Source organism: Quercus lobata, chromosome 2 (genome assembly GCF_001633185.2).
Source record: "Quercus lobata isolate SW786 chromosome 2, ValleyOak3.0 Primary Assembly, whole genome shotgun sequence".
Taxonomy (NCBI): Eukaryota; Viridiplantae; Streptophyta; class Magnoliopsida; order Fagales; family Fagaceae; genus Quercus; species Quercus lobata.
In genome coordinates, this window is record NC_044905.1 from 59,665,967 (window position 1) to 59,738,055 (window position 72,089).

Below are 72,089 nucleotides of genomic sequence, written 5' to 3' on the forward strand. Positions count from 1 at the left end.
ACTTAATAACATATTACAGAACAATTTGTTGTTGTCCACAAATGCCAAAATAAAAATATGCATATTAAATTAGCATTTAGGCAAAAGAATGCTAATTGTTTGTATCCTCAATATCATCCTGCCCATGACTAACTTGTAACTACCATTAGTGAAAAGTCCATTGCCAATAACATGTACAAATATAATTAGCATATAGGTAAAAGAATGCTAACTCCAGTAAGTCCATTTGTCCAGTATCTTTGTGCACTATACATCATTCTAAAACTCTTACAAAATACTAAACAAAACAAAATAAACACATGTTAATAACAATAAAACATTTATAAACAATAAAATATTTATAATTTGCACAAACAAATGATAACAACAAGTATACTTACATAATACTAACTATTAATTAATTCCAAGCAAAGAGCAGCACATCACTCACATCATCCAACACAATGGTGCTTGGATCCTCCTTCATAGGCATTGGGCAAACTGATGCAATTTCTACAATCTCATTCAAAACAAAATGATATTTAAGCATTGAGCAAATAAATAAAAAATTGATGTATACAATAAACAAAATGAACATATATTTTTTTTTTACCGGTGTCAATTTCAAAACCCTTCATATCCTCCACATTATCCATGCACTCCCAAAACTTTATTGGTCTTTTTTTCTTCGCATCCTTCAACCAATTATGCATATAAATAAGGGCTTTAACGGTATTAAGAGATAGTGAACTACGAAACGAATCCAAAACACGCCCCCCCGGTACTAAAAGCAAACTCAGATGCAACTATATAGACATGAATAGCCAACACATCACGGACAATTTGGGAAAGGACTTGATATCTAGAAGAATTCATTTTCCACCACATCAAAATGTCAAAATTTTCCACATCAGGATCCTCAGAAGATTCCAACAAATACATATCCAACTTAGATTTGCTTTCTACATTGTCCTCATCTACCAAGTGTTGCTTAAACCTGGTATTATACCTTTTAAAGTGATCAAAAGCAAAGGCCCGAAGTCCCTAGACAATGAAGCACTACTACCACTACCACTACCACTACCACTAGAACTCGAGATTCCATTTTGACCCATTCTCTTTATATACAACCTCTTCAACACATCCCAAACCCTAGAGCTCATCGCATCCCCCTTGTCCTTTCCATTCCATTCCCTGAACCAAAACTTGACATAATTCAATTTTTACCTTAGGTCAAAAACAACAACAACAACAAAAAGTATCAAATTGATATTATCTATATTTCCCCAATACTTATCATATTTTTTTTCATCTCTCCTGCCACACTCCTCAAAAGAGGATCCCCATCAACACTACACAACTACTGCAATTGATCTTCAATGCCAATTAGCTCATGAAAGTATATATTGGAAGTGATAAACAAGGATCCAGAAAATCTAAGTGTCACCTTATAAAATATGCCAAGAAATTTCACAAAGGTCTTGACATTTTCCAAATCAAGATATCTAGAAGGATCAATGAGCTTTTTCCCATTTCCATCCGCTTCACAAAAATAAAGTTTGTAATGCTCATCCTCCTCTTCCAACCTATCAAATACTCTCACAAATTTTAAAGCATAATCTAATATGAGATAAATCGAATTCCACCTTGTTGACACATCAAGGGACAACAAACATTTTTCTTTAATTTTCTCCTTATCAACATATTCTTGAAGCTTCTCAAACCTTGCGGGAGAGGCTCTCACATATTGCACTGCATTCCAAACTTTGGCTATTGATTCAAGATATGCGCACAACAACACATATGCATGAACTCACCACTCAATATGCTACTATCTCCTTCTTTTGTTTTTTTCTTCACATAATCAATTGTCACATCATTAGAACTACCATTTTTAATTGTAAACAACCGATCTAGACCCCACTTCAATAAACATGACTTAACCGCCCTACCTATGGTGTCTACTTTGGGATTAGCTATAGGGCAAAAGCTCAAGATTTTCTTTTGGTAAGTCCAATCACTATCAATAAAGTGTGTGATGACTATCATGTAGTTCAAGTTTTGTATGGAGATCCAGGTATCCACTGTCACACAAACCTGTTGCCCAACAAAAGCCCTTCTCAAAATATCCACCTCACTAGAATAAATTTTCATACAAGCCCTTGCAATAGTAGTGCGACGAAGAATAGGAAACCTAGGCTTAACTATTTCTAAAAATTCTTGAAAACCTTGACGCTCCACAAATTTAAAAGGTAATTCATCAATAATGATCATCCTTGCCAACACCATACTTATCCTCTCTTCACTATAATTTGTAACCACTAGTACATTTGAAACTCTTTCCCCTTCCCTCTTAGCTTGGAAAGACATAGGTTTTTACTTACCATCACAGGAAAAAGGCCATTTCTCACACACTTCCATGTGGTGCAACATGCCTAAAGTCCTCTAGATCAAGTACCAAATAAGAAAATCTTCTTTATAAATCAACCATTAAAAGTTGCAATTCTTTAATTCATTTAGAAGACCTATAAAAAGAACATATTTACCAATAAGTTGTCCATGAGTTATTTCTTTGCGACAATAATCCATATTATTTCCACACTTGTGGTTCCTATGATTTTTCAATAGCGCCATCCTAGCAAGGATATATGTGAGTTCTTGCAACACGCCATGTAGTATCCACTAGGTATCATGTTGAAACTGAAGGAATTTGTCCTTTGCAAGGACTCCTTCATGATTTCCGTCATCAAAATTGTTACTGCCCTATTTGTTACCTACAAATCAGAGCTACGACAAGACTCTAAAACCGACTTATGCAAGCTGAAAATTGTAAGAAACAAAATATATTTGCTTCTTGAAGATAACTTCAAATCCACAATGAGAGTGGTCTAAAATTCATTACAAAAAGAGAGACAAAATGCTGAATTTTAATTAAACTAGATACTAAATGTCAATTTTCATTTACAAACTTACCGTAAAGTTTGACTGATAAGAAAATATATTCAAAAATAGATTCTAATTAATACACAACCATAATATGATTATAATTTGGCTTTAAAAAACATTAAAAAAATTTAAAATCAAGGAAATAATGTAAGATTTTAAGAAAACTTTATGTGGCCCACATTTAAGTGATAAATGAAATTCATGTCTTAAATATTTTATTTGTGAAAGACGTTATGGTGAATAACAATTTCTAAGTAACTCTCATTTGGTATAACTCATTTGGTTAATAAACACCTTGAAGTTACTAGTTTTAAACTCCTTGATGGAAGGAGGGTTATGAAACAGATCTTAATTTAAAAGGGTCCCTAGTCTAGCCTCTATATATAGCCTGTCTCCATCAAAAGGATATATGTAAAGTAAAGGTCATAGACTAGAAGACACATTTTATAAACACTATTATCATATAGTGAGTCTTCTTTTTCTCTAAACACTTAAACAACTATGGCTGAAGGTATGTCTATGTTATTTTGTTTCCGCTGCACTCTGAATTTTGTCTTACATTTGGTATCAGAGCCATCCTTCATGCTATGTTGTTTAGTGATTTTAGTTTGAGAAATTTCTATTATTTCCAATCATGGTATATTTTTGTACCATCTATGGTTAAAGTTTGTATGCACTAATTTAATTTTGGGATGAAATTTAAGTTGTGCTGAATCCAAATATAGAGCATGTATACTTTAAATCCTAGAGAACAAGTTTTGTTTTGCATCTATATTGGTATTTTTGTAACGAATTGCCATTGAGTTTTGAGATTGGAAGAATGAATTTGAAATCCATAAGATTATTAACTATATAGAACTACATAGGTTCAAAGGTAAATATGTTATATCAATTTGTTTTTTCAATACATTTGTGACTCAATGACATCGTTTTCTCTAAAATTGTCCACGTATTGTGTATTACAAAATGCTAATGTGCACCAGTGGGTAATTCAACTATTTGGAATTGTTAATATTAAAGTGTTCATAAATTTCATTTTGATTTTGATATTCATCAAGTGCTCATCCAAGTATTTAAGTTTGTTTCCTGGATATAAAATCTTAATTATTTGGAAAATAATTTGTGACAGTATGGTGGCTCATATGACAAACATGCCTCAATAATTTGTACAATTTTCAATTGTAAATTGCTTTAGAGACAATTTTTGTGGATCAATATATTTGGCATGATAACACAAATGATCCTTATATTTTGGAAACCATAACTTTTTACAATAAATTATGGGGATAAATGTGTTGCATGTAAGTTTGAACTTATTTCATAAAGTTTATTGTTACACTTACATATGAGATTTGGATCATTCAAGTGAGTAATTTTTTTAAGTGCATTTTAGTTTTCTTTGCACTTATCATGTATTTAAGTATTATTTCATGTCATTTTGGAGTGCATACTGTCATGATCAATATTAGGATTGGTTGATCTTTATGATGCTATTTGAAGTGGTGAATATCAAAATGACATGGGAGTGGCCATAGCATCCTAAGCCATGATGATAATCACATCAAGAAATTTTTACAAGACTTCATTAGGTGCAAAGGCATCTAAGTGGCAATTAATTCATGAAGATAATGACTTGGCCCCATAGGGAGGTTATTATTTTTATGATTTAACTGGAATAAAATGGTGAATGTAGCATTAAGATGAGATTTTTCCTAGGCCCATAGGTATGGAAAATTTGATTCTTAGTATTTATATTTACTAGTTTTATGAATAAAGTTTTATAGTAAATTCATGCATGATGCGCCTCTGCCCATAGGAAGGTCGAATTTACTACTAAATTAACATTGGTTAATTTAGAATTAAAGTTCAAGATTCATAGCATTAAAGTTTATATTCTTTGGGTTTGTGGATCTATGTTTTGGTACTCATGTGGATGAATCACCCATCTCATTGAATAAAATATGTTAAAATGAGAAATTAAGTACAAGGGTGGGAGTGATCTAATTGCACAAGAGTAAAAACTTGAGAATTTATTCCTTTAAGGTAAAGGTTTTGTGAAAGCTATTTATATTACTTTACAAGATCCATTAAGGTTTGACTCCCAATAAAAGTTTTATATTGCAAAATTTAGGCATATAGGCATCCTACTAATGGTATATAAAGGTACACCAACTTTGTTGTGCCATTTGGTTTTACTGGGCACATTGTTAATCAGTGTATATACTATATACCTTAAAATCAGTGGGAGTAAATGCATTGTTTTTATGCCTAAATATGAATGACAAACTACTTGGAAGTAGTGATTTGATTTTGTCATGTAAGATATCTTATATGCTATGTAGCTATAAGACAGGCATTATGGATAGGTCTTAAGGTTGTCGATCTTATGATGAGACCTTTAAAGAATTTAAAGATAACTCGGCTATAATTTTCTTCTCTAAGGACAATGAATGTGAAAGCCGAAACAAACATATCGACATAAAGTAACTCAGTCTAAGAGAGAGTTTTAAGAAATTGAAAGTGTCCATTGTGTTAAAATTATTGAGCTAATATTTGTTAATTTCATAACTAAAGGTTTGTCGACAAAACAGTATAAAAGTCTTTTGGACATATGGAACTTGTTAGCTCATTTGGTGTTTAATTTCTCTCTAATCATTCTATATTTTGGACACATATTTGGTTATTTTTGGAGAAGAAAATATATGATTTTTATTTTGTGCACATAAAGTATATGTATTAAGTTAGATATATCTCTAGAGATGTATAAGGATGATATATCCGTGGGGATTTATAAAAGAGGACCCGAATGGCTAATAGGTAGTCCATTCATAAAGAATTAATGGCTCATAAAGTTCTCATATAAGGATTACCATACATTATAATACATGGAAGGAAATACTCATTATAATTAAGGGTATTACCGCCATGATTTGTGTACTGGATTCTTTATTTAAGTGGGAGCATTTCACAATTAGTTGACATGAGTAATATCATGGCCATATTAAAGTTAATATCATTTATCAAGTAATGTCAAGTGGGCCAAGTGGGAGAATGTAAGATTTTAAGAAAACTTTATGTGGCCCACATTTAAGTGATAAATGAAATTCATGTCTTAAATATTTTATTTGTGAAAGACGTTATGGTGAATAACAATTTCTAAGTAACTCTCATTTGGTATAACTCATTTGGTTAATAAACACCTTGAAGTTACTAGTTTTAAACTCCTTGATGGAAGGAGGGTTATGAAACAGATCTTAATTTAAAAGGGTCCCTAGTCTAGCCTCTATATATAGCCTGTCTCCATCAAAAGGATATATGTAAAGTAAAGGTCATAGACTAGAAGACACATTTTATAAACACTATTATCATATAGTGAGTCTTCTTTTTCTCTAAACACTTAAACAACTATGGCTGAAGGTATGTCTATGTTATTTTGTTTCCGCTGCACTCTGAATTTTGTCTTACAAATAAAACTCTTAAACCTAAAATTCCAAAAGTTATATAAAAATATAAAAAAATAAAAAGTAAATTACAGATTCTATCCTACATCACTCTCTGTGGTGACGAATTGTGTGGAAGGACTCTACGTTCCAAAATTTCTTTCGTATTTTGGTGGAACAGCAATTTTGAGGTAAATGGGAGTTTTGGTTACAGATTTTATGCTATCCAGCTGAGGTGGCACTCTTATCTTTTCTTTGTGATGATGTGGCCCATTTTTTATGTGTATTTGGTAGGTGCACCTAACAATGTCCTGAAATTAATGTGGATGTAGCCTGGAGCAAAGGCAATAGCTAGAAATCATGAAGGTGAATGTGCATCAACATAGGTTTGGAAGGCTTCAGCTTGCTCTCGAAATGTATGTGAAGCTCTTGCTTTTAAAAAGAGCAGTGAATTAACTTTTCTGTTAAATGGTTTCAGATAATCATAGAGAGTGAAAAGTGAAAACAAAGACTGTTGTGCAGTGCAGAGAACTAAAGATCAATCAAAGCCCATAAATTGGGAGTGTTTGCAATTGGTAGAAGATATTATGCTCTTGATCGTGTTAGATTTAACGTGCGTTTGAATATCGTTTATTTTGCTGAAAGCTGAAAACTGAAAATAATAAAAATTTACTGTTTGAGCTTTGGTTATTGTTCATATATCTAATTGCATTGTCCATGTTCTATAAACAGTACAATAAGTGCTGGTTAAAAAAAAAAGTTGAAAACGCAAATGCAGGGACATGGACGCACAAACCAAACGGACGCCTATAGTAAAAATTCAATTTTCTTAGGGTGCATAAGATAAGAACCAGGCAAATTATTGAGCAAAATGGGGTGTTTCTAATTCTTTTTCTGGTTTGATTTTTCCTGTGAATCTTCGTGAAGGTCGCCAAAGTCATCGGGAGTGATTCCAAAGTCATTGGGAGTGATTCGAGTGTTTAACAATTGTTTTGTTATTCTTTGTCTATGACTCTATGGTGTAATTTCTTTTCCATTCAACGGGAAAGAAAGTCCAATGTCAACAATTTAAATTTAATCCAATTATAATTTCCCTCACCAAGCATTGACTAGCTAGTTCAAACTACCTATAATTATTTTTGTAAACAAACTTAATTGGGACGCAACCTGCTCCCTCCATAGCAAATTAATCACAATCAATCCACCAAAAGATAATTCTTGGGGAGTTTCCAATTGCTTGTACGTTGGTTTTGACACCATAGACTTTGATACCATTGATGAGGGAGATAAGACTTTGAAAAAATACAATTGAGATATTAATATAACATATAAAAACACAATCTAAAAGTTTAATATTATATTTTAGCCATAAGTGTGACACTAATTATGTTAAATCGGCAGCATCGTCGTATACTTTACATTTGTTGGCTTCGTGTATATCCCATAATTACTATTGTAGTTTTTTTCACCTTTAGTATGGCTTTTGGACTAATCCACACGTTTGAGCTTTATGATCCCGAAAGATCCTATATTCCAAATTCATCCCAAATGACCGCCTTTTTTTTTTCTCCCTTAAAATTCAAGCTACATTTTTTTTTTCTTTATATGTTGTGGTATCTTGGTTAGAGGGGGCAAAAATTGAATTTACATACAATTTAGTTATAATTTATCATTTTATTAAGGTTGTAACTGAAATTTTCAAAAAGCTAGGGGTGCTATGGCCCCCGGCCCCAACGTGGCTCTCCACCGGACAAATGTTAAGTGGTAGAAAAAAAAAGTGTATAGTTTATATAAAAGGAATGGTACTAGAATTAGTCTTATCAATTATTCCTAAAAAAATAAAAAGATGAATGTAGACTCATATAATCTTGGTCATGACTACCAATAGTCCTAGTCCTATCACATCTTTTTTTTTTTTTTTTTGGAGAATCATAGTTCTATCACATCTGAGTTAAGATTGAAAGTTGGGGCTGTCCACGGGTTAGGTTTGTGCCCAGGCCGGACTCAACCCGACTCCACTGGATTGTAAATCGAAGGACCCACCACCAACCAAGACGATGATCAGCTCGGTTCAAGTCGAGATTTCCATGAGTTCGAGTTGGTTTTGGTTGGAGTCGAGAAGGTGGTGGCGAACAGCAGATATCGTCGAAAGATTTTAGATTTTCTTCCTATCTTGTCGGAGATCGCAAGATCTTGGCCAGATTTGGACAGAGATTGTGAGATCTCCACTAGAACTTGTCGGAGATCTTGAGATCTTGACTAGTTTTGGGCCAAAGCTAGGCAAAATCTTGGTAGAGATGGAGGATTTTAGTAAGATTTCTGAGATATTTAGGTAAAGGGTTAGTCGGGTCAGTTTATACCGAGTTTCAGATAGAATATTAGTCACTTGACTCTTTCTTGTTGGATTTTGGAGGAGGACACCCGCCAATGCCACCGACCATGACAGTGTCGGTTCGGGTGACAATTGGCTCAAGTTTGGGCAAATGGGACTTGTGAATGGGTCTGGTGGACGGCAGTAATTTGAAAGATTTATTTGATCACCTTCCAAATCAAACGTTGTGCTAAAAAAATTTACTTGCAAGGATTAATAAAAAAATCATATAAGCCTCAACAGATATAAGTCTAGTTAGCTAGCCTGGCATATTATTGTGGTGGATGGAAATCAACTTTTGACCAACCAAAGCGTACGCGTCGACAACTGGACATTTTGATTTTGATGGGTCCGGGGCCCATCGTGGTCAATACATCTAAAAGAGTACCTGCTTGCCGTTCCTACAAATTGAAAAAAGAAATCAGTAAATGATATTTCAAGCGTCCCTCTCAAAATCATCTTTGAAAAAATGGTCCCATCTCAATTAATTTGGAATTTGGGATGATGTAGAAGAAACAAAAAGGAAATTTGATAATGACAATTGACAGGTTATTAATGAAATAAGATGCTATGACAACTGTGACATATCCTTTTATTTTTTATTTAATTTGTGCGACTGCAAATAATCCTTTTTTTTTTTTTTGTGTGTGGCTGAATACTAACAATATTCCTTCTACATCAAATGTGAGTTATATATTTTTTTTTATGGGACATGTGAGTTATATTACAAATTGGTTTCATAATTGTCTGATTTGGTCTAAAATAGGGTTCTATAAACGCAAACATTAATCACAATCAATACTCTCGAAACTCTTTAAATGGATATAATTTTGACAAAATGAATATATTTCTCTATGATTGTATACATTTTGTTCACAAAATTGAATAAAGTTCTGTGTAGATTTGTACAAATTTTCTTCTCATCTAAGTAAGGGGAAGAATAAAATTTTCTATCTTGAATCAAAACGGCCTTTTGAGATACTTGAAATCCATTGATGCATCAACACAGTTAGACCTATTTCTCTGAAGATTCAACAATTTCAACAACTCAGTGACCTTCTCCTTTGTAGCCTCACTACAACCAACCTGCAGGAGAACCAAAAGCTTTTGAAAAGCACCTGATTGAAGTGCCTCAACTAAAACACCTCCATCACCATCTTCTTCCTTCTTAGAATTCTTGCAGAGCTTCCAAAGAGTACACACTGCAAACTCCGTTGCCATCCCTGATATCCGCAACATCTTCTTAACCAAAATAGGCATAGTTAGAGCATTCTTAGATGCCTCTTCTCTCCCTTCTTTGGTATCACAAATACCAGATAAAACACCTAAAGCCCTTTCACATGTTCCTTTCTCTGCATCAACAAGGATTTCTGTGATCAACGAAACCAAACCCAGTTCCACAAATCTTGATGTGAATCTCACACTGGTTTGAGATGGAGAAATCATATAGAATATAGCTGTCAAAGAAGCTTTTGTAGCCTTAGGACAAATAGGCTCTCTAATTATTTTAACTAAAGCTTCACTAATTCCTTCAATCTCTGCCAACTTATCAACAAGTCTTTGATTCAAAGAAAGCAGCTCTTTGAGTACTGAAACCGCCTTTTGTCTAGCTGAAAGATCACCATTCTTCAAAACCCAAACAATGCAACTTAAGGACGCTGTTGATCCCAATTTTGATTGCCCTTCTTCACCAAGTGGAAACATCCATGCCAAGACAGATAAGATCTCAACCAACAACCCCACATGCTTCTCAATAGAAACGCTCGCAAATGAAAGAAACGTATTAGATAACACACACCCAGTTCCATTGTTCACAACGCACCGCTTGTTTCGCTCGCTTTCTTTCCCCCACGCCTCGATCTTCCTCACCAATTCTACGCACTTTCTGTCATCCCCACATCGAGTTGCGACCTCAATTCTCGAGCAAATCCCCGAAACCTCATAGGGGCTGACGGGAACTCGAGGCGTGGGAATCCTCTCAATCCCATAAGATCGATTCTTGACACACCAATCTTGAATCATCTTGCGCAATGCATGGTTCGGGATTTGATCGAAGCTGTTCAAGACTTGGTTTGTCACCGGGCAAGTTTGGTTGCCAGACTCAATCCACCTCTCGATGCTCTCTCGATCGTACGTGATCCCAGTAGACAACGTGACAGGATCTTTCAACAAATCAAGAGAAATCGGACACCGAAAGTGGGTTGGAATCATAACATCCGTGTCCAAACTGCTGTCATTCAAAGCAGGCTCGCTGCTCTTGTTGTTGCTCGATCTCCTTCTTCTCCAAGATAGAATCATTGTGTTAGTTTGTGATGAAATATATGTGTATCTATGAATGAATGGGGATACTCTGTAGTTTGTTTGTTTGTTGTAGTTCTTTCTATATTATGTGGTTTTGCAAGTTGTGAAGAATGCAAAGGAAGTGGAGGGTATTTATATATTTGCGTGTATGAGACTATTATTGTTTTGTTTCTTAACGCGGGTCAAACTAGGTAAGGTAGGGGAAAAGAAAGTAGTAGGAAGAAAATAAGACGTTCAAAAATTCAAAGAAAAGCGAGATTGGTACGTCGGATGGGTTTGAATGTTGACCGTTGAACAAGTATTTGAGTCGGTCGTTGGGATTACAGTGTCTGTGACAGTGACTGAGAGATGCATTAGGTCGGCTGAGGTAATTTGACCTGCTGACTGGGTCCTGCCTCTCTGGGTCTGGGTCTGGGTCTGGGTCTGGGTCAAGCACTCACACTGGCCCGCGCGTCTACGACGAGTCAGAGCGTGTGCGTGTTAGTCTTATCCCTTTCCTTGAAATTTCACACGAGTGCAGTGACTTGATCACACATGTATGATATTCTCGACCGTATGATTTTATCTGCATCTGATTATTTTCTCTGTTTTCAGCTGAAGTTGCATTCAAACTCATGTATCACTCTTTTTTTTTTTTTAAGCCAATCCAGAATTTTTATTTGACTCCCAAACAACAAAAATAATAACTAACTTATTATGAAATAAACATTACACCGTATTCGGGAAAATTAAAATTACACCCACTTTTTGGAAATTTTAGATTTAATCATGACTAGTTAGGCATATGGATGACATGATTTTTTTTTTTTTTTTTAAATTTCTCAAAAGAAATTATTATTCTAGTGACACATTATCAGAGTTTTAGATTGACAGGTACCTTAAAAAAATAAAAATAAAAATGAAAACTGAATTTAAAGATTACTGATGGTCCAAGAGTGATAGTCTACTAGTTCTCTAGTAATAGTATCACACACACAAAAGGTTGTCATTTTTCTAAATCCAACAATCAAAAGTCTTAGTTCTTATGTTGAGATCGATAATAAGAGTTTTCTTCATCTTATAGATCCTAATGAGTGAGGTAAGAATGAATCAACTTCTCACCATCAATTCTATACAATTCTCAAACGCATTACTAATCTGACTTGGGGTAAATAGAGCAGCTCAAAAGAATTGTGTTTATGTGTGTGATGGGTCCTTTCTCTCTCCTTGGGCACCTCCCTTAATCTCCACACTTTTTTTTTGGGTTTCAGTTAACTTAACTGATAGAGTCTTTGATGGTTGTATAAGATATCTAGGGTTCAATTTTTGCCTATACCAAAAACTGATTGGTGTCTTGGTCTAATGATAAAAGGCTATCATCAGGAGTGGACACCATAACTTGAAACTCTCTAAAAAAAATCTCCACACTTTTTTATGTAAAATTGAAGAAAATTATTTGAATCGTTTGTTGAACACTATAAACATCCTCTTTGTCTTCATTATGAGCTTGTGTCTTTATGTGTTCTTTTATGCTATGCACTATCAGCTTCTATGTAATTAAGAGCATCCACAGCAGTGGAGCTAAAAATTTAGCTTTTTGGCTCCACCAAAAATTACTTTATCTATCATACCTACACACATGCTGCAGTAGTGGATCTATTTTAACTATCAATGCAATAAAATAATATAAACATCACAATAAAATAATATATCCCTACAATAAAATAATATATCACCTACAATAAAATAATATATTCCACTCCTCAAAAAAACAACCCAGCACCATCCACAACCACTTCTACCACCAACCACAGCCATAACCACCACTACCACCACCACCAAACACAACCAAACCCACAAACAAAATAAAAAATCAAACCACCATCATAGTTACCAATCCACCACCACAGCCACCAAACCCACAGGAAAAAAAAAACCAAACACCACCACCAAACCATAGCCACAACCACCATCGCCACCACTACAGCCACCAAACCCACATGAAAAAAAAATCAAACACCGTACCATCAAACCATAGCCACAAACAACCACCATCGCCACCACCACAGCCATCAAACCCACAAAAGGAAAAAAAAAAAAAAAATCAAACATCATTCCACCACCATAGCCACCAAACCCATATGAAAGTACATTAAAAAAAAAAAACAAACAAACAAACTCAATCACAGTAAAGAGAATAGAGAGATGGCGTGGGTTTGATCGGAGGACTGGGCGGAGGCGTGGATCAGCGGAGTGGGGAGGACTGGGCGGAGGCGTGAGTCGAAGGCGTGGATCGGCGGCTTGGAGCTTGGGCCGGTGACGTTGAGGCCAACGGAGGGGCACAGATTGGGCGATGGGGCTTGGGGAGACGGCGATGGGGCTTAGCGTGGGTTGGCGAGCTGGGTCGGTGACACAAGTCGGTGGTGAGGGATTTGGCCGATGAGCTGAGGGATGAGGGAGATGAGGGAGGCCGGCAAGCTAAAGAGAAAAAAAAAAATTGAGGAAGAAAGAAGAGAGAGAGAGAGAGAGAGAGAAGGAGAGGAATATTTTAATGAGAGAGGAGAGAGAAGTGTAATAATTTTTTTTTATTTATTTATTTAGCTTTAAGTGTAGATGTGCACTGTAGCTGAGGAGCTAAATCTTTTAGATTTAGCTCCACTGTTGTGTAGTGGTTTTTGGGTGTTTGTGAGCTAAAAAATAGCATTATACCTATATAGCACCACTGCTGTGAGTGCTCTTAGAGCGAGTTGTGGGCTTAATTCCCCCTTATTTTGAACCCGGGTTGATAGGTTCAATTTATTGGCCCTTTTGAAAAACGACCCAAACAAAGGTAATTATAGAAAGATGATATTATGATATATGGCAGTATGAAATTTTATGTTAAGTGTGAGTTTGGTAACACTTATTTTTGTCAAATTATTTTACTATTTAGCTTATTTTTGCTACTATTTATGGGCCCCACAGCACTTTTTTTGTACTATTTATGGGTCGCACTATACTTTTTTAATTAACTTTTATCTTTATCTACAGTACTTTCAGCAAAAAAATTTCAGTTTCAGCAAAATAATCGGATCCCAAATAGACCCTAAATAACTAAATTACTTAAGTAAAAATAAATAAATAAATCAAACATAATTTCAAATTTATCCAAAATTACCAAAATATTCTTAAAACCTTCAAATGACCAAAATATCTTAAAATCTCCAAAATAGTTGAAGTACCCACAAAATACATGTTATCTCATCAATAAAATGCTTAACTTTTAGCTTTTTGTATTTTAAAATTGTGCATAAGTGATGAGTTTATGGATTTAATAGTAAATAATATTCAATTGTTATGAAATTTGGTATGCATTTTAAGAACATTTAATTTCACGATGAGATTTTCAAAATATTAATTTAATAGAAAATTATTAAGTGGTTTTCAAACTTGAGCTAAGGACAAGCTTTGGAGCTTAAGATCTAAGAAAATTATCTTATCAAATACTTAAATCTCTAAAATTAAGGAAAAAAAATAGTATATTCATTTTATCATGCGTCTAATCCTACTTATAATTAGTCATTATTCAAATTAAAATTTTACATAATTAAATTCATTCATTCATCCTTTCTTGTCTACAACTTTAACAATTATTCAAAATACAATTTTTACATTCACGTTAGATGGTGAAAAATTAGAAAAATACTTGACTATAACTATTATGAGTGGGAAACTACTAATATGTTTCATGACTTTACATTAGCTGATTAATGGGGAAAGATCATATGTGGAACACTTAATTTATTTATTCATTTTTAAATGTAACTAAAGTCTAAAGTAGTTCTTGGTGAGTTTAGAGGGGGGAAAAAAAAAAAAAAAAGGTAATGGGTAGTGGTCCCATGTTGGCCATATCATTATTAAGATATGTGTAATGAGTATATTTAGCTAGCACATATAAATTTATAAATGAGTCTATACTTGAATTGTTTTGTATCAAGCTTTATAGCTCACGAACTTGTTCGTGAACAAATTTTTTTGCTCGGGCTCAGCTTATTTATTAAACAAGCCTAGAACTAAGGCTCAAGTTTAGCTTATTTATAAATAAAGAAACAAACATGAACGAGTTTTTTTATCAAACCGAGTCCAAATTGTTCATAATCGACTTGGTTTATTTACAGCCTATCTGTGATTATCTTAAAATATATTTCAAGCATCTAGAATATAAGGAGAGGATGTAATAATCTAAATGTAAATTTTGTACAAAATCATAAGGCAAAAACACATTATTTTATCAAGATGTGATATAGACAAAAGTTGCACTATACCTAACTAGAAGTTAAATTCAAAAAACAGTATCCAAACAGATATTTCATATTTGGCAGATAGAGATTTGTTAATTTTTATTTATATCTATTTTATCCTATATATGAAAATCTTGGAGAATCTGTCGAGGACAGTTGGTATGGCCATCGTTTTCATTGATCAAAAAAATGTATGACAAATAGAACAGGCAAATGCCCAAAGCAGAGATGGAGATGAGAGATCTGATCTATAAATAAAAGAATGAAGTAAACAAAGTCATTGACAGGTAAAAAGATACCTTTGCCTGTTGGAAATGTGAACCCATGTGATGGGCGACAGCTAGCTACTCTCACCCGCCTCCGCGTAATAAACAATACACACGCTATCTAGCTAGGACAAGTACAGATGTGGGTGCTCTCATCAGGACGTAAATTGGGGAGATTCCTAAGCATATTTATAAATGTTAACGGAAGACAATAGTTTAGTAGCTATTTTAAGAAAAATTTTACGAGAAAAATAAATAATTGTTTTGAAGAAAAATTTTACGAGAAAATTTTTTTTTTTTTTTGTTTTGACCTTTTTTTATATTTTTTTATAAAAAAATAGTATTCAAATTTTTCTAAAATAGTTCATTAATCATGGTTCTAAGAGTACAAGCACCTGTTAAAGTAACTAACTATTTTAAGAGTTGGCTTACCTTTAGTATTTATTTAACTAGACATGTCCTTTTATTTTAAATATATAATGGTAGGTGATAGTGAGTTTTAATTCTCATATTTTATTTAATTAGTGGATGATGTGACAGTCTCTTATTAAAATAAAAGGAGATTCATTTTAAAAAAGTACTAGAAGTAAGCTAAAATTTTTTTAACAGTTTTTTATTTTTATTTTTTTACTTTATTTTCCATAAAAATAGTATTAAAACTTTTTTTAAATGGTCTATTAACAAATGCCCTAAAGGTACTCATTAATAAGGGAAAAAAAACTTATTCCATTAAAGCCTAATTAAGCAATTAAGCAAATAAAAATTTTAGTTGGGTGTGGATCTGAATTGGTTTAGTCTATTTTTATGGTGCATGTCTGGGTTTTCTTGGTGTTGTGCTTGTGTATTTTATTCTATATTGGCTGAATGAGTTTTGATTTTATTGTGGTAAAAATGTATTGCAAAGAAAATTATCTCATATGGAAGCCATATATTTCTGGGTTCTAACATTCTCTCTATGAGAGAAAAGTCTCATGAAACCATTCCTTGAGATACCACCTCATGTTGTAGCGGGGGTAGTGTGGGTAGTCAGGCAATGGTGGAGTGGGTAGCGCTTGTTTAAATGCTAACAAAATAAACACTTTGAGTTACTATATTATTTTAATTTCTATGATTTTTCGTGCAATTTAATTTAGGTGACATATCTGAATTTGGACTAATTAACACATATTACTGGTTTATATGACATTGAATAATTGTGTCATTAATAGGAGTGAACAAAGGTACAAGAATAAAAATGAATGCAAATGTTGAGTACGTAAATTCGAAATTTTAAGCATAAGGAATAAAATCAAAATGACCATAAACTTAAATTTTGCAATTTACAATTTAGACTTGTTTTTTTCAATAATATTTCTTTTGGTATTCTTTTTTTTTTATTTAAAAAAAATATTTTTGTGATATTGCTGTTTGGTATTGCATTTTAAGCAATAGTTTTCAATTTTTAAACAACATAAACATATATTTTTACACACTTTTTTCACTTACACATATTTCCAAAAAATACAAATAACGTTACTAGAACGACGTTATCAAACGGGCTCTTGATCTGTGGTGATGGCACAAGCTCGACCAACTCTTGGCCTCTGTCTATAGATACCACCAATCAAAACTTACCATCAATGATATAGACTACAAACATACTAATCCAAATCTCACTAACCATACTTACATACTCTCATAAATCTTTAAAAAATAAAAATAAAAATACACACAAGCATTACAATTTTGACTCCCACATTTTTGTGGACTGGAGCTAGTCAAGTATGAGAGAAAAGTGGGTTAAGGGGTTGTTTAGATTTGTTGTTTTCATAACTCATAACTCTGTTTCCATCACTTATAATTCCAATATGTGGGTCCTACAAAAAAACTCTGTTTGAATTTGTTTCTAGTTTTTGTTTTAATTACTCAATTTCAGTTTCCAATGGCAATTTGATAATTAAACACACACTGAGGGTCCCACGGTCAGAGTCCAACCTCAACTTTTGACCCTTTTTTTTTTTTTTGGTCACTTGGTTCGATGAGATTTTTTTTTTTTTTCACTAGGTGATCTTCTTCTACTTTTTTTTCCCCCTTTCCCTTTCATGTTGGGTTTGGTTTGGTCTTCTTCATCATCATTTTTTTTTTCTTTTTTTCACTAGGTTCGGTGAGTTTAGGTTCTTTTTTTTTTTTCTTTTTTTTCTTTTTCCTTTCACACTAGGTGATCTTCTTCTTCTTCTTTTTTTTCTTTTCCCTTTCATGTTGGGTCTGGTCTGGTCTTCTTCATCATTTTTATTTATTTATTTCTTTTTTAGGTTCAATGAGTTTGGGTATTGGGAGTTGAAGGAAAAAAAAAAAAAAGAGTAAAAGTTGCACAAAGTTACAAGTATGGGGCCCATGAAAAGTTGAAAATTTTGAGTGATGTGAACTGAAAACAGTGTCCAAACGGGTGGAATTGGGAAAATTGGAGTATTTTAAGTGGTGAGTAATGAGTGACGAAAATTAAGTAATGAATGATGAGTGATTTAAAAAAAAAAAAAAAAAAAAAAAAAAAACCCAAACAGGCCCTTAATTTTTCCATTTTTTACATACACATAATTGTTACCTCTCTAACTATCTTCGCCATTTAACGTGGGTTAATTTACTAGTTATAACTTGCAATAAATTTCCCATAAAAAATTCTTAAAATGGATTAAGAATATACACCCTTTATAACAATACAGATTTCCTTGGATCTAAATAATTTCTTCAAAAGCTGGACACTATTCTTGTCCTGAGAGATAGTTGAATGGACTTTTTCTTACTACTTTCCTACGTTCTTGCTTTATGTATTCTTGAAAGTCAAAACCAACTAATAAAAGAGGTAGAATCTTATCAAAGAAAACAAAGTAGATTCTTATATGAAAAAGGAGATTCATTTGTCCATGGAGTTGAAAAACTAGTTTCTCATTTTTCTTCTAGGTGAGGATGTGCCACTAGTCTAAAGGTCATTTGAAAATGATTTACTTCTAAATATATAAAATTTACTGTTACATATTATGATAAGATTTTTATTTTTTTATTTTTTTTAATAATAAGATGAAGGCACCTTTATCCAGGGTCCGATTCCGACGGTGAGAGAGGCAGTCGCAAGATAATAGAGGCTTACTGACGATTTATTTATTTATTTATTGATAATAGGGCTCTTGACGATTTGATTAAACTTAGGACCATACAAATTTTATATAGATTTGTTTATATAAAGTTGATTCAGCATGATAGTTGGTCACTCAACCTGCCCCAACAGCTCCTTTGACATAATTACTCATTGTATCAAAGTTTTGGTTGTCCAGTGGACCACAATGTCTTATAGAAAACATTAAGGGCGCATCAGGACATTACATTTAGTCCTTCCAAATATATTGTCATCATGTCATGTCTTTGCCAATTAATGTAGGATGACAATTGAAGATGCAAAGCTATCAACAAAAATGGTGTCTTTGAGAATCTAATTCATTTCATTTCCAAAAACAAGTGATGAATATTAAAACTGCATTACCAAGAAAAATATCAGACAGTGGGATGAGACTATAACACATCAAGAGACCAACCAAGTCTACACAGAGAACAGCAAGGAAGAAGCATTAGAATGAACATGCAAAACCAGCATCAACATCATTTACAACCACTTCTCATCTGCCATCTGCAGATGTAAAAGACTCAGCAAATCCGTATGGGCGTGTTGGTATGCTGGTCTGAGTATTGTCTAAACTTGGAAGAAGTGAAGAGGAAGAAGATTCCATGTTGCTTCCACCTTCATAAGCCTGCCACTTCTTAAGTGCTTGAGGCAAGGACATTTCGAGGTCAATGCCATACAAGTCTTCTGGATTTTGGTCACTTGGTTTCCAAAGCTCAACCAGAGATGACAGCACGTTGACAGCATGACCCATGTCGGGTCTTTGAAATGGTTCCCTTGCACAACAATATCCTGCCAACTCAGCAACTTTGCTTATACTCGCAATTGTTTCCTCATTGAGGTCAATCGTGGGGTCAATTGCCTTGCAGAACGAATCCTTGTTGATGTACATTCTTTTGAACCATGTTACAAGGTGCATGCTCTCCTCAGGCTGGGTCTCATCGAGTGCTTTTCTCCCAGTGATTAGCTCCATCAAAATCACCCCAAAACTAAATATGTCGACCTTGGTTGTCACTCGACCAGTAACTGTAATCATAAGTAAAACAAATAATTTTAAGTTGGTGTAAACCAAGGAACATCCACGAAAATGAAATGCATTCTAGAGCAAGTTTAATGCCAGATTTAATGCATTGCTATATCAAGAAAAATAGATTTGTTATCCATCTAGGTCTAAAAGAACGTTCAGAATTATTGAAGTGTACAGAAATAGAACATGAAGTACCTGCATATTCTGGCGCCAAGTATCCGAAAGTTCCAGCAATTCTTGTCTCAATTGAGCCTTTCCCTTCTGGAGCAAGACGCACAAGGCCAAAATCCGCAACCTTAGCTCTCATATCATCTCCAAGAAGAATGTTTGAAGGCTTTAAGTCCCTATGTATAAAGCTTTGATGGGCCAACCCATGGAGATACTCAACACCCCTTGCCACGTCTAAGGCAAGGGTCAACCTTTTGGTCCATTCCAGTGGTTTCAATCCTTCTTCTGCCCAGTTGAATATATGCCTGCTGAGTGTGCCCTGAGGCATGTACTCATATACAAGAAGCCTCTCATTCCCATCCAAGCAGTAACCAAGAAGGGCAACAAGATGCCGGTGCCGGACCTTAGTCAAAACGGCAATCTCAGACTTAAATTCAGTCAATCCCTTGCCGGCTATTACCCCGGACTCCATTCTCTTTACTGCAATCTTAGTACCATCATGCAACTCCCCTTTGTAGACAGTCCCAAAACCTCCTTGTCCCAATATATTTTGTTCACTGAAATTGTTAGTCACGTTCCTGAGGACTTGGATCGATATCACCATGTTACCTGCTTCAACCATTTGTATGTCACCAGGCTCACTGCCAGGAAGATTTTGTGCCTCACTGACTGCACCAACACTAACACTCGAACCTGCTACTGTGATCTTCACACTCTCACTATCAGATGCAGAATGGCGAGGATGAATCACCATTGCATTTGGGCTCTGTACTCTGCTAAATCGCTTTTGCTTCATCTTGTTCAGACAGAAAACCAACAAACCAATCAAGAAAATCAGAAACACACCTCCAACAACGGAAAACACAATTAATCCTATAATTGTCGAAGATTTCTTGCCACCTTTTCCAGAACCACCGCTATTTTGAGAACCTGTACCTGTAGATGGACTCACTGGAATCTGAGATGGTGCACCTGAAGTTGAAGAACTACTTTTCTCCTTTCCTATATCAGGGTTACCATTAGTCTTCACCATCACATTACTCTTAAAAGCTGGGATTTTCCCATACAGCTGATTGTTTGAAACATCTAGCACAGCAAGCGCAGGCAGAGTAGTAAGTTCCACCGGAATTGAACCCGTAAGATTGTTATCAGCAAGTATGAGTTTTTGCAACGATTTGAGAGATGAAAACTCAGTAGAAATCGAACCTGTAAGACCCAGATTCTGAAAATTCACAATAGTTATATTCCCATTGCTACAAGTGATCCCAATCCAATTCACACACGGATCATTTCCAGTCCAACTAATCGCAAACTTTAGCGGATAACCCATTAATTTCACAATCGAAAGCAATGTATTCACTCTAGAATCACACTCACCAGGAGTGGGCAAACAAAAGCTATTTGAGCCATCGGACATATCCACTGCCACCCCACTTGAGAACTCAGGCATTTGTCCTTGAAGCAAATTGTTTGTCAAATTCACAACCTTCAAAGATTTAAGACTCAACAATGACACCGGCACAGGGCCTGTAAACTTGTTGTCCCTCAAACTCAAGCTCTCCAACTCTTTCAAGCTTGTAAAATCGGGCAAAGGACCCGAAAAGGCATTACTTTGCAACCAAACCTCTTGCAAGAAAGTCATGTTTTGTATAACATCAATGGGGCCACTAAGCTTACCATCACTTGCTTGCCCATTAACCCACAAGGACTCAATTGGTGAATGAGCAAATGTCAAAGGCAAGCCACCTTGTAAGCTATTGAAAGCCAAGTGCAAATTAGTCAGACCAGGAAACACATCGGCACTGAAAAACTCGGGTATGGTTCCAGTAATATTGGCCGAGTTGGCCGAAAAGTTCTGAAGTGTGGAAGCGTCTTTCAGAGTTTCAGGGATTTCCCAACCGGCAAATGGGTTATTATCAATCTCAAGAGACTGAAGCGAAGACATACCAGTAAAGAAATCACTAGGAATGAAACTAAACTGGTTGCTACTTAGTAAAAGTACTTGTAATGAAGCTAAGCCATTTAAGCTAGGAAGTGGACCTGAGAGTTCGTTGAATTGAAGCTCTAAGCGTTCCAGTTGGGTCAAGTTTTGCAGGGTTGGAGGGAGTGTACCTTTGAGGTTTTGATGGCCGATTTGGATCCGGGTGACCCGTTTGTTATCTGAGCAGACCACATGGTTCCAGCGGCAAGGGTCCGGGTCAGACCAACCGAGAGAGTCGGGTGCATTGAGAGTCTTCTTGAGAGCTAACATTACTGAAGTGTCATCTGAACTCGCCGGCGGGTTTGCTTGAGAGCTAACACAGAGGAAGATTGAAGAGAACCCAGAAACAAAAATGGCTAAAACCAAGAGCTTGTTGTTGTGTTCAGAGTGAGTTTTCTTCTTCATGTTTAGAGAGGGAAGCAGAGAGATGGGTGTTTAGGAAAGTCTGTGAAGAGGGTTTTTCAAGGTTGTTTCAGGTGCATTGGATGAGCTGGGTTGAGTTAAGAAACAAGAAAACACAGAGGTTGGAACTTGGAAACTGAACGTAGCAAAAAGACAGAGAGAAGTTTCAAGTTAGTGTTGGTTTCGAGGATTTGAGAGAAATTGCACATGGGGTTGTGGGGTCCAAAGGTCTGAAAGCTATGGCTGTCATAACAGTGGTGAAAGGCTGGATGTGACTTGTAACTTGTAAGTAGGGTTCTGATTCCTGGCCCCCGGGGCACGAGACCAAGTTGGCATTGGCACTTTGACTCTGGATATTGGTTAATAATGGTTTTTAAAGATTTGAGATAATCAAAAAGTTAACTCTTTTTTTTTATAGTTTTTTTTATTAAAGTTGATAACAATAGTTTCTTGATTTATGAATTGTATAGTAAAAAGTTGGTTTTTGTTATTATTTATTCTTAAAGCTTATTGGAGTAAAAATGTAGAATTATTATTCCTATTATCCTTTTCCGGTTTTTAACATACTTTCAAGGGAAAATATGGTAAATCATGCATGGGGAGGCATGGTGTATTTTTTCTTTTTAAATGCTTAAATCAAATGAAAAATAAATTTAAATAATAATATATAAATTACTAAACTTATAGCATGGTATTTAATTCTAATAGGTTACTAGTCAAATAATTATACAAAAGAAAAAAAAAATGTGTATACGTGTTATGCAAGAAACATAAATTAAAAATTAAATCATCTAGACACATAACTAAGTATTATTTATATTAGCTTTCTATTGAAGGATTATTTGTAGAATGTTGACAAACTATCGTGTTACTAAAAAAAAATTGATGTTCTTAAAAAGTTGTATTGAAGCAAATCAGTTGAAAAATTAAAAGAAAAAATCAATCCAAAATCATACAATATATAAGGTTTAAAGATTAACATATAACATGTTAGGGAAAGAAAGTAAATAATTAAGAATAAAATATATAATCAACTTTTAAAAAAAAATTCCCAGTGTTAATTAGTAGTAGATATGAAATTAAAAATATTTATATTTGAAACTTGCACTTCAAGTTGATGATTAATGTTATTAGTTTTTATTTTCATTTTAAAAAAACTAGTCAGTAAAAAAACCTAAGATTTAAATATAATAATTGAGGCTTGATGTATGGGTCAAGTTAGGTCCAGATTCAACTTAATCAGGTCTGGTCAAAATTGCCTCTGAGCTCAGAATCTTATTATACTAAAACAATTGCTATTTCTATTACCCATAGCCTTTTTCTTTTCTTTTTTTAATACGGAAACCTATACCCTTTCTTTTCGTGAGGATTCAGGCAAGTTAGTAGCTCCAAGTCCAATTTTGCTGATTCTCAAAAAAAAAAAAAAAAAAGTCCAATTTTGCTAGTTCTAAAAGTTTATATAGGTATAGGAGTTGGGTTAGGTGTCAAACACACTAATGAACTTGACTAAGGCTGTGTTTGGTTGCCGTAAAACGTTTTCCAGAAAATACATATTTTTCGGAAATGCTAATTTCCGGAAAAGGAAAATATTTTTGTGTGTTTGGTTGTATTTCAAAAAATTTTCCGGAAAATATTTTCTAGTGTTTGGAAAAGAAGGAGGAAAACACAAACCAGAAAACACATAAGCCACAACCCGGAAAAATCGCGGTCTCACCGTCGCGAGATCGCGATCAACGTCGCGATCTTGCGACGGCACGATCTCGCGTTCGCGATCTCGCGACGGCGCGATCTCGCGGTCGATGCTTCGCGAGATCGCGCCGTCGATCGCGATCTCGATCCGATGCGATCTCGCGAAGGCGAGATCGCGATCGACGCTTCGCGAGATCGCGATCGACGGCGCGATCTCGAGAAGCGTCGATCGCCGTCGTCGGACTGGTCCGCGCGCGTGGACTGGAGCTCGGACTGGAGATCGGCGCGGACTGGAGCTCGGACTGGTTTTCTCCTCTCGCGCACGCGCTCTCTCTCTTTTTCCGGAAATCCATTGAAGTGAAAATGAAGGCAGAAATTCATTTCTGTGGTCAAACTGAAAATTTCGGTCAACAGGAAATCATTTTCCGGAAAATAATGTTTTCCGTGACAGCCAAACGCACGCATTTTCCAGAAATTGATTTCTGGAATTGGTTTGAAGCCGATTCAAACGCAACCTAAAATGCAAACTGCCACCTCTGAGTTGCAATTATTTTAATTTGGTTTCTTTATAGTTCAATTTTGGAATATTTATTTGTAATGTGATAATATCATACAACATTTGGAATCTCATTTTCATATATATTTAAGCAAAAAAAGACATAATTAAAAAAAAAAAAAAAAAAAACTAACAGTTAAACACATACACTTAATTACATTCTCACCAAGTTCAAACACATTATTTAACCCAAAATACCACTAAAATAAAATAAAATAAAAAAACATAATTTTAGTATATTAAAATTATGTCATTTAACAACTTTAGGGCCTAAATTTAAATAATTGGACCTAAATTTTGTTGAGTTCACTACAGGGCTGAAGCCAAAACTTAGAGTTAGGGAGACGACTTTACTGTTGGCTGTGTACAGTGGTTTTAGCCTTCGACTTTGTAGCTACTTAGCCATTGTGGTTTTTTTTTTTTTTTTTTTTTTTTTTTTTTGTGGGTAAGATCAAAATTATTTTTGTTTAAAATTTTTTAAATGACAAAGTTGTTTATTTTGGATAAAATTGGTTGATTGGGTTTATTTTTTTATTTTATTTTCAATTTTATTATTGGTAATTTTTGTTGTTAAACTAATTTTTTTTGGGCTTGTACATTTAGTTTTAGATTTTTTTTATAGTCTCTAAAATGAAGAAAATGCTAGAGTTATAAACTTTTTTATAAATTGATGATGTGATGAGTGATTATTAGTAAGTAAAAAAATGATGTAAGTAGTTGGCCTAGATGCGAAACAATAAAAATTTGCTATCAAAAAAATTTATAAAAAAACAGTGGCTCCATCCCTGGTTGACCATAAATAACATAATTGAATTAATTTTTTTTATTTTATAAAATGATTTATTGCATTAATTAATGTAGCCACATAATTAAAATCCTTGAAAATCCATGTATGTAATAGAATCTAAAACGAACTAGTATAACTTTAGTTTTAAGGGCTCCTTGGAGTGTGATGCATTGGTAGGAGTTTTGGATTGGATCATATCTGTGGGTCCATGAGTTGTCTAGTTCGAATCACGCGCTTCTCAAAAATGTTGTGTCAGGACATAAAATAGCCCTAACACACTCAGGGGTGCCCCACGCCATGTATATTGTGGATTCAAGTGGACGGGGTTAATAATCACACGTATGATGCTTTTTTTTTCATATTAAAAAAAAATTTTAAAAAAAATTTTAAAAAAAACTTTAGTTTTATGTTAGCCTTATAAGAGCATCTCCAATGACCTATGTAAACCTAAAATTCTCTCTATAGTAGAGAGTGAAACCCAAAAAAAGCTCTCCAATGGACTCTATATTCCTAGATTTTTTTTTTTTTTTTGGCTCATGAATAGTAGCACATCAAGTCTGATGAGCTACTATTCACTCTTCAAATGTTTTTTTCTATTATAATAAGGGTCATGCTAATGGGACACTCATTAACAATCCATTTTAAGAAAGTTTTAACATCACTTTTATAAGAATGAAAAAAGCTGTCAAAACATTAATTGTTTTTTTTCTTTTCCCATAAAAATTTCCTTAAACTGAATTCTTAACCAATTCCCTAAGGATGTTGAATAAAAAAATGTTGGAAGATGTGTAGTTGTTAAAAAAAGAATAAATAATGAATGAAGAAATAATATTTAAATGAGATAGAGAATGGGATAGAAAATTTGTTAGAAGTGTATTTGAAAAAGTGAGTAGTTAAAAGGTAAGTCACTGTTTATTCTTCAAATAGTACAAAAATTTGGAAATTCTGCTTGTCTGACTAAGATGTGCTTCCTCCTCGCGCATGGAAATTTGTTTTGTTATGCATCACACGTGTTGATATGTATACATGTTTAGTGCAGAAGCAAGGACAGGCACTGTGCACATGGCCTTATTTGTTGGGAGTATCCAAATTAATAATCATGACGCTGAATTGAATAATATTAATGGGTGTCGCTAGTTGCATTATGCAATTATATTAATTGTTATTAGTTGTATAACATTCAAGTATTTCTTTATTACTCTAAATTGTTGCGGGACATTTATTTACCCCACAGCTTCCTTAAGGACTTAAGGTTGAAAGTTTTATATTTGAATGAAAAAAAAAAAAAAAAAAAATCTCTTATTAAAATAATTAAACTTGATTTTATACCATCTAAAAGTCATGACTACTATTTGGTCTCGATCTTTGAGACTACGTTTTAGTCTTGACATTAAGACCAATTTGATATTTTTTAGACTACTATTTCTTCTTGATCTTGAGTCCACATTTTGATCTTTGACATTAAGACCAATTTGGTATTTTTCTTACCTAAAATCAAATGTTCTTCGCGTTCGTTTGAATGATATTTGGAAATCTAAATGGACAATAATTTCACAAAGAAGAATAAAGGATAATTTCACATTGACAATCTCCCTGTTTAGACCCCTTTTTTTTTTTTTTTTTTGAGCATCCCGTTCTTAGACTTAAAAGTGGGGGGGGGGGGGGAATAGAGAGAAGCAAATTATGATTTAAGAAATAACACAGGGCTAGGGCCAAACTTTAATGTGTTGCCAAATTCGAGTGAAAAGACACTTTTTGATGCATTTGATTCTTAATTTATAGTGTTAAAGTTCCATGTTAAAGAAACAAGAAAACAACTTAAGAATCTACTTTATAAATAAAAGTATTTGTTTCCCCGACTCTTCCTCGATCTACCGAACCTCGACTTCTAGTTGATTTATCAAGATGTGAGAATCAGCAACGCGAAAAGCCCATAATTTGTTTGTTTCAAACCCAATTTGAGCCCCATTTGTTGTGTTATTTAAAGGACGTTATAAGCCATCCCTAAAGAGGAGAGAGAGAAAACTCTGTCTATGCTGTTAGGGTTTGTGTAACCAAGTTTCTATCAATTTTACCATTCCCAATTCGAGCCCTATTTGTTGTATTATTTAAAGGATCTAGCATAGACTTGCTATTGTGAATTCGGTCACGGATTGAAGATCAACACACATTGAAGAAGGCTGTTAAGAAGAGTAATCCAATCGAGTTGGAGTTGCACTTAGCTCGGTAGGTTTTATCGTAGGTAGGTACTTCAGGATCAGATATTTTCATTGTACTTTTAACCTCAATCTTAGTTAGTGAAGTCTTCAAGGATAGGTGACCTATATATAATCCCACACCCACTATGGGTTTTTCTATTTAGGTTTTCCTATCATGACCATATCATCTATATCAAATTTATTTTTCGCTACTTTGAACTCTAGATAAGTGATATGGTTGTGCCCAATGCATTATAATTGAATATTTGCATAATTTAATAATTTAATCAATTTGGATAATTGATTAAAATTAATTGGGGTAAAAATAAACCCAACAGAGTCTAATCTCTATCTTAGTCATTAATCATCATAAGCAAACCTTAAATCTTTATTCTAAAGCAGAAATTTGAATTGAACTAAAGTCTAATAAAGTTCCAAGGTCTTATGGAGAGATTTCAGATAACGAGCAAAGATGTTTGAATAGCTTAAATAGGAGAAGAACCTCCATAACTAGAATGAAAAATTTATAGTTATTGCCTCTACTATGCCTATGGTAGAATGCTTTGATCCTATTAAGGCCTTCTTCAAGAGAAGCGGGCTCAATAGCAAAAGTTATGCGGATCCAATTTTTCATTCCAACAACACACCCTGCAAAACGCAAGTGTCTATGATTAATAAGATAGCATTTTAAAAAGAAAAAAAAATAAATAAATAAAACAAAAAATTCTGATTAGAGTAGCAGCTACATCTGCGAAGACATACAAACAATTTCATACATGTATACGTATTTACAAGGATCTAAACACTAGGTTTTTGAGTTTCTATATTGACATCATTGTCCAAGATCTGTTAGTTTTTCTGTTTGTTGGCCAGGGTAGCAGCTCATTTTCTTCCTCTCTTTTGTCCATCAATTGGTAAAGGATATCAATTTAATTAGTTGTAATAGTCATGATCGACATCCAAATGTTTCAAGAATTTCTTATATATATATGATCAGAGTCTTCTTGAAAAGGTTAGTGACACACTAGAATTTGTGTTATAAGAAAATTTTCGAATATAATTGGACTTCAGATGGGACAGATTAATTGATAGGTTAATTATAGGTTTACATTGTACTATCAATGTAAATCTTATATTAATGCTAGTACAATGTAAACTAAGAATTTTCCTAACTAATATTCACCTAATTTAGGCATTAGGTATGCTAAGTTCTTACCAAACATCCCTACTAAAAAACGAGTAGAATTAGAAATTTCATATGCTAGATCTTTGATGCAATACATAGCCTAGTTGAGAATGCACTTTAAAAAAAAAAAAAAAGTATGCATGCAAAAAGAATGAGAATGATTTAAAGCAATGGTAACAAGTATAATTCTTACCTGATAGAACAATCACAGATTCCTCCTTGGCAAGCTTGAAGCAAAAGTCCATATCATCACTGATGTCTTCAAGAAGTGACAGGTTTAAGTTCGCCTGTGATTTTATTTTATTTTTGCAAAGAAATTTTCATTCAATAATGATGACAATGTTAATGTTGAAGCACTACAAATCTGTAATTTTAAATGTCTTTACCATTACAGACATAGTTCCTGCGGGTTTGTGTGGACACGTAAGGCAAGGAATCTCTTTAATTCTATCATAACAAATATTTGCAGCTTCTCTGATTATGTTAATAATTTTTGAGAAGAAAACATATTTTGTATTCTCAAGGATCTGAGCAACTGCTCCCTGAAACAAAGAATAAGTCATTGTTCTTGGTAAGGGCTATGAAATATAAGAGGATGGATTTTCATACATGTCTCATTGTACTTTGGAAAAAAAAGATGATGATTTATCTTGATAAATGTACATGCAGGTGGGGGAAGCAAATGGCATATTTAAGAGGACAAGCCAGATTTCATTCTAATATGAGTCTTTGGCAGCTCTATTACCTCTATGATCATGGCCGAACATGTAGAACAAATACAAAGCAATGATAAATTCATATGCATTGGACACGCATACAAGATAATTAGTTTTAGAAAAAATTAATGTAAGAAGGAAACTCCAATTACCATTGTCATAATTTGTAAAATTGTTTATCATACACAAGTTCTGCTGAACTTTCTTTTGCAATATGGCTCCATCAGCGGGGCAGGGGTTTGTTAGGAAATAGAACTGATTTGAGTGAAAGATATCAAGAGTTAACAATTAAATAAACTAATACAGTGCTAAAGACTAAAGTTTTTGTATGGTTGCAGAAAAAAAAGACAGAGAAAAGGATATAATGAAAAAAAAAAATGATAAATTGAAACAAACATAAATTCTAATTCAATGAGGTAAGAGTAAATTGAATAATTGATGCGATTAAGGGTAACACAGAAATTGATATATAAAATACTAAGATATTTAAATAGGAAATGATAAAAATTGTTGTCTATATGTTCGTATGTGGCTTCTGATATAGGTGGTCAGGTATTCTCCCAGATATTAGGGCCTAGAAGCCCGTCAATTGGCGTTTTTATCTGCTTATGTGCAATACTTGAAAATGAGGACTTACTAATATTGTAGGGAATTTAACCAAAATCCCAACCTGTGAGAAACAAAAACAAATAGAGAAAACACACGCCAAAGAAAAACAATCACACGCACAAGACAATATTTACGTAGTTTGGCAATTTGCCTACGTCCACGAAGTTGCAGGGATTTCACTATTATCAGGGAAAATACAATAGTGCACAAGCACACTCTTAAGAAACCCAAATCCCAATTACACCCTAGCACTCTCTCACAGAAAAAATAAGAATAGAAGCTGGCTGCCTCTCTTTTCTCTATTTTCTCTCATGCGGCTGCTCACTAGGTTAATTGGAATTATTCTTAAATCACACAGCTACACTTGAAATATAATATATATATATATATATATTAAAGTCGGCTGAATAAGATTTCCTATTACAAATAGGATTTGGTCAATAGTGACCGACTTAGGTGGACGTGGGCTTGTGGCAATTCAAGCCACACACGGCCCACTTCAACAAATCTCCACCTTGGCTTGAATTGATCAAGCTACACGAGCAAACTCCTCCATCAGCTCCACTTTAGCCCTTAAGGGCTCATAAGCTGCAAACATCAGCCACAATCCTCCATAATACAATCCCTCATCCCTACAACTCATCCTCCTGTCCTCAAGCTAGAAGACCAATTGAAACTGCGCACAGCTTCAACTTCTCAATAGTGACACCCTTAGTCAATATGTCTGCCGAGTTTTTAGATCCACAAATCTTCTTAAGTATTACTAGTTTATCTTCAATAAGGTAATGGATAAAGTGGTATTTTGTTTGTATATGCTTCGACTTTGAATGAAAAGCTAAATTTTTGGCAAGAAAGATTGCACTCTGACTGTCACTGTGTAGAATGCCCATCTTCTGCTTTTTACCCAATTCATCTAAGAAACCATGTAACCAAATCATCTCATTTCCAGTTTCAGTTGCTGCAACATACTCAGTTTCTGTAGTAGACAAAGTAACAATCTTCTGTAGATTTGAAGCCCATGATATAGCTGTACCAGCCAGAGTGAAAACAAACCCTGTAGTACTCTTTCTACTGTCAATATCACTAGCAAAATCAGCATCTACATAACCCTGCAGTTTCAAACTTGCACCTGTGAAGTAAAGACATGTATCTGATGAACCCTTCAGATATCTCAGAATCCACTTGACTGCCTCCCAATGCTGCTTTCCAGGCTTACTCATGAATCTGCTCACAACTCCCACTGCATGTGCAATGTCTGGCCTTGTACACACCATAGCATACATCAAGCTGCCAATAGCTGAGGCATAGGGCACCTTGCTCATATGGTCCCTTTCTTCTTCTGTCTTTGGTGATTGTTCTTTGCTTAGCTTGAAATGGCTACCCAAGGGTGTGCTCACTGGTTTAGCTTCATTCATGTTGAACCTGCTGAGAACTTTCTTCACATACTCTGACTGTGAAAGTTTCAATGTACCATTAGTCTTGTCTCTAATGATTCTCATACCAAGGATTTGCTTTACAGCTCCCAAATCCTTCATTGCAAACTGTTTGGACAATTGCTTCTTCAGATTATTAATCTCCTCAATGTTAGACCCTGCAATAAGCATATCATCCACATACAACAGTAATATGATGTAAGAATTGTCAAAAGACTTAACATAACAACAGTGATCAGTTTCATATCTCTTGAACCCAATTCTATATATAAAACTGTCAAATTTTTTGTACCACTGTCTAGGAGCTTGTTTTAGGCCATACAAGCTCTTTTTCAGTTTGCAAACTAAATTCTCTTGTTCTTGAGCAATGAACCCTTCTGGCTGAATCATGTAAAGGTCTTCCTCTAAATCATCATGAAGGAATGCTGTCTTCACATCTAACTGCTCAAGATGTAAATGTTCTGCAGCCACCATTCCCAGTACCAGTCTGATTGTTGACATCTTCACAACTGGAGAAAATATCTCTGTGTAGTCAATGCCTTCCTTCTGCTGGAACCCTCTAACAACTAATCTGGCCTTGTAACGTTTGCTACCATCATGCTCATTCTTTATTTTGTATACCCACTTGTTGTGCAAAGCCTTCTTTCCTATTGGCAATTTAGTCAGTTCCCATGTCTGATTCCCCAACAAGGAATCCATCTCATCCTTCATGGCTAACTCCCACTTACTTGAATTCTCATCTTGCAAGGCTTCATCATAACACTTTGGCTCACCACCATCAGTCAATAGGAGATAATTTAGAGTGGGTGAATAACGCTGTGGAGGTCTAATATTCCTGGAAGATCTGCGGACTTCAGCTACAGGTGTACTCAGATCTACCTGTGAATTTACATTCTCCTTATCTTCTTCACCCCTTTTCTGGACAGTACCTTCAGTCAATTCATCTAAATTGACAAACTCAGATTTCTTTTGATCTATCTCTGTAACATTTGACACTACAGTTGACCTGTCCTTATACATAACATGTTCATTAAATATCACATTTTTACTTCTGATAATTTTCCTGTTTTGTTCATCCCAAAACCTATAGCCAAATTTCTCATCACCATAGCCAATGAAAAAACATATTTTAGACTTTGCATCAAGTTTACTGCGAGCATCAGAATCAATATGAACATAAGAAACACAACCAAAAACTTTTAAGTGCGAAAACTTTACCTCTTTACCACTCCAAACCTCCTCAGGAAGTCTGAACTCCATGGGAACTGAAAGTACTCGGTTTATCAGGTAAGCTGCAGTGCTAACAGCATCAGCCCAAAAAGTTTTTGGTAGTCCAGCATGCAACCTCATACTCCTAGCACGCTCATTGAGAGTTCTGTTCATGCGCTCAGCCACACCATTCTGCTGTGGTGCCCCAGGAATGGTCTTCTCCATCCTAATTCCCTGTGTAGTACAATACTCACTGAACCCTCCATCTATGTACTCTCCTCCATTATCTAACCTCAAACATTTTACTTTCAAACCCGTTTCTGTCTCAACCATGGCCTTCCACTTCTTAAAGGTTTCAAATACATCGGATTTATTTTTCAAAAAATAAACCCATACCTTTCTGCTTGAGTCATCAAAAAAAGTGATGTAGTACCTTGAACCTCCAAGGGATGCAACCGGAGAAGGCTCCCACAAATCAGTGTGCACTAACTCTAATTTTTCAGCCTTCGGTGTTTTGCCAGTTTTCAAGAAGCTCATCTTTTTCTACTTTCCTAAGATGCAACTTTCACACATGTCAAAATCAATGGACTTCAATTCTGGTAGTTTTCCTTTTGACAGCAGCATTTTCATCCCTTTCTCACTCATGTGACCAAGTCTGCGATGCCATAGGCTTGTATCAGTACTTGCATCAGCAACTGCAATTGTGTCTCTTGGACTTGAGGTCATGTACAAAGTATCAGTTTTCTTTCCATGAGCCAATACCCTAGCTCCCTTTGTAACCTTCCAAGTACCACCAACAAATAGTATTGCATGCCCTTCATCATCAAGTTGTCCAACAGAAATCAGATTCCTCCTTAGGTCAGGAATATGTCGAACCTTCTCCAGTAACCAAACAGATCCATTGGGCAATAATATCTAGACGTCTCCCATACCTACAACATCCAAGGCTGAACCATCAGCCAAATACACCTTACCAAAATCACCTACAACATAATTCTGTATGATTTCTCGGTGTGGAGTGGTATAAAACGAAACTCCTAAATCCAAAACCCAATCATCAAGTGGACTGTCTACTGCAAGAAGTAATGCATCCTGTACCTCTTCTGTTACAGCATTAGCAGAATCATCTCCATTCTTCTTTTTAGGACTTTTACATTGATTCCTAAAGTGACCTGTTTTCCCACAGTTCCAGCATTGTATTTGTTGGCCTGATCTAGATTTACTTTTATTCCGATTAGAATTTCTGGATTTTGATCTACCCCGATTTGAATTTCTGTTATTACCTCTGCCTCTTGTCTCAAGGTTTAGGGTAGAACCAGATCCTGAGGATTCACCTGCATCTCTTTTGCGAATCTCCTCAGGCAGAATTAAATCTCATATATCATTGTACTTGAGTTTTTCCTTTCCTGTAAAATTGCTTACTGCCATCCTCATTGCCTCCCAACTGTTTGGCAAAGAAGCCAAGATGATCAGAGCACGAATCTCATCATCAAAATCAATTTCTACAGACGACAATTGATTTGTGATAGTATTGAATTCATTCAGATGTTGTGGTACTGATGTATTCTCTGCCATCTTCAGATTGAACAGTTTCTTCATCAAGTGCACTTTATTGTTTGCTGACGGCTTTTCATACATACCAGACAAAGCTTTCATCAGATCTGCTGTGGTCTTCTCCTTTATAACATTGTGTGCAACAGACCTAGACAGAGTTAACCTGATAACTCCTAATACTTGTCTGTCAATAAGAGCCCATTCCTCAGCCTTCATAGCCTCAGGTTTTGTCCCCAAAAGAGGCAGATGCAATTTCCTCCCATAGAGATAATCTTCAATCTGCATCCTCCAATACGCGAAATCTGTGCCATCAAACTTTTCTATTCCAGACGCCTTTCCTGCTTCCTCTGCCATTGCTCCCACTCAAACCTAACCCTAGGCTTTGATACCAGTTGTAGGGAATTTAACCAAAATCCCAACCTGTGAGAAACAAAAACAAATAGAGAAAACACATGCCAAAGAAAAACAATCACACGTACAAGACAATATTTACGTGATTTGGCAATTTGCCTACGTCCACGGAGTTGCAGGGATTTCACTATTATCAAGGAAAATACAATAGTGCACAAGCACACTCTTAAGAAACCCAAATCCCAATTACACCCTAACACTCTCTCACAGAAAAAATAAGAATAGAAGCTGGCTGCCTCTCTTTTCTCTATTTTCTCTCATGCGGCTGCTCACTAGGTTAATTGGAATTACTCTTAAATCACACAGCTACACTTGAAATATAATATATATATATATATATATATATATATATTAAAGTTGGCTGAATAAGATTTCCTATTACAAATAGGATTTGGTCAATAGTGACCGACTTAGGTGGACGTGGGCTTGTGGCAATTCAAGCCACACACGGCCCACTTCAACAAATATTTGAACAGTGAGAATTTGATTAAGTTCAAATGTTAGTGCACTGTTATATGTACATAGAACATTATATGATACCCAAAAGGAGGCTTCTTAAATTACGTATATACCTGTATGAATGTTGCGGGTTTGGGCATATGTTGAGATAGCTTTCAAGGCTCTCCTAAACCTGGGAATATGAAAGCAAACATACAAATCTGACAATGTCAATGCTCGGCTCAACGACTTTTAAGGAACTGAAACAATCAAAAAGTAGGACATCTTAATTAATATGTGAACTTGACAAACGAAGTGAAAATGAATTATGTTCTTCAGTTCAATTCGCAATAGCATAGGCTAGCACTTCTGGTGACTGCAGAGTGCAGATACAAATGTCCCCTCTCTTTACTAGCACAGAAGCAAGCCTTATTGTTTAGCTTGTACGTGGCCCTTTAAAGTCGGCAAAGATTTCTACAGTTTTATTGACACTTCTGCTAACTGTATGAAATTGACTTTCATTCATCACTTGCTAACTAATCCAGAAATGTGCAATCCTCACATTCCACATACATTGGATGAGCGCAAGAATTATTAGATGAATTTGATCAATTACAGATATATCAAGAATTATTATTTTCACCCACAAATCAAAGAAAGAATACCATATGAGAGAAATCATGTGACAGAGAAATTGCCCTCGTAGTCAAAATCAGGAAGGAGAGAGAGAGAGAATAAAAATATAGAGATAGACCACTCACCCCAGATTTTTCAAGGATACCACTGGGGTCATTTGTCACAATCCAACCAATCCTCCAGCCAGGAACAATCCGCGTTTTTCATATAGACCCAAGTGTAACAGGTACAATTGATCCAAACTCTCCCATTGGCACAAATGGATCACTCCCAAAAACAATACGGTGGTAAACTTCATCAGCAATCACAAGAATGCCAAGTTTTTTTGCAGTCTCGGCAACCTAAAAAACTTGAAAACAAGAACTTTAATTTCAAGAAATATATCATTGGCATTAGTCCTAATCTCACATTGTGACAACAAAATTGAAAACAACCGAAATTTCAAGTTTTATGGTGTAGTTTGACACACCTTTTTCAAATGCTGGTACGTGAAGACATTTCCACAAGGATTGCCAGGACTAAAGATAAATATAGCAACAGTGTTCTCATCAGCTAGAGCTTCAACAGATCCAAGATCAATCTCCCAACTTTGGTCGGAAAGAAGTTCATAATGGCAGACTTGGAGATGGCTGAAAGCAGCACGAACATCATAGAATGGATAGCCTGGTTTAGGAAGCAAGATGTTTGCACCAGGGCGAGCAAGGACAGATAAAATGATTTCTATTGCTTGTGAGCAACCAACAATGAGATAAACATCATCTGCCGATAACTGGTACGTCAGATCACGAGAGAGATATTCAGCAATAGCCCTGTTAAGGAATGGAAGTGTGATGAGCATCAATTAGAATGACAGTAGTTTGAAATTTTCATGTGCTTTTTGTTATACTTATGTTGGAACTTTAATTGATCTACATCCTTATTTTAGTTTGTTTTTTATTTTATTTTATTTTTATAGGATTTTAACTTATAGGGTCTGTTTCTAATAATTGTACTATTTATCATCAGACCAAGACACCAATCGTTATTTAGTGTAGGCAAGGCGAGAATTGAATCTCAAGTCCTTTATTCAACCATCAAAGACTTTACCAATTGAGCTAATTGGAACACATCTGACTTTATTTTAGTTGATTATGCTTCTTTGTGAGGAAAGAATAAGCTCACATTGATAGTTTTTTTTTTTCCCCTTTTCTAATGTTATAAAATTTCCTGAGCTTAGCTCAAAATGTCATATTTAGCACAACTCTTGATATTTTAAACTTGAATCAAAGGTTATTTTTTAAAATAGAAATATATTTAAAATTTTAAATTAATTTTTGTTTGGTAATTCTATTGTTTAGAGATAAATAATTTGCAATTTTCTAAACAAAAAGTAATTAATTGTAAAAGGCTGTTGGTATTCTCAAGAGCTAGCTAGCAGAATGTGAAAATTCTTCCTTATCAAGTAGAAATGTCACAATAGGCAGGGTTTGGTATGATGGCAAGTGTCTTCTATCAAAAATAACAAACCCTAAGTTCAAGTCTAGGAATCAGTTTTTCTAAATTTATTTATTTATTAATTAAAAAAATGGAGTAAGGTTGCCTACCAATCACCTCTCCTATATTATGAAAAAAAAAAAATCAGAGATTCATGCACTAAACAAGAACAATGTATAAATGTTGTTTGTTCTTTGTCACTTGGTGAAACCAAACATTCAGTCCTTTGTATCAAATCAGAAAATTAATTGTCCTCTGCTTTGCAAACTTGTCATTTATGTTTGATATTTTGACAATGAAAGCAACTAAAATTGTCAAAGATTTCAATTCCAGAGTTGCTTAGATTTGGAGTTATTGAGATACCATTCGAGAAAAGAAGCTAGTTAAAATAAATTCTCAAAGTTCACCTCAAAATTTTGACTAAGTTGTACTAGCAAAGCAATAGAAGAATCTAAAGACCTATCGATGCTCCCTTTATATGAATTGATGGGGCCTCTTGAAACAAGTATTTCAATCAAAACTCAATATCCCACAAAACGAACTTACGAAGTGAAACAAGGAAAAAGAGGAGGCGGTAATAAGCATTTATTATAATTGGAAAAAGAGGAGGCGATGATAAGCATTTATTATAATTGTATTTTTTTTCTTTTAGAGGAGTATTTTAGTTCTATTTGTATATGAAATTCTCTTCAAATTTTAATGGATGATGTAAATAATTTTTTTTTTTTTTTTGATAATTAGATAATTACAATGGGGGAGCTGGGGGGGGGGGAGAATTTGAATCCTAGATACCTCACTTGGAAACATCATGAGATAAAATAAATTCTCAAAGTTCACCTCAAAAGTATGACCAAGTTGTACAGGCAAAGTAATGGAAGGATCTAAAGACTTGTCGATGCTTACTTATTATAAATTGATGGGGTCTCTAAAAGCAATTATTTCAATCAAAACACAATAGCCCACAAAACAAACTTATGAAGTGAAGCAAGGAAAAAGAGGAGGCAGCAATAAGAAGAAGTATCAATTTGGAAAAAGATGAGGCGATGATAAGAATTTATTATGATATATATATATATATATTTTTTTTTAGAGAAGAGTACTACTATTGTATTTGTATATGAAAATATCTATTCTACAATTTAAAGAATAATATATAACCAAATTTTAATGGATGATGTAAATATAAGAGATTTTTTTGATAATTAGATAATTACAATGGGGGGGGGGGGGAATTTGAACCCTAGATACCTCAATTGGAAACATCATGAGATACCATGTAAGAAAAAAAGCCAATTAAAATAAATTCTCAAAGTTCACCTCAAAAGTTTGACTAAGTTATACTAGCAATGCAATAGAAGAATCTAAAGACTTGTCAATGCTCACTTTATATGAATTGATGGGATCTCTTGAAGCAAGTATTTTTCAACCAAAACTCAATATCCCACCAAACGAACTACAAAGTGAAACAAGGAAAAAGAGGAGGCGGCAATAAAAGAAGTGTCAATTTAGAAAAATGGGAGGCGATTGATGATAAACATTTATTATAATTGTATTATTATTATTATTTTTTTTTTTATAGATAAGAGTATCATATATAATTGTATATTGTATACAAAATTATCTATTCTACCATTTAAAGAATGCGATATGACTATATTTTAATTGATGATATAAATATAAGAGATTGTTTTGATAATTAGATAATTACAATGAGGGGAGAACGGAAATTTCAATCCTAGATACCTCAATTGGAAACATCATGAAGTATCTCTTGGGTTTAGTGTTATTAAACTCGACCCGGCCTGGCCAATCGGACTAGTGACTCGGTGACCCAGCGCATTGACCGAGCCAGATGATCAATTGAATCGAAAAAGTATGTGACCTGGTCAAAACCGGTGTAATCCAGTGGGTTTTAAGCAACCTGTGTGACCCGGTTGGGTTTTATTAACCTGGTCGGGTTTGTGAATTGTGTAAAATAACATTAATAAATTCACTTTAACGACTCTTTTATTATTTAAATATGTGATATTATGGTAATTTAAAAAAGAGAAAACCTAAAAAATCCAAAAAAAAAAAAGCATTGTTTCCTGCGCCCTGCCCTACGGATTCACACTTTGTACTTTGTACTTTGAACGTGTACCATCACTTTTTAGTTTTCACAATTCTCAAAACCTACTGTTACGGGTTGTTATTGTGCATAAATTTTTTTATGCTTTGAAGTCTGAATAGATGTACTTGGCCAACAATTAGCATGTAAGTATGACCATATAACTCTACGCCACCAACTATCTTCTTTTGTTTAGGTTTTTATTTATTTATTTATTATTATACTTTATTTCTTGATTGCTTTTTAGTTTAAGAATCTTTGGTTTAATTTTTTTTTTTTTTTTGTCATGTATAGTTGTGACATTGCTTCTTCTTTGAGTTTTGACTATTTTGTTGCTTTGAATTTGTTTGTTGCTTTAGGTTTTAGCTGACCTTAACTTTATTGAAAAATATAAATTAATTTGTTTGTTTCTTCTAATGCTATTGCTTATGAAATATTGATTTTGAATTATAATGGCAAGTTTAATTTAGGCATATGCCTTTTTTTTTTTCTTTTTTTTAATTTACATATTCAGGTTTTTTTTTTTTTTTTTTTTTTTTTGGAGAAGGAAAAACCGTGCTGCTTCTTATTAAGAAAAACAAAGATCATGTAAAAAGAAAGAAACGATGTCTTGTGGAACATGCTCCACCCAGACAAATAAAGGAAAAGAATGTCTACCTCTCTGGGGCTAAGGCATGTGCAATTGCATTACCTTGCTGTACAACATGAGAGAAAAAAATACTCTGAAAAGAGTTTTTTAAAGTAGAGATATCATGAATAAGGTGACCCCCCTGAGCTAACTCCCAACCACCAAATGGGATTGCCTTAATCACTGTAGCAGAATCTCCTTCAACCACTACCCGATTAGTACTAGTTTCGAGTGAGAAAGTCACCGCTCCCTTGGCAGCAAACAACTCCAGCACATCCACAGTAGATGGCTTCTTAATCTTTTCGGACAAAGCAGCCTTCACTTCACCCCTGGAATCTCGGATAACCACACCTATTCCAGCTTCATCAAACTCACCAAACATTGCGCCATCGAAGTTTACCTTCCACACATCATTTGCAGGTGGACAACATCTTTGAGGGGCTGTGCGAACTGAGCAAGAAGGAGTACAAGTCAGATTTTGAAAATCACGAATGTAATCCCGAGCAAATATCCTAATCTGTCCCAATGGTCTAGAGGGTTCATCCAGGCGAAGCTTATTCCTATGATACCAGATAGACCACGCCGTAGTTGCAAACAGAGCAATTGTGTGTGGTTTTGTCTGAATGAACTTCAAAAGCTCAGAGAAAGAGGACTACTGAACTCTTGAACCATGCACCCAGCCAAACTCCACATTCCAAACCTCCCTCAAACCATCACAACTCCACAAAGAGTGAACCACATCCTCTGAATCGTTCAAATAGCGCTGACACACAGAATCTTGTAAGATTCTTCGTTTCATCAAATTCTCCTTTGTCAACAACAAATTGGAACATACTTTCCAAAGGAAATGCTTTACCTTCCTCGGGACTTTTATCTTCCAGATACTGCTCCAAAAACACTTTTCAGTATCAAGAATCTGTGGTTGATTCAGCTCTTCATTTTGCCACTCACACAGAAGCTTGTACCCCGATTTAACCAAATAAATTCCTGTTTTTTCCTTTGGCCAAATCAGCATATCTGGTTGTGGGATTGAACACAAAGGGAGAGATTTTATAAGCTTAGCATCTAGTGGATAGAAGTGTCGGTCAATGAGGTGAGTGTTCCACCAACCTGAGGCCGTGTTTATGAGCATAGCTACAGTTGCATCCTGACCAAAATAAGATTGATGAGAAGAGATTTTACCACTTACAATTGGTAACCAAGCATCCTGGAAAATCCTAATAGATTGCCCATCACCCACCCTCCACCGTGCCCCCTTCTCAATCAAGTGTCTTGCCCATAAAATACTCTTCCAAGCAAAAGAACCAGAGGAGGATTTTGCTTCAAATGGAGAACAGTTTGGGAAGTATTTCGTTTTGAACACTTTGTAAAATAGAGAGTCCATGTCATGCAGCAATCTCCACACTTGTTTTCCTAACATAGCTTCATTGAACTTACATAGGTCCTTAAAACCTAGCCCCCCTTCCATTTTTGGTCTACATAACACCTCCCATTTGCTCTAATGAATCTTTCTCCTATCTCCCTTTTGACCCCACCAAAACTTACGAATGAGCATCTCAATATCTTGACAAAGACCAACTGGTAATTGAAAGCAACTCATAGCAAAAGTCGGAATGGCTTGAACTACTGCTTTCAATAAAACTTCCTTACCGGCCTGTGATAATAATTTTTCCTTCCAGCCTTGAAGTTTGCCCCACACCCGGTCTTTGATATAATTTAGGCTAGCCCTTTTATTTCGCCCCACCACTGCTAGCAAACCTAAATAATTTTCATATTCTCTAATTTCTGGGACCCCCAGCAAATTCTTCACTTGTTCCTTTGCAGACATAGGAACATTCTTGCTAAAAAAGATGGTAGTTTTTTCCGAATTTATTTTTTGACTTGAGGCAACTTCATACTTCCCCAATATTTCTTGTATTTTTAACACATCTTTCACCCGTGCTCGACAAAAAGGGAGGCTGTCATTTGCAAAGAATATATGAGATATTTTTGGGCCGTACTTGCAAAGAGAAAACCCCTCAATGTGTTTTTCATTCACCGCTTGCTCAATGAGACCATTCAAACCTTCCGAGCACAAAAGAAAGAGGTAGGGGAAAAGGGGATCCCCTTGGCGAATACCTCTCATCGGGACAATGTGACTTTTGGCTCACCATTTATCAACACCAAGTAAGTGACTGACTTAATGCACTCCATGATCCAACCAACCCACCTCGGATGAAAACCCATTTTTTCCATGATCCGTTGGAGAAAAACCCACTCCAACCTATCGTACGCGTTGCTCATATCCAACTTCAAAGCCATGTGCCTTGTTTTCCCTGATTTCCTCCTTTTCATGTGATGAAGTAATTCAAAAGCCACAAGAATGTTATTGGATATTGCCTTGTCCGATTGAAAAGCACTTTGAAAGCCTGATATAATATGGGGCAAAACCTTTTTCAATCTGTTAGTAAGCACTTTTGACACAAGCTTATACAAAATATTACAAAGAGCAATGGGCCGAAATTCAATGACATACTCAGGGCTTTTAACTTTAGGAATAAGAGATATAATTTTTATACTCAGGTTATGATTTCTCAAACTTAATTTTATATATATTTAATTTTTAAATTTTTTTATTTGACTCTGCAGTTTAACCAATGATCTACTGGTTGAACCAATGACCCAGCTTATAAACCAAGTCAACGTTCGGTCCGGGTTTAATAACTATACTTGGATTACAAGACTCATGACATAAATATAGGAGGTTTTAATGAGGAGTACAACAGATAAGGAATAAGAACTTAAATTCAATTAAAAATATATATTAGAATATTGACCTAGAAAATTATAAGTTTTCCAAAATTTATGTAGAAACATAAGAAAAACTAAAAAATAATACTCCCTCCGTCCCACTTTGTTTGTCCCGTTTGAAAAGTCAAACTTTTTAAGGGAACATCATTTATTGTCTTGTCTACTTTTTAAAAATGTATAAGTTTCCAAAACTACCCTTAAATAAATTTATCAAAAAATTGAATTAGTAAATTAATAGGGTATAATAGGAACATTAGTAAATTAATGACTTTTATTTTTAGAAACAGGACAATATTTTGGGACATCCAAAAATGGAATAGAGGACAAACAAAGTGGGACGGAGGGAGTAATAATAATTAAAGACTTATGTATATAGATTCTGTTAATAAAAAACTATGTAATGTGAGTCCCCTCATCAATTCTCATCCTTAAATTTTCTGTTTTCCCAGCTTACATCTTGCAATTGTCAACATCTCTTTTGTAAAATTCTAAACCCAGACCGATCGACGTTTAAAAAATAAAACCCCAGACCGATCGCAAGTAACAACCATCAAGGTGGTTGACTTGGTTGTGTTGTGTGTAAGAACTATTCTTCTCATAATTTAAATAATTAAAAAAAAAAAAAAACTGTAATAACTATTATATTTATTTTGCCTTTAACAGTGTTAATAGTATTAATTATATTCACGTTACAAGGAACACGATGATGCAAACAATGCACCATGAGCGGTGGCTAGTGGGATTGGCCTGCTCGAGCTAGGCTTTTTACTTGTAAACCTTAACTGCCATGCTATCTTCTAGACTTCGAAACTCACTAGTAGGACCTCTGTTTCATGTGACTTTTTCAGCACGACAAGACTTATTCAGCATATTACACATTAGAAACAAGAATAACATCAAAAACAAAAACAGTATTCAACACGTGCAAACCAACCCTCAACATAAAGTAATATTCAATATTCCAAAAATAAGACGAAATATTACTCATTTTTCTCGCATAATAATAAATGTTATTAATTAAATTTAGAGTAGGATCTCTCATTCATGTTTCGAAAGTACTTAATAATTTTTCCTAGAACATATGACATCTCCATGAACACTCATTCAAATCAAGCATGGTCGATCTCATTAGGATCTTGGTGACTGGACAATCTTTTGATACCAACGGTTTCCTTAGAAGCTTGCTAGAGAGATGCCAACGGTGTGAAATTCTAAACTTGGGCTTTGTTGAGATTTTAAATGCTTCAGTTTGACCTCCTATTGTTTAAGGGAGCACAGAGACGAGCCCCATAGATCTGATACTAACGTAGTAAAGCAATAAAACTACCTAACCAACCCCATCACAAAAACTCTCTCTCCCCTATTCAAAAAATTATATATATATATATATATATATCATAAAAACTAAGGGCATTAGTTCTTACCTGAACTTTCTTCTCCTTCGCCATAGCGTGATACCGGTCAAGCAGTAGAGGAAGTATTGAAGAATGGCCATGTCCCAAGTGCCACATGACCATATGAACCTCAAAAGCTTGTCCATGAAGAACAATCACAAAGATTGGATGCCTGTTTATATCTATTAACCAAAATCTGTGGGCCTTTTCTAGGAGAGTAATGCTATATACAATAGTTTTCACATTTTTCACAATTGTTGAGTTTGACAAATTTTTACTGGTTTTCATCTAGATCCACAACTAACATAACTTTATTATTTACTTTAACAACTTAACACTTCTGCAGAGAGAGAGAAGTTTTAGCTCTAAGGTGACTGACTATCACATAGGCTCCAAAGCTTTGAGTTTTACAGGGGGAAAAAAAACACGCACAATATTTGTGCGTGTTTGATGTCCTTTGGGGACCTAGCAAAATCCAGACAAATGCTAACATTCATCCATAGTCTAAGATATGTGAGATTTTAAATCACTTACAGCAAAATCAAGTGAAATTATCAATTAATTCTTAGCACATGCACAGTTGAGAGGAATAAGAATTCCCTTTTCAAACATATAGATTTTCCATCCACACAAGAAGCAAGTAGAAAGGAAGAAGAATTCCCTTTTCAAACATATAGATTTTCTATACGCACAAGAAGCAAATGCAACGGTGCAAGTTAAGGTTTAGCTTAGGTTTCTAGAACAATTAGTACTACTTTTCAAGCAAACGCAAAGTCAATATTAAAAATAGAGGGGATCCTTAGGGGTAGTGCAATCAGTTCAGAACCACAACTTATAAAGTGGAAGTCAATAGTTTGAATATCCTCTTCTTGCTTCTCTTGAGACCGAAACTAACTTAAAAAAAAAAAATCATTAGTTACAAGAGTATATCTAATAGAGTCTATGAATAGGACTCTAATTTGACAACCATCTTTAAGTTAGTGAAAAGGGTATCTGCAGGAGTTATGAGCAAAAAGGTACTCCTAACAGATTTTGTTGGATCTGCAGATTTCATTTAGTTGTGGTTAATTTTAAATTCTAATGACATATTGAATTTATAGAAACCAAGCTCAAGAGTGAAGGAACTAAAGGAAAGATAATCAATCATAATTTAAGCACTGGAATTACATTACATAATATGTGTCATAACAAGCATAGGAGCCCCCAAAATATCTTCGCGAGGCTCTTATACAATGACAAACATTCCAAGTAGAACATTAAACAGGATGATTGGATAAGAAAAGAGAAGGATCAAAAGTGCTAGAAAAGAAGAGAGCTATAAGAACGAAAGCTTGCAGTCATTGCCCAGGCACATCTCACTGTACAGAGATAACAGAAGTGGAGAAACTGAAGCCACATTTGAAACCAACAAACCTCTCAAAGTTTCAGTGTGAGATCAGGTGTAGAGTTGTCTATGTCAACTTGTGGAGTCACCTCTACAAAATTTATGTTTGAACTTTCAGTCAATACAAAACTAGGATGAGGAGGATTACCTGCCTCAGCAACTTGACGGAAACTACCAGGCCACAACAGCTCTGCCTCATCATCCTCGACGAAAATAGGCATTCCCATATAGCCATTTTGAAATCTTGTATTGTTTCTGACCTCAGAAGGCCTAACTGGTGGCACAAAGCCATAATGCGCTGAAGAGTGTGCTTTGATTCCCAGGGACCTGAATGAAGATCCATGCAGAGGCAGAGATGCTAGGCTGGCATACCTCTCTGAGAATATACCCATTCGCATAGCCCGCTTTGCCAGTGTTCGTTCTCTCTTATGTGCATTTTGGTGTCCACCAAGAGCCTGCGAGCTGAAGAACTTGCGTTGACAGTAATTGCAAGAAAAAACTCGTGAGATGGCTGCTGTTGTAGTATGGGATGCTGGTTCGTTGCTACTCTCGCTAGTGCTTGACAATGAGAGTCCGAATGAATCCCTTCCACATAGATCATCAGTGTTGAAGCTGAGAGTCAAGTCAAGAGTGATTGGCTCCGACTCTGATTGAGCCACTATGAGATTAGTGAGATGGGAACAGTTAGTGAGGCTGTCATTGGAGGGACCTGCAGAGGTTTCTTGAATGGATATGTTGGAAGCGACTTGGCTGCTAACTTCAGAATCACTTTCCGAAAGGGCTTTTATTTCAAGGTCAAAGTTAGGTTTCATTGTCGAGCTGTGTAGTCAGTTGGAGAAGCTAGTTTACATTCTATATGAGCAACAACTAGATTCTGCCAGCCTGCAATACGACCAATCTAGACAATCTTATCCTGCATTGTGAAGCACAATAATATTCAGCACATCACACCTGATTTTCATTTATTAAGATACAACCAAGAAAGAATGTTAACATCATAGTTTTTGATGTTTATTGCCCCGGAGAGTCGAGAACACAGAGGCTAACACCTAGGGTGTATGTACAAAAACTAACAATAGCAAATAAGGTGAGGCAGGAATTAGAGTCAAAAAGAAAAAAAAAATGTCTTATTTCATAAAGCACAAACGAAGTCTTATGACAATGATACTCCTTTATTGTTCTAGGTATGGTCGACACCATGTATTTTCATGAGAAAGCATAGCTTAGAATTGAACCTGTCTGCATTGCCCCTTTTTTTTCATTTTTTTTTTTTTATGACAAGCATATTCCTTTGCTGGTGACTCAAAATGGATGTAATTGGAACAAAAATTTCTGTCACATTTGGTTTGAAAATCAGAGTATATATGTTGGCACGAATGCTATAAAACAGAACATATTCACAGTATGTAAAACATAGTAATCCTCAGGTTTAACAGACTTTTTCAGTAACAATATCGACTTAGAATGTGACTACCATTGGATCAAAAACCTTGTACTTCCTTACATCTTCTTATTTTTCAATGCAAAATAATTCAAGAGAATAACTATTTGCTTAAACAAATTCACCAAAGGGCAGAGTGGGGTAAAACTATATCTGTCACCAACTGCTTCACTTGATTGAATCTCAAAACCCTGGTAAAGTTATCAAACCAAAATTATTCCAAATATCTTATACTAACTGATTACAGAAAAAGGAGGCAGTTATCAAAATGTTAGCCCAAGTGGATTACTAGGTTCTGTTTTCTCTATGATGAGATTGCCAACAACAATGTTAAGAACAGGATAGCAGCAGTATAGGCAACTGAAATTTCAAAAGTATAACTTAATCAAGAACCTTAGCTCTGGGTAAGAAATATCTACAAAATCATGGTAGGTTGTCTCAAAATTTTGATATCAATGCAAATGAATTTTTTTTCTTGGCCAGAAATTGAAATTTAATATTGCAATTCCTAGATAATTCAGAGTGAGACCAGATAAAAAAACAAAAAAAAATTCAGTTATTCTTTCCTTGTTGACTCTTGCAAACTAGCTGTCTCTGAATTCATTTGAGACTGGAAGGTCTTTCTTTCATAACAACACATGCTGGTTTCAAATCCGACTACTACAATGCATCTTCCAACAGAGGAGGAAGGAACCATTATAACATGTATCTCTTCACTGAGCCTGGTGCAGATCTTCCCACTTATTATTTACTAGTACTTCGACATAAAATATCGGAAATGGGTGTGTTTCATCTGAAAGTATTTATCTCCATCAGGAGATCACACCACCATGTGCAATGCCAAAATCATGAATTTTACGTATGCACAATTTTTATGCTCATTATGTTCATAATTTCTTCAATTGCATTTAGATTTTAAATTTAAGGATTAAGTATCTTTATAATTTTATTATTAAATAAAACGGAGCCTTTTAAATCTTGATTTTAGAAAGACATACAAAGTTTTAAGACCAAGGGAGTTATAAGAATGACTATTCTGAAATAGACTGCACCAGCCAAAACACCTACAAATTCAACTCAAGGAGCTTAACAAGACTCTAATCTCCAACAAACAGATCAAATAAATTGGTGACTAGGTCAGGTTGCCTAACATGGCATGTAAAAAAATTCACCACAATTCTATATCTTATAAACAAGCCTTTTACCAACTCTTTAGTGTTAGGCCAAAGTTTATACTAGTAAGCATCAAATTGTTGGTTCTTTTTTCTCATGAATCAGCTTAGTTTTGGACCTTCCTAATAGTAAACACTTTAACTGAGTTATAATAAAAGCTATGTTCGCCACTATTGTAGATAATCAAACCACCAATTGACTTCCTCGTTTTAAGTCCAAGTTGAGTGCTTAATGCTGAAGCTTGTAACGCTTACTCCTTCAATTTGCAGTCCTTACAACCTTCATTTCATCTTTATCTCACCCAACTTTATTCAACTTACTCTTGAATACATGCCTTTGAATAATCAACATAAAGTAGTGCTGAATTTGTAGCCATTCTTTGAATCCATCTGGTTAATTTCTATATGCAATAACACTTGGAAGCACTTCAATATAGTTCATTGTGCTCCACTAAAGGTACTATTTTTCAGTCTTCCTCTTCTCAAAAATGATAAAACCAAGAGAACAATATGGTCTTTTGGGACCTCTCTGCCATTGACCTAAGTGCTCTATCATAGATGTGGTGATTTAACAGAAATTATTTGCTAATATTCATCCTTATGCAGCTTGTCTATTCCTATTGACTCTTATATGACCACTCAAATAGCAATGCAAAGGACGTTGATTCTGTACCTACCCTGATGTAAGTGAACTTTCTGTCCAAGATTTGGTTCTCTTATATATATGTATTCTCAGTCTAGTCAATATTCTATTTATTTATATTTCTATCATAACCATGCCTTTAATTTAATCAGAAATGGGGCAGATAAAATCTGATGCTGAATATGTTGCAAGAAGCTTATAGCCTTTTATTTTCTTTTTTAATTGGAGTGTATCCTTTTACTCGGTACAAATACCATGAGACAACTGTGTTAGTAATGGACAACTAGCATCAATATCCCAATGAATATGTGTGACTGTCTGTTTCTAGTGTGTATATGAGAGATAGACAAATCTTGTCACATAACAACAAATACTTTCAAACAGGAATATGGTATGATAACCAAGAGAATTAACCTCTGTGACTAAGAGAGTGATTCTTGTTACTTGACAATCAACATCTCCAAATATGCGAAGGCATCATGAACTAGGAGAATCAACAATGATCAAGGCAGAAGACCTTTTGGGAATTGTTAAAAACATGGAAGATTCCTCAAGAAAAACCACTTAAACAAAAATATAAGAAAGAGAGATACAGATGAAAAAATAAACTATATACAACTTATGCTAGAAATAAAATGCAGTCTATAATAAGAAAAGAAGGGAGATAAATAATTTAATCAAGATTGATTCCATGTAGATAAGTATAGAGAATATATACACTATGGACAGGTATATCCTAATCCAAGTTGAAGGGCCAAATCAGCACAAAGCATATCTCATGCATCAGTCATGTAAATTTATGATTCCCTGTAATTTGTGAATGATATTCATAGATTGCTGAGCTTGAAGAATTAAAGGCATATATCTCACACTAAAGCCACACGTTTTGTGGTCTCTTTGTTCCACTAACATATATATTCGCACTCAAGTAAACACACAAACACCCACATATATTAGAAAATGTTGAGTGAGGCAGCATGAATACCACCTAAGAATTTCTAAAAAGTTCCCATAAGAAAAACAAAGGATTAAATTAAAATTGAGCCATGGGAAATTTGATTTTCTGTTGTATCACTCTAAAATGAACTCAAACTAACTTAAATGCACATATTTGATTGTTCTTTCTTTAACTTAAAAATCAACTGGTTAATGTGATCTTAAAGTGTCATAGAAACTCTGAGTTTAATTCACGGATAGTGACAAAATTTAAAAGCCAGCCCAAAGTTTAGACACTGAATTCTGTATCTAAGAATCAATGGGAAAAAGTTACAAGGCCAGGCAAGGAGACAAAGAAAACACTACTTTAAAAGACAACCGAATTTAGCAAATTTCATTCAGTAATCTATATTCTATATTCATCCTGCAAATCAATCTCCATTTTCCATAGCACATGAACAAATTCAACCTTATGAATAGCAAGTACTTAAAACTAGATTAGCTTATATAAAAAGTTTCAAACACTATCCCGAAACTCTCACACACACACACACACAGAAATTTAGCAAAACCACAGGCACAGATTACAAAACCATCTGGAGCAGCCTATATTCTCACCATAACCCCACAAACAGAGAAAACCAAAAGCCATAGAAAACCATAGCAAGAACATAGTCAAGTACACAGAAATAGTGATCAACCACTGACTACTAGTACTTTTACAGTCAAGAAGATAAACAAAGAAACTAATAATAAAAGAAAAACATAATAAGAGCAGTAGAGCACCATACCATCATCAAGACCAAGCTAAATTGGAAAGGTTGTGGATTTATACTGCTTTGAATTCCAAGACATCTGCTTTCATGTATAGCTGATCATACCAAGACCGTGTACTACTCTTTAATTTGTTGTTGCAAGAAAATTAATAAGGGGTGGATGAGAACACAGAGCCAAAGTAAAAAAACAACAACATGGGTAATGGACAAAAACAACACAGAGAGACAGAGAGAGTGGTGGGTACTGATGTTTAATTATGGGAAAGCAAAGCTAAGAGGAGAGTGGTGGGGTGAGGGGGACATTGGTGGGACGTCAGAGAAGTCAGAGGGAAAGGTAGTGTTGGGATAAATTTTACTATAAACAAAAAAAAATTAAGAAACAGGACATGACATAATACTTCACTCAAAGTCCCATCCCAGGGTACCACTTCTTCCTTGTTATTTTTTGGGCTTTTTCCCAAAAACAACACAACTACAATTGGGATGGGATTGACATTGTAGGACATACCAATAATACTACTATTACATATAGGAAGAAAGAGAAAGAAGAAGCAAGCACTAGTATTAGTTATTTAAAGAGACCCACCAAAGATTCTATGATTCTATCTCTCTCTCTCTCCACTTTAAAAGTGTTATAGATAAGTCCACAGTGCATGGGGTCGGGCTCGACTTTCATTCATCAGATTCACCATCAACTTTCCTCCGGTGCACGTCTAGCTCCAGCATAATAACTACTAGTTTAGCCTTCATTCATGCCCATGGAATATAAAACATGCATATATATATATATATATATGTGTGTGTGTGTGTATATAAAGGCCATAGCAAATTGTGAAATTTTTTTATCCATAATTTTTGTTGTGCAACCCCCCACACACACACCCACCAAAAATCAAAAGATGCATGCCGCTTACAGCTACTTATTAATTTATTTTATTGTGCATTATAGCTGCTTCTTTTTGCCTTTTTATTATTTTATTCTTCCCTTCTTCTTCTTTTTTTCTTAACTTCCTTTTTCGAAAGGGATGTTTTGATTGTTTTCATGGACTTTCAAGCAGAGAAGCCAATGAACTGATTGTAAACACTGGTGGAAACAACTAATTATTACTTGCAATACATAGAGAGGACTTTCTTCTTTTTTTTTAAAAAAAATTATAAATTTAAAATACGGAGGGCATTTATTTTTCCTTAGTTTTTGGCGAATATAACTCGTGATTGGCTTAATGTAAGCATGATGTGCGGAGGCAAAGGCAGTATAGTGTACCACGGTCCACGCATATGGGGTGGCCGCGGAGCTATATAAAAAAGGAGTGGAGATGGGACAGGTTTCAAATTAGGCTCCAATATATTTTATTAAGGAAGAATTATTAGGTAATTTCGGAATACTATAAATATGTACTCTCCCTCTCACATAAATGGTAGGTCTCATCATGAATTTAATTAGTGGAACCCACCATTCATGTGAAAGGAGAGAGTACGTATTTATGGTATTTCAGGAGTACACAATAATTTCTCTTTATTACAAGATATTTTCAAATTGAGGTGACAATAATAAATGAATATTTGATTTTTTTTTTTCCTCTAAAAAAGATATTTGATTTTTATTTATTTATTTGGTAGTGGGTGATACATGAGTTTTTAAGTTTTATATATAATAAAATTGAGAAAGTTTATAAACACGGTAAAATTTCAAAATATTTTCACATCATTTTGTAGTTGTAAGTTTAGAGCATATATTATTTGACACAGTAAATATTGTCAGTTGAGTCTTTGAGTTTATGAGTTTTACTTAGCAAATGTAAGATACTATGTTTTTTTTTTTTTTTTTTTTTAATCATTGATAAAAATTCTACTCTAATTTAATCTATATAATATATATATATGTGAAAATTCAAGTGTAAGATACTATGCTATTTTATTTTATTTTTTAATTTAAGATAAAAATTCTACTCTAACTTAATCTAAATGTATATATATGTGAAAAATTTTCTCCAGAAAGCCTATTCCAAAGCTCTACCTACAAAAGCTAATCTTCAACGTTGTAAAATTTTGGACAAGTCCCTTTGTAGTCAATGCTCAAAAGCTTAGGAAAATACTCTCCATGCTTTTATGGGACTGTGAAGATCTTTGTAGTATTTGGGAACCAGCTTTTAGCTGGAATCGTCATGATTATCCACAGCTCACAGACTTCTCAGATCTGTTCAATGTAGTTGGTCAAGTGCCCCGAACCTTGGAACCCTTTGCTATGGTTGCTTGGTGAGTATGGTTTCGAAGGAACAAGCTTTGTTACAACGAGCCTAGTCCACCACCCATAAAATAAAAATAAAATAAATAAATAAATAAATTTGAATTGGTAAGCTCTCTCCTCTCCGAGTTTCAACACAGGTCTCACAACCGTCTTGTCCAGTCAAGGCCTATCAACGTTAAGTGGAAGCCTCCAGACTCAGGTATGCTAAAGATCAACTTTGATGGGCTAGTGTTCACCGAAATGAATGAAGCAGGAATCAGGGTTAAGCCTATTGCGAGTTTGTTAAGAACCCATTCTATCTCTCATATCAGGAGGCAGGACAATTCTGTCATTCACATCTTAGCAAAGAGAGCTAGATTATCTTTTTCTTTTTTAGTCTAGATGGAGGATGTGTCTCCAGAAATTATGCCTTTTGGTGTAGTTAATTTCCCTTCTTAATTGATTAATAATAATGGTGCTATTTCTATAAATTAAAAAAAAAAAAAAAGTATATATGTGTAAAGCTCCCATTTAAAATGAAAACGGGAAGATGATAGCTGTTTTATTTGAGAATGTTGCACTACCCTTGGTGGAAATTTTGGAAATGATGGATACTAGAAGGGCTAACTAATTCTCTATGGAACTCTGGTATCATCAGGTGGTGTTCAAAGGAAACTTTGAGTTAACTATTCAGTCCATTCTATCTCTCATATCAGGAGGCAGGACAATTCTGTCATTCACATCTTAGCAAAGAGAGCTAGATTATCTTTTTCTTTTTTAGTCTAGATGGAGGATGTGTCTCCAGAAATTATGCCTTTTGGTGTAGTTAATTTCCCTTCTTAATTGATTAATAATAATGGTGCTATTTCTATAAATTAAAAAAAAAAAAAAAGTATATATGTGTAAAGCTCCCATTTAAAATGAAAACGGGAAGATGATAGCTGTTTTATTTGAGAATGTTGCACTACCCTTGGTGGAAATTTTGGAAATGATGGATACTAGAAGGGCTAACTAATTCTCTATGGAACTCTGGTATCATCAGGTGGTGTTCAAAGGAAACTTTGAGTTAACTATTCAGTCCCTAACAGTGGAATGCTCTCTCTCTCTCTCTCTCTCTCTCTCTCTCTCTCTCTCTCATCTTGTAAAAGACTTTAAGTCTATTGCAGGTTTGTTAAGAACCATTCTATCTCTCATATTAGGAGGCAAGGCAATTCTACCGCTCATGTTTAAGCAAAGAGAGCTAGATTGTCTTTTTCTTTTTTAGTTTGGATGGAGGATGTGCCTCCAGACATTTTACCTTTTGTTGTAGTTGATTGATTAATAATAGTGGTATTGTTTATATATATATGTGTGTGTGTGTGTGTGTGTGTGTGAAACTCACGTCTGGCCTCCCTCCACTCCACAAAAATTTATACTTATAGTTATGGAGTGACCATTACACCAAAGGTGCAAGATGATATTATAATAACTTATCAATATCTTTGAAAATGGAAACTCGAAACTAAGATAATAAACATTTATGAGCAAAATGGGAAAAAAATATATGCAATAAATGGGGCAATAACCTCTATTAGCATTTTTTATCTTGCTATTAAACTCTCAAACAATAAAATGAGTTTTCCATTCACTCCATTAAAACTCCCAAACAAGGAAAGATAAGAATATTTTTAAAAATTATTCTCTTCATCTCTTTTCATTCCGTTCTATTCTCTCCTCCCAAACAAGGGCTTAGATGTACAAGTAATGCTACAGCCACAAAGTATTTTACAACATTTTTACAAACTATTGATGTGACCAATTTCTTATTGATTTTCATCTAGACCTACCATTAACATTATTTTTTCACTTGTTAATAGCTATTTACTACATCAACAGTTTATAAAAAAATTTATAAAATTTTTTGTATTTCTAGCATTACTTATAGACATATCGTAGCCATAAATAAAGTGTGTGTACTGCAAAATTATCTGTTGTTTGATACTTTGGAAGTTCTACAAAATTATTATTATTTTTTTTGATAAAACTACAAAATTATTATTGATTTTACTAAAGGGCACACAATAGTATATCATTTTTGAGAAAAACTTTTTATTGAAAATTGAAAATGTTTTGACAACTTTTTTTAATTCAACTTTTTTAATTCATGATAAAAATTTTTTAAAAATAAATTTGTTAACCGGACCCTATTATTATTATTATTATTATTATTATTATTGATAGATCTCTCACATGGTTATATAATATGTCATATCGTGTATGTTTAAATGTCAGACTTAAAAAACAGGAGAAAGTACAATTATTGGAGTATGGAATTGTGAGAATCACGAACCAAGGGGACTGAGAAATGTTCGAATATTTCCCTTGGACAGCTCATAAGGGAAAACTCAACTAACAAAATTTATCAGCTAACGGTTTTTCCCCCAAGGAGTGGTCACTTGATTATTTTTGGATTAAAAAAATCAAGAAAATTAAAAACATATTTATTAAAATGAAATTCAAAATTATATATACTTTTAATGAAAATAATTTAAAAATTACATGAATTTTCCTTCTAGTTACAAAATAAAATAAAAAAATTACTTTTTTTTAAAAAATTTCTAATAACATCCTAAGAAAAAAAATTACACAGATAAGAAAAAAAAATTACACAGATTTAACTCTAACTTAAAACAATTGATCTAAGTTCAAAAGTTAAGTTATAAGATGAGAAAATGTTAGGCATCCATCTCATCCAACACAATTATTGGTTCTTAGGAATTAATGGTCAAATTTAACATTATTTTTAAATCAAAGAATCCTATTCATAAGCATTCATGTCACACGTAATCATATGACAGAAAAATATAAAAATAGGACGCAAAAACCATAAAGACTAGATATCCACAAAATACACTTTAGTTCACATGACAAGAAGTTAACCATAAATATGCAAATCTATATTAGGTTGACAAACAAAAATTATGATTGATTTACTTTCTTTGAAATTTTTTGGATCACGATCAAATTTATTTCATGAATGATCAAACCTCAAATCACATAATCATGCTTCCAATTAATCTCCAGTACTATATGAAGCCATTACATGTAAGATTTTGAACTCAATAAACATATGATCATGACATATAACACGTATCTCATGCTTTCAAAAAAGAAAGACATATTCTACTCATGATCACCATTAAAGAAAATAAATTAAAGCCCAGGTTAGTTATGATACCTATATGCACTACCTTCCGATAAAGAGAATGGTAGCATATCTACTTCAGAATTGTGATTCTGGGATTTGATACTGGAGGATGCTCAAATCTTCACTAAACTTTAGTGATCCCATGCTTTTTCCCTGGGTGGAAAGGAAGAGTTATGTCATTAAGTGCCTCAAAGGCTGTTGAAGAGAATAAGTAGTTGTTCGTTTTTATTTACGCAATAGTATATGAACTAGGGTTTTATGACTGAGTTCAAAATGGATATATATATATATATATATATATATATATATATATTGTGGGGTTCAATAATTTATGACCCTGGCCCATTTTTTTTACATTGGGGCCCAAGGCCCGAGCCGAGGAAGTATATAGCCGAGGATAGGTAATAAAAGTCCAAATAGTCTTGAGACACAACCGATGATGATTCTATTCTCGGCATATCCGAGGTCCCCCTGGAAGGAATGGCAAAAACGGTATAGGAACAGTTTGGGAAAAAATCTAAAAATACCTACGTCAATAGAGAAGAATACGCTGGATAGTATAACGACCAAGGACAAAGGGAAAGCTGCCCTTACTGCCATTCAATACTCTACACTTGATAGAGCCATACTCTTCAGTTTTTACAACCACCCCCAACCACTCTGGGTATGGGCTGATGGGACAAGTATTAGTCCTAGAAACTCGAACCCACACGTGGATGTTGGATAAGGGATACAGGCTAGCATAAAAAGAAAAGTGAGCAATCCAAAGAAAGGGGCTGGGAAAAATGGCCAAAACTAGAGCCTCATAGCCCGCCTCCAGGAGAAAGACTTCTAGAGCGAACACGATTTAATTATGTATGAACACCACGGAATACCACTGTCTTGTGACCAAGGTCTAGTCTTTCAAACCCACGCTCTATAAATGATATTGTTTGGACCTTTTTACGTGCGAACCCAACGTTATTATGGGTCGTTACAAATCGTGTCCTTACATATATATATATATATATATATTAATAGGTAAAGTTTAGAGAAAGTTTAGTTATAATTTGTAATTAAAATCTAATTTTGCACTATATGTCTAAATTTATGTGAGGACCACGTCATAATTATCCACTTAAATTTGTGCCATGTGTCCACTTAAATTTTTTAATCTTTATACTAAGTGAGTTAATGAATGCAAAATATTAAAAATCTAATATTAATGAACTATAAAATATATGTGTCATTAGCATTACTTATCATGGTGTGATCATTCACCACAAGTATACATTAACAAAAAAAAAAACCTAAAAATTTATTATATTGCTCTCATTTTAGAATTCTTGTAATCAGAACGATTTCCTCCATCCAGAACACATCTAGCTTCCCCTTGTGACAAAAATCAAACATGCAAAATATTTCTTTACGAATTCACGTAGGGTAGCTCCATAACAATCAAAAGCGAGAGCAATACAATTGTTCAAAAATATAAGTAATCAAATCATTGTTAGTTTTGTTTAAATGGACTTCACCAAAACTATAAGGAAAGAACACCAAGTAGCTCGGTCTCGTATGGGATCAAATTATTTGTTGTTTTGCTCAATATGAACTTTATCAAGCGATGGAAGACAAGAAATCCAAACAGCACCTTCACCAGCTCTTTTTGTGATAGCTACAGCTTCATCTTTAGCAAATTAGCAGCAAAATGTTCGTGATTGGTCAATATGGACTCCAACTAGTGATAAAAGGTATGACCACCAATAACACCTTGAAATATTACAGTGACCCCATTGATTCTCCTCTTCCTTAAAAACATAAGTACTTGGCTTTAAAGTTATAACTTATAAGTAACTGAGTTTGTGTGCATTTGAATTAGCTTATTTTATTTATTTTAACTGTTATGTAAAAATACAATTGTAACAAAGAGTTGTTAGATTAAATGATTAAATACATCATTTCCTAACAATTTAAATTTTTGGGACTATTAGTAATTTATCGTAGTATAAAAGTACATAAGAAGTCCCAAATTTAAATCTGATATCTACCTTAATCTCACATTGAAAAAAATCCAACATATTAAGTTTTAGGACAATTTGTAATTTATCAAGAGAGAATGAAAGGAAATAAAAGGAGGAGAGAGTAAGGGAATTTTGTTGTTTGGTCAGAGGGAATCAAGGTGGAAGAAAGGAAAAGGGGGTTAATGAATTTCCTCCTTGACCCACTATTTTGTCTCTTCCCATCCTCCCTTACATACCAAATACATGGAAGAAAAAATGTGCTAACTTTTCCTTCCCTTCCCTTCCCTTTCCTTTCATCTCTCTTCCCTTTCCTTTCTCTTCTTTCCCTCTTCAATTGACCAAACATATAATGATTACGATGAAAGAAAAGAAGATAATGTCTTCTCTAAGAATATTTATAGCAGCCTAACCACCAGGACTTGGAGTTAGGGGATGTGGTTTTATTGTTAGCTATATGTCATGGTTTCGGCTTTCAGCTCTATTGCTTAGCAGGCAAAAGTTTTCTTTTATTATTATTTTTTTATTGTGTGTAGAGCATGTCTTTTGTTAGTAAGGACAAAATTATTTTGTTTAAGGTTTTTTAAAGGGCTAAATTGTTTGTTTTTGGTAAAATTGATTAATTAGTCTCAATATATATATATATATTTTTTAGCTTTGTTATTGCCTATTGATAATTTTTGTTGTTGGGCTAATATTTTGGGCTTATATATATATATATATATATATATATTAGATTTTAGATCTATAAAATTTTTAATGGACTTTAAAAGGAGGAAAATACTAAATCTACAAATTTTTGTTGTGATTAGTGGTTATTAGTAAGTAAAAAAGTAATGTAAGTGGTGGACCCAGATGCAAACCAGTAAGAATTTGTTACCTCAATAGTCTATAAAAATATTGTAAAAAAATTTGTACTTGTAGCATTTCTCTTATCATGATCAATAAGGGAGACAAAATGTAATTTTATTGAATGAAGTTGCTAAAATTAGAACCTAAATATATAATTATATAATTATATTATTTTTTTAAAAAAAATTAGGGGGGGCCATTGCCCCCCTAGTCCATGAATGGTTCCATCCATGCTAACCACACTTTTAGTCAAATTTGGTCATTATTGTTACTTTAGCTAATGTATTATTCACACACAACTACATCATCCTTATGACTCTATCTCTAACCCATTTAAATATTATTTTTTCTTTCTCTTTCTCTCTCTTTCCTAAATCAATTAAAAAATAATAATCAAAACTGCAACCCACAACTCCACCACAGAAACCCACAACCTCTACAACTCAAATTTGTCTAGACCATCGCAATTCACTACAACCCATAAGCTCCACAAACTGATCTATCATCTCCAACTCTAATTAGTGAGCTCTAAGTTATCATGGACGCCGACAAATCTAGACCACCCACCATTGTTGAAACCTAGGTTGTTGTTGAAACCCACCACCACCATCAATGAACAATTCATCTCAAAAGCAAGCCGAAATAGTGACCTAAAACAAATACTTAATAATTAGGGGAAAACTCCAAAAGCATACGTTACGTGAAGAGAGAGAGAGAGAGGGGGGGAGAGAGAAACGAATGTTTTATAATTTTTTAATAACTTAATAATGAACCGTACATCAATAATTGTATTGAAGGTATCATACATTATTAAAATTTTAGAAAAAAGTATTGAGGTTGATATAGGGTAGTTTTACTTGAGTTTAGTTAAAAATATGTTGAAACGTTATTTTAATTAGACGGGTGCAAGTGCTCTAATGTGCATGACTTCCAAGAACTACACGTAGGATATCAAACTACTTGGTGACCTCCTATTCTAGCCCTCCCTTTTATGAGATTCAAATCTTTAATAAGCGATTGTGGAATCAAAATTATCTAAGAATTTGGTAAAACGTAATTAGCAAATGAAAACGAAAAAGAATTTTAAACTGACTGAGTGTACGGAAACAAAAATGTATTAACTAATTTAATTCCCATAAGCGTACTGCATACCTGCTAATTAGGTCATTAGAAGCCTAGCTAAGCACATGTTCTAAGTGAATAATTTTTTTATGTTTTATAAACCTAGAGTAAAGGAAAAGCAGAGCGCAACGATAAAAAGTAATGCATATCAAACGATGCAATCCCAATTAAAATTTGCACGTAAAGAACTAGCCTAGAGACAAACCTAGTCGGTTTCTCCCAAAAAAAAAAAAAAAAAGAGACAAACCTTGTCATGTCAAAAGTATAGCTAGGGTAGGTTATGTTTTTTTTTGAATAAAAAGAAAAAAAAAGCTGCATATATATACAAACCCAACCAATGCAAACTCGACGTTTCATCAAATTCAATGGAGCTGAAGTTTGTCGGATCGAATTTTTTTGCACGTAAAGAAAGTGAATTGTACGTAAAAGGTATAGTATAAAAAATAAAAACAAATGGAACAGTACTACTTTTCTCAAAGAAAAGAATAATAAGAAAGAAACAGGCAACAAAGTCATCGATCTCTATCCCCACAATATTCTTTGAAGAGATGAACCCAACCGAACCCGCAAACCCATTCCTATGAAGCAGAGAGATAAATCTATCACACTACACTATACCATATAACATGCACATGAACCAGTGACACACTTTGTTCTAGTCTGTGCAGTGACCGACAGTTCCACGTTCGCGCCGCTTGGTGTGCTTCCCCAGACACCTGTGGTGGGGCTTGATCCCAACCTCCATATATCACTGCCCCCTTTGACTGGTCCCCCCACCACACGCTTGGCCTAGTCTAGCTTACCTAGCTAGCTCTTTCATTATATATATCATCGCTAATAATGTTCTCTTGAGAATATTTTTTTTTAATTTATTTTATATTTAAGATGAAAGAGAAGTGAGTTTCACCACTCATGTATTTTTTACGTTTTAGATACGCACTCAATTAAAGTTGATATAATCTCTGTTTATGATCTTAAAGAAATGATTTTATTTTTCAATTTAACTTTTGATGTCGTAAGAAGTGACGAAGCCACATTATGGTAAGAGGGCTCGGATTTCTAAAAATTAAAGGGTCGTTCAATAACATTATTTATATTTTTTAAAAATATATATAGATGAAAAAATGTGTGAAAATACCTATAATATCGTTTAAAAATTAAAAATATGTGTTTAAATACATATACCAAATGGACTCTAAATTCTTGAATAGATGTACTTATCTATATAGATGGTCCCAAAATTTAAAAATAAATTAAGCATATATGAGTAAGGCTTTCTAATCCTAATTAAAGCTGTTATATATATATATATATATATTATAATTTTTATAAGGAAATCTATTATTCCTTGTATTCATTTTATGGTCCTCTTAATGGATGATTTTAGAACATTTGTTAATAGAATATTTTAGAAAGGTCAAATATTATGAGAGTGGAGAAAGAGAGTATAGAGAAGAGAGAGAGAACACAAGATTTATGTGGTTAGGCCTACGTCCATAGAGAGAAAGTTTTGATGGCTACATCTTCACATAATATCAATTCACATTGTTACAATGAACCCTAAGTAGAGTTTATAAAGTAAGACAGAGTTAGAGTTAGGCATATATGAGCTTACAATAAAATTTCACCTCTTGGGCCTACACATAAACCTAATACCTCTAACAAGACTTTGATACCACTTTTAAGTGCAATATAAAAAACAGTCAAAAAAATCAGTTACTTTTTTTCTCATAAAAAATTTCTAAAAATATTTCTTAAACCAATATCTTTAGGGCATTCATTAATTTTTCCATTCATTTAAATAGATACAATTCAATTAATGAAAAGTTTTATATATATACCAGGATTCTTGTAGTGTAATTGACACTTCTTAATATTTCTAACGGAAATGTATAAGGGTCTAAAGCCCTTCGCCCCCTACTATCGAACTATAAGAAATAAATAAAAGAAAACTATAAGTTGTATATATTTATATTTATAAAATTATAACAAACATATATAGTTTGCATAATAATTATTTAAAAAAAAATAACATGATCCGTCCTTATAAAAATATGGGTTTATCTATTTATTATAAGAAAAATCAGTAATTAAGAGAGAAGGATTTCTAGACGTTTATTCTTGAAAAACTAAGAAATTTTGATTGAGATAAAAGGCACTCTTGGCCATAAAAATGATAGTTAAATAGAGATAATTTGAGGATATCAAATATCTCTGGAATACTAGTTTATACTATTACATAGAGTAAGAATATTAGTATACTATTATAATATTAGTTTACATCTTGAGTTGTGTTTATAATACTAGTTTATACTATTATAGTGAGTAAGAATAAAGTATATATAAAGAGAAAAATATTTAATCACAAGATATCTTATTCGATCCCCTTAAAGACAAATTCTTGGCTCTCCATTGATTGAAGGTGCAATGCTTGTGCTTGCTACAATGCTACTAGATATAATAACTCCGCAATGATGACTCTAGTCTTTAAACAAATACTTATATCTGTACATTCTTCCACTATATATTGGTGGATCTTTTATTTATTCTTAAGCTTAGTTGCTTTGTCTTTGTTAATAATAAGCATTTAGTATAAGTGCAGATTAGTTAGGCCCACTTTGGGGGGAGTATCTGCCCACTTTATCAGCGTATCCAAGCTTTTCAGTTGTCAAATAATTGCCAAGAATTAACTTCCTTGCTTGCCTAAACGTTTCATATATATATATATATATATATATAAGAGTTGGTTTCAAGTTACAAGTGAGTATATAGTGTAACTCTAAGTGCATGGTAAATAATATTTGATTGGCATGAAAATTGGCATGCATGTTAAGTAAATATAGAACATAAAATTCAACGGTGAGATTTTTAAAATATGAATTCAAAAACAAATTATTGGGTGGTGTTACATTACTTAAAATTATAGTAGGTGTAACTTAAATTTAACACACACACACACATATATATATATATATATATATAAAACAACATTTAGGTGCCTATTACGCATATCAAATTTTACATAAATCTATAATTTAAAAAAAAATTATATAAATGTAATATCACTTCATATATAATATTTCAACTAATGTATTTAGTATATTTGGTTTTGTGTATTATATTTGGTTAAAGTTGTAGTTCGTATAATATTTGCTATATAGCAAAAATAAATAAATATTTTCTATAGGACTCCACTCAATGATCAATTTCAACTATTACTTTCTAAGCCTAGTATCAAATTATATTTTTCTCCATATGCTTATCATGTAGATGCTAAATTTTATGTCAATATAATGTCATTTAATTAATGTCAAATACAATTTTTTTTTGTTTAGTAGGGTTTTAAAACGTATAATAACAATCATAGCGCACTCATTTTTTAGATGAGATGATTCGTAGTCCAATTATCTTAATATTTAACCAGCATAGTGGGCATATGTTGGGGAAAATATAATATAATCTAAAATGCATTTAACAATATATATATATATATATATATATATATATATTTTTTTTGATCCCACAAGAAGTTATAACAAAACGTCAAAAGTCTTGTAGTTGAATTGACACATTTCCCATGCACAAAGTGTTTGGAGTTCTAGGGTAGAAATGATTTGAGTTGTGGGATTAGAAATATATTGTAATCATTTCTAAAAAAAAAAAAAAAAAAAAATGTAACATTGTAAATAATTATACTTAGTGTAACTTGAAGTTAACTCATTTGTGCTATGTCGAAATGAATTTTAATAATTTCCTAGCTAAAATGTGTTCAAATTCTACCATACTCATGAGTTTTTTGATTGGATGGTAAATTATATTTGATTGGCATCAATTTAATATGCATGATAAGCATATAATCTCAAAAATGGACTTGATAACCATATATCTATATATAATATAAAAACGAAACGTTTGACTTTTTGTTGACAATTTTTCATTATGCTATATTGCTACACAAATTTATACCACATATATACATTTAAAAACACTGAACAATTGCGCCTTTTCATTTTTCCCTTTAAATTTCAGTATCTACTTCCTGTTTCACATAAGAGGTATATATTAAAACATAAAATTGTCATTGAGAAGAAAAACATCAGTAAGGTGTAGGGAAGAGAATGAAAAATCTGAGAAGAATAGCATTCGTAAGGCGTGTAAAGAAATCGCTCAGTATTATTGTTGCTACCATTAATGTGGCTTAATTCTTGGACCTTTTCACTATTTAACCAAAAAAAAAAAAAAAAAAAAAACTACTTACAAATAGTAATTTTTAAAAAGATCCATAGATTTTTTGTGTTTCTAAGAAAGATAAAAGATAAGAAGTTGAGAAGATGTTACCAAATGAAGAAATCTTCAGTATTATTTAGGGGTGTCAATATTCGATCCAACCCGCGAACACGACACGATCCCAACACGGGTTTTTTCGGGTTAGGGTTGGGCCTTAATGGGTTTGGGTCATAAATGGGTCGACCTGAAAGCGACACGATAGGAAACATGTCATAAGCGGGTCAACCCACGAAACCCGCAATAAACACGTTTAACACGCCAATTTATTTGTGTCAACCCGAAATGACCCACTTAACACAACCCATTTAACTCGTATAACAAATAAATATTTATTTTATTTTAGATTTGTCAAATACCTTTTATATCCAACATATATTTTAAATTTAGAAAAAAAAGTGAGTAATTATAAAAATTTACAAGGAATATAATTGGAAATTGAAACTTAGCATTTGACGAGTTTCAAGGATATTATATTTTTGTTAAACTATGTTATTTTATTTTTGTTAATCTTTGTTATTTTGAATTTGGATTGAAGTGTATGCCTTTTGAAGTGTAAAAAACTTATTTCTAGATGAATGTTATATTTTTGTTGAACTATATTATTTTGAATGTGGGTTGAAGACTTGAAGTGTATGCATTGCTTTTTAGGATGTAAAAAAATTATTTCTAGATAGATGTTATATTTAATATTATGTAGATTGAAATGGGTTGTGTTACATTTGTGTCAACCCAACACGACTCGTTTATTAAGTGTGTCAAATGGGTTGGGTCAGGTCAACCCGCCTTATTAACATGTCGGGTTAGGGTTGAAGGATCATGACATGATTATTAAATGGGTCGGGTTAGGGTTGAGTCATTTAGTCGAATACTCCTACCTCGACACGACACGAACCCGACACGCTAACCCGAATTGACACCTCTAGTATTATTGTTGCTACCATTGGTGTGGCTTGATTCCTAGACCTTTTCACTATTTAACAAAAGAAAATCCAACTTACAAATAGCAATTATGGAGAATATCTACATGTTTCTTGTGTTTCTAAGAAGGATGAATTAAGAGAAGAAATTAAGAAGAAGTTACCAAATGAATATGAACTACTATTTATATCCAAAAGATTATGACCCTTCAATAGGTACATTTTCATTCAATATGTGCATTTTTGGTCAATAGACACATTTTCATTTAATATGCATTTTTTCGTTCAACAGGTACCTTTTCGGTCAATAGACACATTTTCGTTCAATAGGCACCTTTTGGTATATTCAATTTGAATGGTTATGACTTTTCAATAGACACCTTTTGGTATATATATTACAACTTATCTTGCATATACCTATATATACAACACAAACTAAACTAGAAACGCAACATTGCTTTTTTTTATTTTTAATTTTTTTTTTATAAACTCATCCAGTAACTATTCCTGTGCATTGCACGAGTTAGCAACTAGTCTATATATCTAATAATAAGTGAAGTTGAGAGAAACTCAAATTAGAATTCTAAATTAAAGTTTCAATTTTACGCCATGTGTCATAAATTATTTATTCTTAAAGTGTTTTATTTCTTAATTTTAGAAAAAAATGTGAGGTCACATCGTAAATATTCATCCAAGTGAGTTATTAAGTACAAAAACTAAAGAGTTTAGAATAAATGAATCGTAAAAAATAAAGTGCTTCATAATAATTTTTTTTTTAAAATATAGACAATTTACATTTTATATCTAATAATGTCCATACAAAATATTTTAAAGAGTTAACAAAATATAAAAATGACTATCAATAGCATTTAAATTATATATATATATATAAATTATATTATGCATTTTATTATATATCTTTAAGTGTATTTATGCATATGCATGGGGTTACAAGTTAGTATATATATAAAGCCAAAGTTAACAAAAAATTTAATTAGATTCCAAATTAGATTTCACTTATGCACTAATTTTGTGCCATGTGTCTAATTAAGTTTTTTAATATTTGTGCCAAGTGAGTTAATGAGTGCAAAATACTAAGAATTTAATTAATGAACTATAAAAAATAAAAATAAAAAACCAATCATAATCAACCTCTCTCTTTTGAAACTTTTTTCTCCAGAGGCTAATTGGTTCTATCCAAACACAAGGAGACCAAACTGATCTGTAGCTTGCTCATTCAATACTCGGGCCTCTCTTGAGGCCTAAGTTGCTAAGGTCCATAGCTTTATCTAATGGGCCTAAGTCGAAATGGAGCCTTCGAGGACCGAGAGACTTTTCCACTGGCCTCGCAACACTTTTTACTTTACTTCTTCAACCATCAAACCGAAATCTTGAACCATCGGGAAACATTGACATTAAAATTCTCGATCAGTCTCAGAATATTTCTCGTATCTGATCCAAACATGGCCGCCAATTTCTGGACATCATCACACTAGTATCTTTCCTTCCAAGACAACATCTTTATCTAAATTTCACTTTGTTTCTTTATGTTTTTATTTTTTGGGTTTTTGTTTTTCATGTTTTTTGAAATTGGGTCTGTTTTGTTTCTGTGATTTTTGCTCAGCAAACAGTTGTTGGACCAGGAAGACGTGGATGTGGTGCACCCACTTGACAAAGAAAAGGGCATCACTCTTGAGGATTTCAAGCTCATTAAGTTGCACATGGCCAACTGTATTCTCTCTCTCTCTCTCTCTCTCTCACACTCACTTTTGTTGGGTTGCATTCAATTTTTAATTTATGGTTTCTTTTTTGATGGATTTGATCTGGGGTTCAGCTCATTTAAGAGTTTTCTTTCAAAACTCCCTAAAGTTTTATAGTTGCAGGAGATATTGATGGTTGATACTTTCGTTGTTACCCTTTTGTGGATTGTTATCATTTTTCTCTGATGTTGTTATATTAGTGAAAGTTGCATGTGTATCGCTGACCAATAAAAAAGAGAAAGGGAATGTTGCATCTGTATCTTGTAAACACACTGATTAATATTGTGGCGGTTGTAATTTTCACATGGTAATAGGTTGGCAATGAAAATTGATAGAAATTTGATCATGTTCGATAGAGGATTGGTGCTTTCCCAGTGCAGTGAACGGAAGCATATTTGGTTTCAACAAGACTTAATTGCAAAACAAGATGCTTAATTTTTATGTTCAGAATGTTGTTAATAACTTGTTACTTTGAGTTTCTTATGGTATTAATGATCTTAGAGAAAATGGTGGTTTTTGTTCACTCTCTCTCTCCTTGCTGTGTTTGTGTGTGCAGTATATTTGTATGTTTTACTGCTAGGAATAGATTTTCTGTCAGAAATTGTTGTACAAGTTATTTGCTACTATCCCTCACAGCTTTTGATTTTATGGGCTGTCTTTTGTTGATTGTGTTGTTGTGATTAATTGAAGGCTCATCAAACTTACGATGTAGAGTCATCCCCTACCGATATTTTGTTTGATGGTCACATGCACATACATGAAACTGCTAATAGTTTTGCTCTCCATATCTAAACCATTCTAAATGTAACCTTTAATTTTTTGGGTAAATTTTCTTTTCAGATATATGGAAATTGGCTCAAAATGTTAAAGTGAGGCAAAGGTTTGAACTTATTCTCCTAATGTTACTTAACGTATCACCTTTTTTAAAAGAATTGTTTCTTTCCCTCTCTGCTTAGATGGTTTCTGCAGTCTTGTCTCGCATGTAGCTTTTATAATTTCTGCCCTAGTTATTTTGTTGATTTAGGACAATGATTAGTCCATCTGGGCATGTTACACTTGTTAAGAAGTATCATAATATTGACAATGATTAGAATTGGGGTTACTTTTTAAAATATTTTATATAATTTTGTTTTCTACTATCTAAAGAATCTGATTCTTGGGCATCTTCTACCTTGTGGTTGTTGCAAATTTTGGGATAGATGAAGCACCATAATATTGCTCTTCAGATATTCCACTCTAGGAGAAGTTTGAGAGTTTTCAAGCAAGTTTGTTTAATGCATCACCGAGATAAAACATTTATATTGATAGTTTGCTTTATGTTAGTTGTACCAGATTTTGTTCTAAAAATACCACTAGTCTTTTTACTTATTAAAAGGACAAAAGCTTTATGAATTGAATAAGCTCTAACTGTATTTGGGGTCTTACACAATGTATTTCAATTTCTGCTTTTTACAATTTGTTAGCTGTTAGCTGTTAGCTCTTGAGCTTTTTTTTATTTTCTTCGTGTCCAGAGTGTTCGTCATCATGAACACAATGTTCATTTTTTCAATAAAAATTCTATTACCTATTAAAAAAAAAAGAAAAAAAGAATAAGCTCTAACCAAGTGCAAAGTGCATGATCTACCATAATAGTATATATTCTGAGGGGATGGAATTTTATGTATCATCATTGCACTATACTTTGGCTAGGCTTGTTGAAACAATGTTAAAAGGAAGGATGACTGTTTTTTATTGGAAACAACAAAGGTAATTTTTTCTAGAATGTGATGCAGGACAGAACGGGTAGAAAATAGAAATAACGGGGAAGGAAGAACAGGACAAATACTAGGCTTCACCACGTAGAATCTGCCTAAATCCTAGGCTTCACCACCTAATCATGCTTGGAATCACCACCAAGTTTAGAGAAACATATCTAATCAGAATTTTTGTTCAAATTACACTGCTTCAAACATTCCTGGAGCCTCTTTTTTAATAGTTTTCAAGGATTACATTAGGGCACAATTACATCTAGTAAAATCCTCAACAACATTAAAGTCTAAATTCAAAACTGAAATATTTTACCTGGTAATGAGCTCTAGCTCAAATGATATATCTTTCTTCCGAAAGATGAGGTCTTTGGTTAAAGATTTGGGTGTGTCAATAATAAAATTTAAAGAAAAATATTTATTCAACAAATTTAACTAATTGATTTGATCTCTAATATGCCGTTAAAATGTTTCAGGGTTGTAGCCACTGCAGTGACATATATGAGACGTGTTTACACCAGGTATTTAAATAATAAATAATTGCCTGATGATGGTAAAAATATGCTCATTTGGTAATAATAAGCTCATGGCTTGTGCTTTGCTTTTGATCCTAGTAATGACTATGAAGTTCTTGTGAATCTGTACCAACCACTTGATAATTGATAATTGATTACTACTAGTTTGTTTTATTGTTTTGCTTCTGGTTAACAACTACGCATCCCTCCTTTTTTTTTTTTTTTGGTAATTTAATTGCACTTCTTATATATGTCATGTCACATGTTACAAAGTATTTTAAATATGCTTTATTAATTTCTTTACTCATCTTTGATTATATGCTATATAACATAAACTAATGGGGCAATTTATTATGCTGATTTTGGTGCTTGTTCATATCCCCAGGTGTTGGCAATAGTTGCACACTTATACGTATGCAAATATTTCGTCCCAATTTATAATTCAGCATATCTATATGAGTGATTAGTTTCAAATGCTTAGCAATTTGAAGTTGAGCAGTAGTAATTTTTTATGTAGAAGCATAAATTGCTAGACAGACAAAACTAGAACACCAATTATAAATATTATTATTTCAAAAATTGTAAAATTGATCCCATAATTAAAGTATTAATTTTTCCTTATTCCAAGAGTTGACAATTTAATAGATAGTGCAAGCACAGGAACAATTATCACAATTTAAATCAATATAAAGCAATAACAAACTAGCTTAACTAACTGCTGATGTCACTACCCTTATTAATAACTACCTAATAGCTAACAGCTCTTATCACTAACTGCCTTAACACAGGCATACTACTAATCACTTCACTTTTACAAAAAGCCTATCACTAAGAGTACATCGCATGGTAACTATAACATGTTGTGGAGTACAACGGCCTATGTCTGCATTACACTTTGAACTCATGCTGCCCCAACTTGGCTGCAACTAGCTACTTTGCTTCATAACCACAGCAGCAAGCTCAACAGTCTTTTCAATTGACTTCTTGACTTTTTAAGCTCATCTTTTAGGGTCTTGATTTCCACCCCCCCCACCCAACTTTTTTAAAAAATGAAAAAAAAAAAAAGTAACAGGTCTTGATTTTCTCCTTAAGTGAGGATTCATCCTTATGTTTTTTAGTGTATTTATTGGATTCATCTAGTTCAATCACTAATGCCTCCTCATGATCAACCTCATTAAGATTTTTAAGGAATTGCTTAGATGTTTTCTTCATTTTAGTGCATTCATTAAAAAAGCTTATTATAGGCTATATATAAAGTCCATCCTTATCATTATAAGCCTCCTGTGATGAATTTTCATGATCATGTGGGCCTCCACATCGTACTCATCATAACTCCTTATGCTATAAAATATAGGTAGCTTCAATCAAAATCATGGGAACACCAAGGGACTGGGACTTATCCAATACAAGGGGGTAAAAGGATCACAGTCAAGAAACTAATTCCTAAGTGATCCTACCCTCTAATACCAATTGAAATTTCTAAAATTTACCCCCATGTTCTAATTAACGGATTAATTGTTTCGTATTACAAGAGTAACAATTTAACAAAAAGTGCAACCGTAGTTACAATCGTCACAATCCAAAGCAACATAAAGAAATTAAAAGGAATTTGATGATGAAATGGAAAACTATTGCTGATATAATGGTCTACTTCTTCACATCCATCATGCAATGCATACAGATATTGATCGACATACAAATCGTGGTATACACTTTCGTTTACTAGCTGAAGCTTTATGCCTGTCCAGTGGAGATCATGTTTGCTCAAATAATGTAGTAGGTAAATTCAAGACTGACTCTTCGAAAGTAAAATGGACCACTCCGTAGGTGATTTTCACTATAGAGGAAAAATTTACAATCATTCTTTACTCACAAAACCTTTGTAGACTAGACTTGACTCATAACCTAGCAAGCAATCCTTTTGCATTTTATGCTGGGATTAAATATAAAGTTTTTCTGTACCCTTTTCCTTTGCTTGTTCGTTAAAAAAGGTATCTTGATTAGTAATGAACTAAATGGTCATTTTGGGACAATCTTGAACCAATTATGATTTTCTCAATCAAAGGAATGAAAAATATATTAAACTCAACCTTGTAGGAACCACTTTATTTCTTTTTACTTATGTTGTTAACTTGGTGAAGGTCAAGTATGTCTTCTCTCTCTCTCTCTCTCTCTGATTGCCCTTAAATATTTGGAAGGACATTCTTTTCTGAGTAATTTCTGATCTGTCCTTTGACACTAGTTTATATACAAACACTTGTAATTGTTTTTGTAGCCAATTTACTATTTCATCAAAAGAAAAAGCCAAAACAAAAAAACAAAAAATAAAAATAGCATCACCTCATAAGAAAGCACATTCAGGCAATTTTTTATGCCCAGTTGTGCTTTTGCTTGCTAAGTTTAACTTCTTTTTGTGCTTTCAGAAAGAGTATGACAGAATATGATCCGCGTCTTGTGGCTCCAACCTGCTTGTACCTGGCATCAAAAGCAGAAGAAAGCACAGTGCAGGCCAGGCTTCTTGTATTTTACCTTAAAAAATTATGTAATTACTTGATACTAGACTGATTGTATGAATTTCCGCCAAATTCAATTGTTGTCATTCTACGTTAGTGTGTGAAGTGCTTAGAACATACCTTTCTTGTTTTACAGATGCTGATGAAAAGTATAGGTATGATAGATATGAAATCAAAGACATCCTTGAAATGGAAATGAAGATTTTAGAAGCACTCAACTATTATTTAGTTGTATTCCATCCTTATAGAGCATTGTCTCAGTAAGTATTTCATCCTTTATATTATCTACCTTAAGTATCTTCTGGTTGGTTATAAAATATTTGGTGGTTCTCTTTGATGAATTAATTGTATAAATTTGAACTGTTAAATGATTAGGGTGAGCTCCATCGGGGTTTATTTTAACTCTTGTAAATACAGTTGACTCAACTTGATGAATTACTTGATTGAGAGATAACATCATGAAAATTCCATTACTTACTTCCTGCCCTCCTCTTTCCCCCCAAAATAATA

At 33.8% G+C, this 72,089-nt stretch overlaps 4 protein-coding genes across 5 annotated transcripts in view; 1 reads left to right on the forward strand and 3 right to left on the reverse strand.

Annotated features, from left to right (window-relative positions):
• Window positions 1–9,564: 9,564 nt before the first annotated feature.
• Window positions 9,565–11,150, reverse strand: LOC115975999 (U-box domain-containing protein 21-like). Its single transcript, XM_031097060.1, has one exon. The coding sequence runs from the start codon at window positions 11,032–11,034 to the stop codon at window positions 9,697–9,699; it is 1,338 nt and encodes a 445-aa protein (XP_030952920.1). The 5' UTR covers window positions 11,035–11,150; the 3' UTR covers window positions 9,565–9,696.
• A 7,851-nt stretch (window positions 11,151–19,001) lies between these two features.
• On the reverse strand, window positions 19,002–22,479 carry LOC115976000 (receptor protein kinase TMK1). The gene is made up of 2 exons (XM_031097062.1): window positions 19,936–22,479; window positions 19,002–19,739 (listed from the first exon to the last, which is right to left on the reverse strand). The coding sequence occupies exons 1-2, from the start codon at window positions 22,292–22,294 to the stop codon at window positions 19,210–19,212; spliced, it is 2,889 nt and encodes a 962-aa protein (XP_030952922.1). The 5' UTR covers window positions 22,295–22,479; the 3' UTR covers window positions 19,002–19,209.
• Window positions 22,480–45,229: 22,750 nt separating this feature from the next.
• LOC115976001 (zinc finger protein 4-like) lies at window positions 45,230–50,960 on the reverse strand. 2 transcript variants are annotated; one of them, XM_031097063.1, is made up of 2 exons: window positions 50,473–50,960; window positions 45,230–46,402 (listed from the first exon to the last, which is right to left on the reverse strand). In XM_031097063.1, the coding sequence occupies exon 2, from the start codon at window positions 46,299–46,301 to the stop codon at window positions 45,522–45,524; it is 780 nt and encodes a 259-aa protein (XP_030952923.1). In that variant the 5' UTR covers window positions 46,302–46,402; window positions 50,473–50,960; the 3' UTR covers window positions 45,230–45,521. The 2 variants fall into 2 exon arrangements, with proteins under 2 accessions (XP_030952923.1, XP_030952924.1); XM_031097064.1 differs by lacking the exon at window positions 50,473–50,960 and adding an exon at window positions 49,160–50,436.
• Window positions 50,961–66,435: 15,475 nt separating this feature from the next.
• The window catches only part of LOC115976002 (cyclin-C1-2-like), a 10,631-nt gene continuing 4,977 nt past the window's right edge, over window positions 66,436–72,089 (forward strand). The window contains exons 1-6 of the mRNA XM_031097065.1: window positions 66,436–66,541; window positions 66,671–66,777; window positions 67,647–67,686; window positions 69,028–69,072; window positions 71,490–71,608; window positions 71,716–71,839. Of these exons, the coding sequence (XP_030952925.1) occupies window positions 66,510–66,541; window positions 66,671–66,777; window positions 67,647–67,686; window positions 69,028–69,072; window positions 71,490–71,608; window positions 71,716–71,839 (467 nt within the window). The 5' untranslated portion in view covers window positions 66,436–66,509. The remainder of the gene's footprint in view (window positions 66,542–66,670; window positions 66,778–67,646; window positions 67,687–69,027; window positions 69,073–71,489; window positions 71,609–71,715; window positions 71,840–72,089) is intronic.

Coding starts and splice junctions, on each gene's coding strand:
- LOC115976001 (XM_031097063.1), bottom strand. CDS start 46,301: ATGAAACCTAACTTTGACCTTGAAATAAAAGCCCTTTCGGAAAGTGAT.
- LOC115976000 (XM_031097062.1), bottom strand. CDS start 22,294: ATGAAGAAGAAAACTCACTCTGAACACAACAACAAGCTCTTGGTTTTA. Junction 19,740..19,935: donor CTTGGCGCCAGAATATGCAG/GTACTTCATGTT, acceptor TTATGATTACAG/TTACTGGTCGAGTGACAACC.
- LOC115975999 (XM_031097060.1), bottom strand. CDS start 11,034: ATGATTCTATCTTGGAGAAGAAGGAGATCGAGCAACAACAAGAGCAGC.